Raw genomic sequence first — 72089 nt, forward strand, 5'->3', positions numbered from 1 at the left:
TCATTCTAATTATTATATTAATTTATATAATTCTAATTCTCAATCATTATGCAAGTTTATATACACGTTGATACAAGTTGATACTAATTATTATATTAATTATATAATACTAATTGTTGACCATTAATATTTGTAATTATTATTTTTAATCAAGCATAATTAGTAGCAAATTGATACATACATTAATGGTGACAAATTGATATTGATATTAATTAATAATAATAATAATAATAATAATAGAAAAGGTCTAAACAGCATATGCACACGTTATATTTAAAAAAAGCAAACATATTTTTAAAAAGATTAAGATATTAATAATTAAAAAAACACAATTCTATAATTCTAATTGTCATAAATATGATACTAACGTTGATAGTGGTAAATTGATATTGATATCAGTAATTAATTTTTATAGTTATTTTTGTTCTACTAATTGCCATAAATATGATACTAACGTTAATAGTGGTAAGTTGATATTGATATCAATAATTAATTTCTATAATTACTTTTGTACTACTAACCTAGGTTATATATAGTGTTTCTTTTGTGATTTGTGAGTCTAAATCTAACAGGTAAAGCATTCTTTTTTTTTAATTTGTTATTCTTCTTTGATTGAGCAATTATTTTCAAGGAGTTTTGTAGGTCAAGTTCAAGTCTCATTCCCTCCATGCTTTGTACGTTTGTCCGAAAGTATTCGAAGTGGAGTATCTAATAAGATTGAATTTCCTCAATTTACGTTCAATTTTGGAAAATTCGTTCAAAATTGAAGATGCAATTTCAAAGATTGGTACTATATTTAAATTTTATTTTCTTAAACTTTTGTATTAAAATAATTTTATAACATACTGTGATTTTTTCAGAAATTACCGGCCTTCTGGTGCATCAATTCAATGTCATTGAGAAAAATAAAGGTCAATTTAGTTTGACAATTTTAACAAGAAAACAGTCTGAATTTGTACAGATTCTAAATGTTCGATCTTATGATGTTATTTCGGTTGGTTGTCGTTACTAGAATGACTCTAATCTATATGTATCTAATGACTAGAATAGATTAAATATTATTTAAATAATTTAGTTCTAATATTAGTATTTGATTAAATTAGTTTTAGAGAAATTTAAATTGTTGCCTCAATTTATGTATTATGACTATTCTTTTTGGATATGTTATTTTTAATTTTTTTAATATGAAATTTCTTTCTTTTTTTGATTTTAAGTTTATTTTTTTCTTGAATATATGTATCACTTTTTTTTATTTTTTGTATTTCAAATTAGTAATGTAATTATTAAGAGAAATATAATTCATCAATATACTAAAGTGATTAAAAATTTAATTATATTGTATGGACACAAGATTGATTAATTAAGATTAAAGCGTGGAAAAAGAAAAAGAGTCTCAATACGTGATTTTGCTTTTTTTGCCAATGTATAAAAATATGCAAAAGAAAAAAAATAAAACATCACCATTTAAAATAAAAATAGTTAATCATCATGCGTATAAAACGGAATTGAGAAATATGCATGGATAGAAAAAATAAAAATTATTGCATGATTGTAGAATAAAAAATAATCATATATATATATATATATATATATATATATACACACGAAAATAATCATAACAAAAAAATAATAATATATGTGCCTTAAATATTCACGAAAATAATCATAACAAAAAAATAATAATATATGTGACTTAAATATTTTTATGTACAATTAATATATATATGTATACATAAATAAAAAAATATTTAGAATTATTTAACAAAATTAATATATATGTATACATAAATAAAGAAATTACTATAAAAAAATTATTATAATTTATGAAGATTACACATATGATGATATTAGTAATAAAGAATAAAAAAATTATCGACTGATTGTAGGTTCAAAAAAAAATTATGATTAGAAAATAATTAATATATGTGATTTAAATATATCTACATACAATTAATATATATGTATAAACTAAATAAGAAAATATTTAGAATAAATATATTCTGAGAATAAAAAAATTATTAACTAAACAATTAATATATATATATATAAATAAATACGAAAATTCTTATTTATAAAGATTATTATGTGTATGATGGTATTAATAGAATAACAAAATCATTGAATGATTGTAGGCTTAAAATAAAATATTCATAATCAGAAAATCAAAAAATAATTAGCATAGGTAACTTAATATATATGTATACTTAAATAAGAAAAAATTTAAAATTATTTAAACAAAATAAATAAATATATCCTACCAATAAAAAAAACTATTGACTAAACGATTAATATATACTGGTAGCATAAATAAAAAAATCTTTAAATAAAAAAGAAATATTACGTTTTTTATTTTGGGAATAAAACGTAAATAATTATAATATAATGATTTATTTCATTATTAATATTTATAATTATTATTTTAATCATAAATTTTGAAAAAAAAAAGATTAACAAAAACGATTAATGATTATATTAGAGTTGTAATACTTAACACCGGATTAAGAAAAAATAAACGCATAACGTATTACTTTTTTATTAATCAAATTATTATAATTCAAATTAATTTTAATAAAAGAATTTAAAATTATAATTTCAACCTTATTACGTGCATGGTACAAGTTATTGAACAATTTATTATCATATGCATGGCACGAGTTATTGAATAATTTCTCATACATTTTTTTTCTCTAAAATAAATACACTATTTTTACCTATAATTATTATTCTTTATCAATTTTTTATTTAAATACTATTATTATTTATTAATTCTTTTATTTTTATTTTTCACATTTATTAAAATTTTTTTCAATATTTTAAGTATTAATTATTGTTATTTAATTAACTTATTTTTGGTATTTAATTATTAAAATTTTAGGTATTAATTATACTCCAATTGCGATATTAAGACTTTGAACATGAGGTCAATTTAATTTTGGGCAATACCACAAACAAATATATATATATATATATATATATATATATATATATATATGATATTTTAAGTATTAATTATTGTTATTTATTAACTTATTTTAGGTATCTAATTATTAAAATATTAGATATTAATTATATCCTGTTTATAGTGTTAAGACTTTAGAGATAATCCCAATTTAATTTTGAGTAACGTCGGAAGCAAATATTTAAACTATTAGTATTATTAGTATATTTTTTAAAATATTGACATATTATTAATATATATATATATAATAAGTAATAGTGAATTTTCTCTCACATATTTATCATTTAAAAAATTTATAATTTTGACATAGTCTTTATTCTATTTTTTTTTCTTTTTCATATCTAATGGCTACTGTCTACTATCCTATCAATAATATCACCTACAGTAAATTATACGAAGAAAAAATATGAAAAATAAAGACCAGAATTATAAGGCTATAGAAAGTCCCATCCAAGTTGACAAGAACAAGATGACTTACATAGAAATAGTTTTTTTACTAAATTAGTTGATTCTTTTACTAAATTTTTTCAAATAATGCTAAGTTCAATTTATAAATAGAGTTTAATTTTGATATACTGACAGTGTAAAATGTTTTACACAATCGTGCAATCACATCCGTTCTTTTGTATGACCATTCACGCATTCAATGTGAAAAGTAGTTATTTTTACTGATGTGTCATTATATAATTGGATGCATGTGTAAAACTACTTTACATTGTCAGTGCATCAAAATTAAATTCTTAAAAATATTTGTAATTCGTATTTTAAGTTAATTTTATAAGTATGCCATTCCACAAGTTAAAGACAATTCTTTTTAATAGCTTTGTAGAAGCTGATAACTTTTATATTTAATTTATTTTGTAGCAGTACGATAAAATTTATTATTCAATCAAGAACTATTTGACAAAAATGTTTGAGAATGAATTGGTATAAAGGAATGTCTATGTCTTTTCAAATTATGAGATTGAAGAATTAAGCGGAATTTAATTTCTTATATTATTCACTCATCTGTTCTTAATTTGGTACTTTTAATTTAATTTTTTTTGTTCAATTAGATATTATTGGACTCTTGAGTGGAAAAGAAAAACTTATATCATGGTAAAAAATAAGGAGAAGTGATCAGTACATTATAATTGATATTCATGATTTACAGTACGTATGTAAAATTTTAATATTTTAATGTGAATATTTTTTTTAGTAATAATTATGTGTTGTAGTGCAAAATCTTTTTTTATATATATTACTACTTATTTCTCTTAATTCTCGCTTTCATTAGAAATGAGAAAAAAAATAAGATGCACATTGTGATATCAATTTACAATATAATTAATTGATCATCTATGTGATCACTAAACAACCGAATACATAATTATTCTCTAATTTACAAAATTTAACAAAGACATTGGTAAGCATATTGGTTTAGTATTTATTTATATATTTTATTTATTTATGTTATATTTGTAATCATATTATATCTATTTTTGTCAATATATGTTTTTAAAAAAATATCATTAGTGTTAGCATATGGTGTATTAAATAAATTGAATGATACAAACACGTAACTATTTTTTTTTCAGTCAAGATTCAGAAAAATATATATTGTAATGTAGACTTGCAATATCAATATATTAATAGTGAAGTGGAGAAAAAATATAATATCCTATCAAATTTTTTTAAATCATAATTTAAATATTTTAAATAGGATAATTTTATTTAAAGAATTCATAATTCAAATATAATTCTTATACACTTAATAATTACATTTGAGTTAATATACTTAATATCATATTTAAAAAAGAATAAACAATACACATCATATTACTTATTTATTAATTAAATTATTATAATTTAAATTAATTTTAATAAAATAATTTAAAATTATAATTTCAATTTTATCACGTGCATGGCACGGGTTATTACCCTTGTAAAATATTATTTCTAACACATTAGAGTATCAATTTTTGAGGGGCCTTTTACGGCTATCCTCATCCAAAATCCAACAAGCAGCTAATAAATGGCTATAAATGTCTTGCTCCTTCTGGTTCATTCGGTGGAAGTGATTTTATAATAAAGAAATGAATTTCGTTATGGAACCAATGGAATAAATTTTAAATGTGTGTAATGAGTTGAATTTTTGGTTCAATATAAGAAGTAATTATTTGTTATTGTATAGATTCAAACATTCTATTAAGTCTTTTTTTTTTTAAGGTCCAAATCCAACATTTTGGAATATATTCTTATATCCTAGTGTCACAATCTTAATTCAATTTTTGAGGTCTTTCGAAAGAAAGAGAGTAGCCACCAAAAGAGAGAAAGAAGGGGGGAAATATAATTTTTGCTTTTGCCCAAAGCAGTAAATTTTAAATGGCAGTTTCTCAGTTGTTTAGTGTTGGATCGGCTTGAAATTTAAACTGCGTGTTCCTATTATCTTGTTCTTCATTCTGGTCGGTGGAAATGTTGATTGGAAGTTTGCAGTAGGAGAAATTGGTTTCGCAAGAGAGAAATTAGGTTTTCCGTTTTTACACAGAACAACAATCTTGGAACGACAGTTTCTCATTTTTTCACCGTTGAATCGACGTGAAATTTGAATTGTAGATTCTTCACATCTTGTTATTCATTTTGAACGGTGAAGATTTTAATTAGAGGTCTGCAGAAGGAGAAATTGGCTTTGACAGGGCTCTATTTTTTGGGTATATTTCATCTTCTTGCTTCTTATTTGTGAGCTTTGGTGCTTTGAAACTTTGACTGGTTATATGCACGTTTTTTGTGCTTTATTGAGACTCTCTTGTACCTCATTTGATTATAGTGGAGCTATTTCATTGGTCTGGATGACCCGTGATTTTTACCTCTCACATTGAGGGAGTTTTCCACGTTAAAATCTCGGTGTGTTCTTATTATTACTTTACTTGCTATATTTGCTTGTTATAGTTGCTACTATATTGTGTTGTGAGTGCTTCTATATTGTTCTTGTGTTGGACATTTGTGTCGTTTCCGCTGCTAGACTCTTTCATACTGGCATCAGAGCTTGTTGGTATTTTTTCTGGGCTTGTGATTCTGTGAACAATGGAAGCTAATACTAATACTAGTAGGATGATCACTTTTAATGGTCCTAATTATGATTTGTGGAAGTCAAAGATGGAAGATTTGCTTTATGTCAAAAAATTTCATCAACCAATTTTTGGTACAGAGAAGCTTAATGATAAATTTGATGATGATTGGACTTTGTTGCATAGACAAGTCTGTGGATATATTAGGCAGTGGGTTGACGATAATGTGTTGAACCATATTATTGGAGAGACAGATGCTCGGACTCTTTGGATTAAGCTTGAACAGTTGTATGCTCGGAAAACTGGGAATAATAAGATGTTTTTGATCAAGCAATTGTTGGCTTTGAAGTATACAGATGGGGCATCAATGACAGATCACTTGAATAATTTTCAAGGAATTATGAATCAGTTATCTTCCGTGGGTATCAAGTTTGATGAAGAGGTTCAAGGATTGTTACTTCTTGGCTCCTTACCAGACTCGTGGGAAATTCTCAGAATGTCATTGTCCAATTCTGCTCCTGATGGTGTAATCTCTATGGATCTTACCAAGAGCAGTGTTTTGAATGAAGAGATGAGAAGAAAGTCACAAGGTACATCAACTACACATTCAGATGTTCTTGTTTCTGAGTCTAGGGAGAGAAACAAAAGTCGAGGTCCTAAAGGTAGAGATCAAAGCAGAAGCAAGTCTCGAGGAAAGTATAAGAATATTGAGTGTCATCATTGTGGTCAAAAGGGACATGTGAAGAAATTTTGTTGGCAGCTAAAGAAGGAGAAAGCCAAGGCAAGTAAAGACAAGAGCACAAATAAAGATGATGGTAGCAAGGAAGACAAGGTTAATGTAACTCATGATGATTTTCTTGTTGTTGAGGAGTTTGAATCTGTTAACCTTGTTGATAATAGCACTAGTTAGGTGATTGATAGTGGTGCTTCTATTCATGTTACATCTAGGAGGAATATGTTTACATCTTATACTCCTGTGATTTTGGTGATGTGAAAATGGCTCATCAAAGTGTTGCAAAATGTGCTGGTGTTGAACAGGTTTGCTTATAAACCTCCAACGGTACCAAGTAACCTTTGAAGCGGGTGAAGCATGTTCTAGATATTAGGTTGAACTTACTTTCTGTTGGTAAGTTGTGTGATGAAGACTTGGATAGCTCATTTTCTCGTGATAACTGGAAGCTCACCAAGGGTTCCATGGTTGTTGCTAGAGGTACTCGACACTCTACTCTTTATTTAACTCAAGAAAAGATTGTGAAATATGTTGTTAATGCTATTGAGTTTGTTGATGAAACTGATTTATGGCATAAGAGATTATGTCATATGAGTGAGAAGGGCATGAATATGTTATCCAAGAGGAATCTTTTATCTGGTTGTAAGGTTGCTTTGCAAAAGTGCAACTATTGCTTTGCTGGGAAACAAAACAGGGTTTCTTTCAACAGCAATCCACCTTCAAGGAAGTCAGAGATACTTGACTTGGTGTATTTTGATGTATGTGGGCCGATGAAGACAAGAACACTTGGAGGGTCTATCTATTTTGTAACCTTTATTGATGATCATTCTAGGAAATTATGGGTTTACACTTTGAAGACCAAAGATCAAGTTTTGAATGTGTTCAAACAATTTCAAGCTTCTGTTGAAAGAGAAACTGGGAAGAAGTTGAAATGTATTCGTACTGACAATGGTGGTGAGTACTCAGGTCTATTTGATGCTAATTGTAAAGAGCATGGTATAAGACATCAGAAGACTCCTCCGAAGACTCCTCAGTTGAATGGCTTGGCTGAAAGGATGAACAGAACATTGATTGAAAGAGTTAGGTGCTTATTGTCACAATCTGGATTGGCAAAATCCTTTTGGGGTGAAGCTTTGAGCACTGTTGTTCATGTCTTGAACCAGACACCATGTGTTCCCTTGTAATTTGAAGTACCAGAGAAGGTATGGTCAGGTAAAGATGTTTCTTATGATCATTTAAGAGTCTTTGGATGTAAAGTTTTTGTTCATATTTCTAAAGATGAGAGATCTAAACTTGATATAAAGACTAGGCAGTGTATTTTTATTGGCTATGGCATGGATGAGTTTGGTTATAGGTTTTATGATCCTGTTAGCAAGAAGGTGATTCGAAGTAGAAATGTTGTCTTTGTTGAAGACCAAACATTGAAGGATGTTGATCATGCAGAGAAGCCAATAGTTCAGCCTAGTAATGATTTTTCTGACTTGGATATTACTCCCTCTATGCCTATGGTAGAAGATGGTAGAGTTAAAGCTCAAAATAATGAGCATGATACAAGTGCAGGTGAAGATGGAACAGTTGATCTGATACTTGATGAAGTTGGTGATGATGATTGACGAGCGGATTTCTATCGGTAAAGAAATTCACAAATATAATCGCGTTGTAAGTATAGTTTTTAAACTAACAGAGAATCTTTTCGTACAAAAATTTGGTTGTCACAAGTAACAAAACCCAATAAAATTTATAACCGAAGCATTTAAATCTCGGGCCGTCTTCTCAAGGAATTGCAGGGAAGTATGATTTATTATTGGTTATGAGTTTTCTGGAAAATTTGGAGTTTGGGTAATGGGCACATATATAATTATAAATTAAAGCAATATAAGTTAAAAGAGATTTATATATATCTAAATAAAAAAACCTTGACTAGTAGAATGATTAATTGGAAGTTCTATCCTTGTTGGATTTTCCAAGTGTAATGGTAATTGGTTGTTGTTCTACTTGGTTATCCTTTACTAAATAAAGGAAAATTAAGTTAGGAGCCAACTTCTAGTCACAAGTCCTAATCCTCTCCCTTGGGAAGGATTAGTGTTAGTGGCCAGAGAGCCAATCACCAATTAACTCTTGAGTCTTCCAACTCAAGGGTCTCCAATTTATTAATTCATCAATTAAAGCCAAGAATATAGAAAGTTAAGTAAAAATCATAAATCTGAAATACCTCAATTTGCATTAATAAAAGAAATCAAATCTAACATGGAAAAGTTCATAAATTAAATTGAAAAAATAAATAAAAGGAACATTAAACCTGAAAATTGAGAAGAAGAAATCCTAAATTCTTTAAGGGTGTGTGTGGTTGGAGGGAATACAAGTATATTCCCAGGAATTTTGACATGGGAATATCTTATTCCCATGTTTGGTTCAAGATTTAAAAAATTATTTCTGGGTATGTTTTATTCCTTGGAATCAAAATCCAACCCATTTCATTCCCATCTCCCCCTGGTTATCTTTAATTTCAATGGGAATGGAATGTGTATAATAAAGTGAAAAGACCAAAATACCCTTGTTAATTTCACTCCATCCCTTCTTTTCAGATTTTTACTCCTCATTTGATTAGAAACCCAAACCCTAGCAGAGCCCCTCCCCCATCGAAACTAAAACCTAGCCAAGCTTCTTTCCCAAATTCATGGAGGCTCCACCGGCGTCAGCACCGTCTCGCCGCCGATTTGAGTTTGCACAACCACCCCTCACCTTATTCTAGAAGGAAATTCACTTCAATCGTTTGTTTGCGTTCGTGTTCCATCATCGCAGCTCACATCAGTTCACCACGACTGTATGCTTGCCGTCGTCGCTACCGCGCCTCTAGCCGGATCCTCCGCGTCGCGTACTCGCGTTTGGTCTCTCTCCTCCGTCACTCTCTTACTTGGCGTCGAGTTCGCCATCGACGAGGAAGCTTTTCCACCGTTTCTCTAGTGCTTCGCAACGGTTCTCTCTCTCTCTCCCTCTGTCTCTCTTTCACTTTCTATCTCTCTCTCTCTCTCTCTCTCTCTCTCTCTCTTGCCCTCTTTCACTTTCTTCTGTTGGTTGCAGGGGATATAAATAAGAGCAAATTGGTTGCTATTGATGCTGGAAACAGGGGCTACCCTCCGAATAAGGTATGTAAGTTGATGATTACGATGTTTTTAACACCAAATTTCTGATGATTTCATGATGACACTGATCTGAGGTAGTTAATATCGTTGTTAAGTTTGCATAAGGTCACAAGTTGAAAAGTTGTTTTCCACAGTGAGTGCTTTTGAGTTTTGGTGTTTGAAATTTAAGGGGAGAAAATGAAGGTTAGATGGTGAATTGGTGATTGAGTTTTGGAGCACATCATCTAGTCATGTATTTGCTATTTTTCATTGTTTTTCAAGAACCAAAATTGCTTGCAATTCTTTTACTCTGTCAGATATTTGCAATTATGTCACTGAGAGCTAAAAAAAGATAATTTTGTTTCATTACAATTTTGTTAGCTGAACTTGAATTTAATCAACTCAATTTAACTATTATGCTTTTGCATTCTTTACTTGTGTTCTATTTTACTATGATGCTTTTGATTCTCTTTTGCTGATATCCTACAATCAAACTTCAAGCTGTTTTGGATTAGAATTGAAGTTCTCTAATTTGTATAAAGCATGTCTGCAGCATTCAATTTATTGGATATTACCTTTCATTAAAATTAAATGATGATATAGAATTTCACTTACAATGACAATGTATATTTGCTGGAAGCTTTTATAATTGGCATAACTATTTGTTAATATTTGTTATTTGTCTAAGTTGCAGCATAGCTAAAAGAAGAAATATAAGTATTAGGTAGTAGTAAATAGTAACTTTTGGTGAATAGAGAGTTTGCACTTACTAAGTTAGTGCTTTGTCTCGTGTATCATGTGTTCTTTATTTTAGTAAGTAGTAACTTTTGGTGAGAAAGAGGGTTGCAGATACTGTTTTAGGCCTATTCCCATGTACCCAGTGCCTCTCTTCTTTTTACTAAGAAAACTCTAACCTGGTTTTACTAATCATATGTTTCGTGTGGGGTGTGACAACTGAGAACTGCATACAAATCTGTGAAGATGCTCTGTAATATTTGGAAGAAATCAAAGCAGCTTTAAATTTTGATGTTAAACACGTATTTATTTTTCTTCTTGTTACAGAGACTTGATTGCTAATTACTGAAATTCTGTCGAGGAGCTTGTTAAGTCTGTCGACAGAAGCTCTATTTTTTGGGTATATTTCATCTTCTTGCTTCTTATTTGTGAGCTTTGGTGCTTTGAAATTTTGGCTGGTTATATGCACGTTTTTTGTGCTTTGTTTGAGACTCTCTTGTACCTCATTTGATTATAGTGGAGCTATTTTATTGGTCTGAATGATCCGTAATTTTTACCTCTCACATTGAGGGGGTTTTCCACGTTAAAATCTCGGTGTGTTCTTATTATTACTTTACTTGCTATATTTGCTTGTTATAGTTGCTGCCATATTGTGTTGTGAGTGCTTCCATATTATTCTTGTGTTGGACATTTGTGTCGTTTTCGCTGCTAGGCTCTTTTACATCTATGATAAAATACTACTAATTTATTAAACATAATACACCCATATTATCTAGATAACCATCCGAGTACCAGAAATAATAAATATCTAATATTAATTTAATTTAAATTTAATTAATTAATTATCTATAATTTAATTTTAATTTAAAATTAACCCCATTATATACATTATAATGCACATGTATTAGCTCCTATTCTTCCTCTAAAAAAAATTAAAAGATAATCCAGTACCCATGGTGTAAGCTTAATTAAATTGGGTCAGAGAATATGATATTTTATTAGTTTATAAATGGATTAATTACTCTGGTCCTTATAATTTTGTAAAATTTTTAATTAGATTTTTATATTTTTTTCCTATTCAATTGAGTCATTGTACCAAAATTTTTTTAATTGGATCTCTACACTTTTTTTTATTTGGATCTCTATACCAAATTATTTTTTTAGTTGATTTCCTATAAAATTAAGTCAATTACTACTAAAAATGACCTAATTAAAAAAAATTAATGCAAAAATCTAATTAAAAATAAAAAAATATTAAAATCTAATTAAAAATTTCGTAAAATTAAAAGAACCAACAAAGTAATTACACCTTTATAAATATATATAAAGCCAATTTAATGTGGCATATGTATTAACTTGTCTGTATTATTGAATGCACCGGCCTGATCCTACTCGCAATGTGATTGACATTTTGGTTATTATTGACCACAAATTAAACAAAAATGAAAGCTAAATCAGAGAAAAATAAAAGTTCTCAGTTGAACAATTATGTATGTATTTGAATTGGAGGTATGTTCATGCACACAAGTAGGAGTTGCTGGCTTTATTAATACGTTAGAAAACCTTAAAAAAAAATAAACAGACCTTGTATGCCAAAGATATAATTAAACTATTTAATAGGATTCCCTACCTTTATAGCTCATCTATATATATATTCATATATACAAAAAGAATTATTAAGATAGTTTCATACATTTCATGCATTAAAATAAGAAATAGAATGATATTATCCACTACATTAAAAATATAACCAAAAAAAATAAAAGGAGATGAATGGTGGAAGAAAAAAAATTCACCGTCAAAGGAACAAAAATTTTTCAAGAATGATTAGTCAGATATAAATTACTTCTATTGATAAGCGAAAGTGTGTGCAATGTAAAATTAATAAGTGAATAATGTTATATGACGAACAAATATTATTATTTTTTGTTAATATTTGATCAATAATAATTTCTATTCATATTTACAAGGATTTATATACAAGAAGTTTATATATAATTTGTATTTATCATTATCAGAATTGGCATATATAAGTTATTACAGTTTACATTCTCACATTTTTCAGAATTTATACATATAAATTAGTAAAATAGATTATTAAAGATAATTCAGTATTTATATCGGTCAAATAATAGTTAAAATTACTAAAAATTACTGGATCCTAAGAATTTTTCAAAAAACAATGAGCAATGTTACGTAATCATTAAAATTTATTATTTTTTGTCATCACTTGGTCAATAATAATTTGTCAAATATTTACATGTATTTACACATAAAAAATATATAATTCAAACATATACTTATTAAAATTTGCACACATAAATTAATATAATTTATATTTATATTTTTTAAAATTTGTATACATAATTTTAGTCCAACACTTGATAGCAATACTTTGCATTTATATTTACATATATTTACATATAAAAATATATAATTTATATTTATATTTATTAAAATTATACACATAAATTAATATAATTTACCTTCATATTTTTTAAATTTATACATATAAATAATAATTTAATATTTGTTATAGTCGAATAATAGTTAAAATTATTAAAAATTGATGCCCCTAGAATTTTTCAAAAACAATCAACCGTTTAATGTACTCATGACAAAAAAAAAAAAAAATACAATTTGAGAAATTCGATATATACAATTGTGTGTTTTAAATATTAGTTTCAACTTTTAAGTTAATTATATAAGAAGTCAACTAATTCTTTAGGAGGTGGGATTTGAATTTATTTTATGCATGAAATAATTAATTGATAATAAATTTTTAAATAAAATTTAAATTTATAATAAATTAATTTTTAATTTGTCGAACTAAAAAATTCTGAATAAAAAAATTAATTATTTTATGATAAATTTTATTATTTAAAATTTAGTTAATATATGTTTAAGAGTATATAATAAAATTATTATTAGTAAAAATTTTTAATTTTTTAACAAATATATTAAAATTTTAAATTTTTTATATTTTTAATAAAAAACATTTTAATTTGCAGTTTTACTACTTTTAGTGTTAGATAAAAGCAATATTATTAATTGTGGGGAGCTACTTGACAATATAGTAGGAGGCTTGTATTTCTATATAGGGAGCCACTCAGGTAAATACGCTCAATATTTTTTTTATAAAGATGTCTTTTAATAATTAAAATTTAACATATATAATCGATTAAATCGTATTATTTTTATTAAAATTACGCTAGATAAATTGATTTGACCGAAAAATGGTTAATCAAATCTTGAACTGGTCTAAATTAATATTATTTTTTATTGAAAATTATTATAATACTCTATTATAGAAAATGACTAAAATACTTCTATTATATATATTAATTTTGAGAATTCTAAATTTTAGACTTTTATTTTTCTATCGTAGAGTTAGGATTTAAAATTTTTAAAATATATATATATATATATATATATATATATATATATATATATATATATAATATAAGAGTATTTTAATAATTCTCTGTAATAAGGATATTGTAATCATTTTTTATAAAAAAAAGAATATTAATTTAGACTAGTTTAAGATTTGATTCACTATTTTTTCGATTAAATTAATTTGTCTAATTTAATTTTGACAAAAATAACATGATTTAATCGATTATATAAATTAAATTTTAATTATTAAAAAATATTTAAAAAAAAAAGACGTTTTACGCGTCTCCGAGTGGCTGCTTCTATATAAAGTCTTTGTAAGGCTATTTCCCTTGCATCTCTGGTCTAGTATTAATTTGTTCCTACTTCATATTAGTTGTTTCCTTTTTAGTTAAGAGATGGCACTAATTGGTAAGCTTAGCATTGAAATTCCAGTCCACTCACCTGCTTCAAAGTTCTTTGACCTCGCCACAAAGAAACTCCATCATGTTCAAAACGTCTGTGAAAGAGTGCATGCCACCAAGCTGCATGAAGGTGATGACTGGCACTCTGTCGGTGGTTCGGTCAAACACTGGACTTATGTCATAGGTAATAACACATACTGTTAAAGAAACTTTAGAGAATGAGTTATTTTTATAGCTACGAAGCCTATTTTATTCTTTTGTGTTTTTGTAATTAATTTTTATTGTGTTAATAAATTATTAAACTAATTTAATTAAATTTAGTTATTAAAATAATTAAGTCATATAGTATTAATAAAAGAGAAGTGTTAGAAACCAATACATTTTATAATTTATACTCATTAATTAGTTATTATTAATATTTTTAGTTGTGTATAATTATATCTAATGGTATGAAATTATTTATTTTTTTTGTTAAATACTAGCCAAATTTTAATAAAAATAGTGACTTCCTAAATTTTTTTAATAAAATAATTAATATAATTTTAAGTATAGAAGATGATTATATAATTGTCTTTTTTTATTTGGATTAATTAATACATCTTTTTTTCTTCTGTTGTTATTGATCTTGATTATCATACAACAGAACTATATATATGATGCGTGCACCTTAGAATAGGTTAGTGATGTGCAACTATTTCTAAATTTTATTACTATCGTCAAGTTATCAAAAAACAATTATTTGAAATTTAATCAATATATTTATGAAGCCAAAATATAGTAAAAAACTCATTTTTAGTGAGTTAATATTAGTTAATTTTTTGTTAATTCTATTTTTTTTGAAAATTTAGGATTTAGATATATAATTTAATATTTAAATTTATGTGTTTATAATCTAGGATAAAAAAATTTAAAATATATAAAATAACTTTAAAAAAATTAACTAATATTCACCAAAAAAATTAGTTCTCTAACATTACTATTTTCATAATTATTTTGTTTACTTAAAAACGTTTTTGATCCCAATAAATATATGAGTCAGTTTAGTTTTGCTCTAATTTCTTTGTTGCTATATGGCTTCTTTCCAAATACTAATTAGTTTTTTTTTCTCGGTTCATTAGATTGTGTTGAATGATGATATTGATAGAGACTAGAAAGAGATTTAGTTATAATTATAATTACAAAAAAAAATTAACATACTTTTCAATAATTTTAAGACAAACGCGTATTCTTTTTTGTTGTTATTACTTATATATAATAAGCATAAAAAATTAGAGGAAGGTAGGACCAAAATGGAAGCAAACATTTTTAGGATCTTATACTATTTTTATACTCATATTTCATTTAAAAATTTACATATATTAAAAAAAAAGCTGGTAGTAACTTACAAAAAAAATGTGCAAATCTTTGAAAACAAATGTCATAACTTGAAAAACAAAAAATGAAACTATTTTTTATAATAAAATTGATATGTTATGCCAAAAAAAAGAAGAGAAAACAAAATAGTACAATAATAATAATAATAATAATAATAATAATAATAATAATAATAATAATAATAATAAAATGTGGGGAGAAGATGTTATGAAATGAAGAACATCATGAATTGAAAAGGAAAACAAAAAGTGAAGAGAAATTACCACAAGAGAGAAAATAAATAGGTGTAAAGATATGGCGATAAAATTTGGGTTCACATGCAAAATAGTTTATTTTCCCAATATTTTATGGACAAATTATATTTAATCTTATATATATCTTTCTTTTTTACTTAAATTTGTTAATGCTTCACTATAATAGATGGTAAAGTAACTACATGCAAAGAGACTATTGAAAGCATTGATGAGCAGAACAAGACAGTCGTATACAAATTTTTTGATGGAGATATCGATCAACACTATAAGACCCTTAAGCTTATCTTGCAAGTGATTGAGAACAATAATGGAGGTACTTCGACTAAATGGACAGTTGAATATGAGAAGGTCAATGATGATGTTGAAGCTCCATATGGCTACATGGAACACTTTGACAAATGTGCTAAAGACCTGGATGCCCATCTTCTCGAGGCATAAGCTACATTAATTAAGCAAAGAAGGTGTTTAAGAATTAAGTTAATAAAGTGTGTACTTATCTAATTAAACTGCATGAATTTAGTCATGAAGAATAATATGGATGAATGTTTGCATCTTCGTCTGCTATCCTTTGTTTGAATGGATTAATAATAATCGACTTGGATATGTTTATATATATTATTGTTGATGATATTTCTTTGCTTCTTGATTACACTTATGTACGTGTATGTGGAAAAAAGCTTATGTAATTGTATTACAAATAAAAATAGGATATTCGCATGCTTTCTATTATATAGTACGATCCATTACTAAGAACTAATTGATAAACTTAAATAATATAAATATGGAAAAATATATGTAACTAACTAATAATCAGTCAATAATAGAACAACATAATTAATAATAATTAATTTTATTAATTTATAATTTAATTTATTTTTTAAATTATTATTGACTACGTTCAAAATATGAGGGATAATACGCTAGTGATAGGAGAAAATCACGGAACAGATGCTTTGATCATTCATTAGTTGGTTCCATATAATTAATTATGTTTTATTAATGTCTAACACATGAAACATAGAAATCATATCCAAAATCATCCAATTTACAAGAAAAAGAAACATCTGTGTACTTATCAGTAGCAACATCCAGTTAAAGTTACAGATGCCTCAGATTTACCGGTTGGCTGATTCTTGGCTTATATAGAGTTGGTTCTCTAGCATTGTTGTATAAATATTAAGAAAAATATTAAACTTAATTATGAAAGATTATTACGTTGGCAAATCTGATAATAAAAAAATTAAAATCCATTTATATTTATAAAAATAGGTTCTCTTAATACACTGTTCAAATTTAAAAAAATTATTTAAAATTCTCAAACAACTCCTCCTAATCTAATTAACCTAACCATTTTAAAACTCTAACCCTACTCAACTTTTCAATTTTTATTTCTCAACCACCACCGCTTCAATATCCTTCTCTAGACCACTACCTCCAATCTCTCTCTGTCAACTCTGCATTGTTTTAAATCCCACTGCTTGTTATCGGATTTGTCAAAGGAATCATCAAAGAAGAATTAGTTCTTGAAAAAAACACTTTTTTTGTTCGTTCAAATCTCTTCAATTTACAACATTGTTTCTAAGTTCGTGCTTTGTCTTCTTCTTCGAACAAGGCCGCTAGGAATCTCTTTATTGGTGGATCACCTTATGATCTTAACTCTTTTCTGATTGCATCTTTTTTACTATCTCTATTCTAATTTTTAATGAATACTACATCGATATTAATTCGATTACTATCAATGACAAATATGTTAAATTTTCAAGCAAATAGTTAGAATTTGAGAATGGAATAAGATTAGAGTTTGGAGATAGTTATGTTAGATTAAGATGAATAATTTAAAATTTTTGAATAATTTTTTAAAATTTGGAGAATTTGTAAAGTACAGCCCATCTAAATCGATGTATGTGGGTATAATTTAATTTTAATTCATAATCAGATTTATTAGTAGCATAATCTATATATTTTGATAGTTAGTTTTGATATTTCACTCAAAAATATTTAGATATCACTTAATATATTATTTAAAATCATAAATAATTTTTATATTTAAAATTTTATGCTATCATATGTTTACATCAAGCATTAAAATTTTATTTCACCACTATTTTGTTTAGATGTTTAGAGATGACAACATAACAAAACATATTTTAATTTTTCATCACCTATATCTGTTATGAATAGTAACTATGTATCCTATTATTCATTCCATTACACATTGTGATGTAAAGCAAAGACGAATAAAAACCGATAAAGAAGAGAAGAGGAGGTCAGGAAGACACATGGGGACATAGTTATCAGATCCAGTTTGATTCGGTCAGATCGACTGGAAATTCAGTTATTCGGTTATTTAATTGGACTGAGTCATTCGTTAAATTGACTGTGCAGTGAACTCGGTTAAATTCAATTTGACCCAATAAATTTTCATGAAATTTGGTGGTCCGGCCAGTTAATTTAACCTACTCCGGATTGTGTTTTTTTTTTTCTAATACCTGAAACGGCGTCGTTTCAGACGCCCCATTTCCCTTTCAATGAAATCCTAATGTCCAAATCTGATACTATGAGTGGAACCCTGCCAACCCAGCCAACCTCATCTCTGTGCTCTTTGTATGTATATACGTATATAGATTCTTTTCTGTATGTACTTTGTATTTGTCCCTCTTAGAGGTGACTTGGAAAAATAAGTTGTCGGTTTTCTGTTTTGTGATTTTTGGGATATATATATATATATATATTCCGGCCGGCCTTAGTTTCGCAGATCTGAGTTTGGAATTCGATATTTTGTATCATTTGGTATTCTGCTCTTTATATACAAATGCTTTAGCCTTTCTTTTTATCTGGTCATTCGTTTATCTGGGAAATGCGCTTTTCTTTTTATGGATTTTATTTAAACTCTTCTTAAAGGCTCCTAGTTACGCACTCTTTCGACTATGTCTATGTATATATTTTATTTTAGAGGTCGTAATACCTCACCACCTCTGTTTTACGACTTAAACGTAAAATTTTGAATGGTAAAGTGTTACATGGTGTATAGTGAAAAATTTCTATCACTTTAGTGGGAGCAATGGCAGAGTTTGAAAATAAAATTTAAGGGGCCAAACGTCAAAACATGTCAAATTTGAAAAAAAAAAGATTAAAGTAAATGAAAAGAGTTTGCCATAGCTGGATGTGGTAGTTCGTTTTGTTTTTGGTCTATTGCAATATGTTGAATGTGAGGGAATATATTTTCAACTTGTCAGGGCCTTAATACTTTGCCATTTGCTAGTATTATGTATTAAGTCAAGAGTCAAGACTGATGCCATGATTTTGGCAGGTTAGTTAGTGTAGGCGAAGCATTATTCATAAGTCTTGCAGTACCTTTTATAGATAACAATGCTACTATTAAACAGGTTAGTTTTATCTCTTTCATTCCCATCAGAATTAGGTGAATTTAATGTCTCCACCAATCCAGAGTTGCAACTTTACTTATATTTTTATTTATGGCAGAAAACAGCATGGCTTGTTACCTTCTATATGTACATACCAGCTGGGACAACTTTAGGCTACGTTTATGGTGAATTGTAAGATTAATACTCATAAAATTTAGCTTGTTAGATGGTTCTCTTATTGTTTCTTTAGTTTGCTGGTTTAAATAATCATTTTATTTGCCATGAACTAATGTTGTTTGAGTATTAGTATAATTGTTTATGAGTTCATTTACTGCATATTTATGGGCTTGTGTAATGCTAACTTAAAGAACTGTTCATTGAAAAATTTTCTATACACTTCGCATGCATTATTTTTTTGAATGTGTCGTCTGCAAATGAGTTAGCTTCAAAAATTCAAATAATGTGTAGGTTGGAGGCCAATTTAATTGGCGTATTGCATTTTAGGGCGAGGCAATTTTGATGCTTCCTTTTCCCATTTTGGATTTTATAATGAAACTTTTGTAGTTGATGGGTAACCATTTTTTCTGAATGATTTGTTTCTAGAAGTTAGTCAATTTTCTGCTTCTTCTAATAGTATCACAATATTTGATTTGTCACCATAGATTTCACTTCCATGGAATCTAAACTAATACCGACATCTAACGAATGTGGAGATACTGTCAACTCTTGACAATTATGTTGGTAAAATTATTTTTTGCTGTAATTTTTGTTGTCTTTTAGAATTGCAAAAGGTAAAATGAAATTTATTTTCTGATGCTCAAAGTTAGAGGTTTTTCTTATAGATGGTGAGATGCTTGCTGGTGAGATGCTTGCTGGAGATTAAGACTTTATCAGAGGAGTCAAGTGAGTTAAAACTGAAAATCTAATAAATTTAGAGGAAGAAATTTATTAATAGAGTGGATAATATTAACTTTAAGAAAATTTTCTATAAAATTTTTATGTGTTATAGTTTTATTTTACATTCATTGTGTGTAACTCAAAAAGTTATTGCAAGTTTGAGAGACAACAATGACAATTATGTTACAGATAGACCAGGTAAAATATTATATTTCACCTTTATGATTGATATTTGTGTTTCTAAGGTCACTATCCATATTAAGGGATCACATCACCAGGTTCTCAAAAGATATGCTGGAGCTTTTGCGTGACTATATCATAAATATTTTAGATATTTACTTTTTTACTAATCGGGAGATAATTAATTTTTTTCATAAAAATTTTATTGACAATATTGTCTGAGGAATCAAAACAGAGTTTTAATTGAGGATTTGATAATTGAGTCATCAATTCAGATCAATTTTAAATATTCTGACTTAAAGAGTTTAATCATTGCTAGGTTATATATATATCATACAATTTTGTTATTGGGGCCTACTCGTACTGAGGACCAAAGACAGGATATAGCATTTATCATATGGTATGATAATGAACTTAAATATCATATGCTTTATATCAAATATTAGGAGAATTTATTACAAAAAAGATATCTGGGATGGAATGGCACTTTTATTTTATTTTATTTTTTAATTTTATAAGATAATCTTGGTCCTTATGTCAAGATATATCCTTGTTAGTTAATCTCACTCTTTCTGAAAGTCCTAATGCATTTGGTCGAATTATGATTTTGCGTAGGCTTGGCAAAGTTTCTCAAATACAGAGGATGGTCAATGATCCTCACATGGATGTGAAGGTCTTTTATTCTTCATCCCAAACTGAATTCGTTTTATACTTTTGTTAAGTATTATGTTAATTTTCTTCTATTGCTACAATTCGTTCGAGACATGCACTTAGGCAGATTATTACTTTTGGTGATAGCTAAATCTAATCAAATCCTTGAATACATTCCCTTTGGCATAAGCAAAGATGGGAGATTTCAATAGAAATTATTTCTTTTTGTATTCACATTTTATGCATGTTGCATCCTGCATTCAAAATCAGCTTTCAATATGATACGTTAATATTTTTCAGCAGATAATGTTCAATAGGGCACTCTGTTTACTAATTTTGGGTGTCCTGAAAAATTTTCTTAGAAGATGAGAGTTTTCTATTATGTCATATATCTGATTGCTTCTTTAATATTTTCCTTTTCATGTGTATTAAGTTGCATTAGAAGATCAATGTAAATTTACCGGCTTAGTGTTGTAAGATATGAGTAGTAAATGTGCCATGTACCGTGAATTTGGATTGTGGATTGTAAGCCATCAATATACATTTCGATTTTGGATCATAAATTTAATGTATTTATGAATTTTGTCTCTTTTAATTTCTATATTTCGATATAGATATTGTGAATATTTATAAATTTTGTCTCTTTTAATTTCTATATTTAATAATTAGTAAAAATCTATAATTAGAAAATTAATAACAGTGACCGATTTAGCGACCAATTTTATTTTTTTAGGTCAGACATCAGCAACCGATTTTATTAGCTACTGATTTTTTCAGCAACCAATTTAGCGACAAAAAAAGTAGTCGTCCTTTAGTGACCGATTTTATTAGCGATCGATTTAGCGACCAATATCGTTTGGTATTAGTTTAGTAGCATTGGTTGAAAATTTGTTGCTAACAGTTGGCGACCGAAGTTGGTCGTTATTTTTAAATTAGTGACTACTAGAATCACTCGATAAATCGGTCGCAAAGAGTTTAGTGATTGATTTTTAAAAAATATCGGTTGCTAAATCGATCGCTATTCTAGTAATTTCTTATAGTAAATGAGATTTGAACTTAAAGTACCTGAATTAATTATAGTCTTTCCTATAATTCTACTAATTTCTTTATAAAATGTTTAGAGGAGGAGGGATAGCCCATTATATTGTATATGAGAAACTCTGCGCCTAGTGGAGAAGATTGCAGGTAGATAAAAGAAATTATATCAAATAAAAATAAAATCTCAGTTTGCATTTTTTCTCTTCTGAATTAATACGAAATAACGTATTTTACTGGGACTAAAAATTATTTAAATTTTTTTGGTAATTTAAAAGAAAACAAACAACAAAAAAAGAAATAAAAATAAATAAGAAACTGCTTAAGAAAGACAGTTCTGCTGAATACTACTCTCAAATTTTTTCCAAGGCAATGAAAGCTCGCTCCACTTGAGGAGAAATGGTCTTCATTGCAATCTTTGCCATAATGTCTGCTACTGTTTTTGCATCTCTCAAGATCAACCGGAGATTAGCACGCCATTTCCAAGACATGATATCTTGGATTTTTAACATCAAAGGATCAATAAAACTAGAGCAATCCTATAAATTATTGACAATAGTAAAGGCTTTCATACAGTCTGTCTCACATTTAATATCTCTTTTTCTCGAGTCCCATACTAAAAGAAAGCCTTTCCAAATAGCAAATAACTCTTCTTGTAAAAGGCTACGACTCTCGATTGTTCGCAGACAGCCTTGTTGCCACCTTCCCTTCCAATCTCTGCTAACACAAGCAAAACCAACTCGAGCACCATTGCCAGGATAGCTAGCATCACAATTAATCTTAAAGGTACCCATTGAGGGGAGAATCCAAGAGCCACTAATGATGGAGGGGATAGACAATCGTTGCAACTCAAAAATATTCCGGAGATCCTTTTCCAAGGACAAAGCCACACCAGTCATCTCGTCCGTGGTTCAATGCTCGTGAGGATGAAAGATCTCGTTATTCCTCGAATACCAAATCCACCAGAGACCAAAAAAGAATCTAAAGGGGTGCTGTTTACTATTATGTACGAACCAACTCATCAATTCCACTGATTGACCGGAGATCCTTAAAACTTGCCAAATTAGCTGGACTTTTGGACAATCCAATTGCAATGTAAAACTGATTCCTGACATGAGAAATATCGTGGACAACTATCTGTGTGCGAAATGCCCTTCCTAAAACGAAATACAGCAGTAGGAAGAGCCTCCTGAAGACATAGGCAGGCCAAAAATTTGTGCTTTTCCAAAACATGTTGATGCCAAAGCCAAAGCTAATTACTCCTATCCTCCTAACTAAACATCTTCTTACTGAGCCACAAATAACCACTACGAGTATCATAAACCTTTGAAGCCGCATCAATCCAACACCAACCGACCTCTGAACCAACTTGAACATCCGAGTTGTAAGAGTTAATGTTGCTCTGCAGAGACTAATTCAGAGAAGAATAGATATTCTCAAGGTTCCACTGTCCAGATGACTAAAGGTCTAAGATCCTAAGATCCGAATCAGAAATATGAACATAATCCATCTCATGACACAGTCGCCCTTCTCTTCTTCATTTAGAAAATCAAAAGTTCTGTTCTAAATACCCAATGTACCAAATAAAACCTTCCTTCAGGATATCCCAAACTCGACATATACTCTTTCAAACATAAGATTCTCTTCCTCGAGAACGACTGAAACAATCATCCTTAGAAGAATGGTATTTCTCCGTCAACAGTTGATCTCATACCTTGTCAGGATGGTGAAAAAGTTTTCAAACTAGCTTTTTAAGAAGAGCAATATTAGCACAAAAAGGATACCTAATTCTCAAACTCCCAAACTTTTTAGAGGTGACCAACATCTTACAGTTAACTAGATTCAGGCCTCTACCATCAGCTTGACCCTTCTATAAAAAGTTTCGCATAATGAATTCTATCTTATTAGTTACCCCTTTAGGGAAGCGAGATACTTGCATGCGGTAAGTAGAAATCGCAGTCACTACCGAATTGTGCAAACAGAATCTACCTGCCTTATTAAAATGTTTAAAATGTTTTAAATGGTTTAATGTATGGGGAAATGTAGATAAATATATTTTATAAAGTAATTCATCGGTTCTTCCTTGAAGAAATGGATTCAGTATCTAATATCTTAGTTAAATAAGGAAGGTGCGTGGTTGACAATATTGTACATATAGTAGGTAGCTTGTTTTCTATATAAGGTCCTACATGGCTGAATGTTTCTCCCCATCATTCGAAATCATCATCCTCTAGTAGTGTTTCTTTAGTTTCTCTAAAAGATGGCACTTACTGGTAAGCTTAGCGTTGAAACCGTGATCCGTTCACCTGCTGCAAAGTTCTTCAACCTCATGGCAAGGCAACTCCACCATGTTCAAAATGTTTGTGACAGAATCCATGCGGCCAAACTCCATGTCGGTAATGACTGGCATAGTGTTGGTGGTTCAGTTAAACACTGGACTTATATCATTGGTAAATCTTAAGCTTCTATAATTCATTTTAGTCTTTACTTAACTTTAATTTTCGAAACTACTCAATAATGGAAGTAATTGTTACAATTAAACTTTGCCTCTATTAATCAGCACTCGCATAGTCAAGTTCAACAAATTTATGTACTATTTCTTTTTGAGAAATAATTCATTAATTTTCTTATTTGATATAAATTTAAAATTTTAAAACTAATTAACCAAGTTTCAAACATTTTTTCAGATCTTTTAATAAATTAGTTCTAGGTGTTATTAATTAAAACACATATTAATGTTATTAATTAAAAGAAATATATAAAAAATATAAAATTTAATTTTTTAATGTATTTGTTGTTTATTTATTGAAGTCAAATTTTTATTAATTTTTAATAATGATGATATTAAAAAAGTGAATGTAAAACATTTTATAAATATAAAAAATGTGTTTAAACAACTTAATTTTAAATTATTTTTCGTTCTTGTATATATATATATATATATATATATATATATATATATATATATATATATATATATATATATATATATATATATATATTCTCATTTCCTTTCATCCTCTTTAATTTCTTCTGTTCGTTGATGTTGATAACAGATGGTAAGGTGGTTACATGTAATGAGACGATTGACATCATTGATGAGCAGAAATATTTGGTGATATACAACCTCTTTGATGGAGATATCAGTAAAAACTATAAGGTTTTTAAGCTAGGTTTTCAAGTGAGTGACAATAGTAATAATAGCGGCGCTTCAATTACCTGGAGTGTTGAATATGAGAAGATCAACAATGATGTTGAAGCTCCATATAGCTACATGGAGTATCTTGACAAGTGCACTAAAGAAATGGATGCTTATCTTCTCAAGGCATAAGGGTGATTATCAAGTTAATTGCATGTTATGAACTAAATAATCCGTGTGAAGAATAAGGAAGTTTCCAATAATGTTTGTTCAATTGCCCTTCGTTTGAATGTGTTTTTAAGGTGGAAACTCAAGTGTAGTTAAATTTATGTGAAGTTAATAAATGAAAGCCGTTAAATAAAAATTTAATTAAATTAATTTATCAACTTCATGTGAAATTGACTGCAACTGAATTTTCACTATGTTTTAAACTTGAATATGTGTATGTCATCGATCGTGGATGATTCTCGTTGATTGCGTTATGTGTTATGTGTAATAAAAATAATTGGATATTTATTTGTTGTCGCAAGCTTTTAAATTAAATTATATTATAAATAGTTTTACCTAGCTAATATTTGCTCAATAATCGGTAAACAATTAGGATATAAAATTAAGGGATTAATTAGTTCGTGAAAATATTTTTTACTTTATAGTTTGTTGAAACATGTTTTGTTTTCAAATAGAAAAAATAGTGAAAATATGCTTGTTTTAGTCATTTTTAAAAAAATTTCAATTTTAAAACTAGAAATAACATAATTATATTTTTAATAAAATTATAAAATTTATGAATATATTTTAGTTTCATAATTTAGTTAATCTGCTACAAATAATTGTATTATGTTATTAGTTTGATTGCATGAATTCAAATCAAAGCAAATGATTTAAGAAAAATTGTCATTAAAAATTGTTATTTATATTCAGTGATATTGGGATGTAGACAAATAAAAAAATTTAAAATTTTGCAATAGAAAAAAGATAATTTAAACTAGAACAAAATTACTACTAATCACCAAAAGAATAAACAAACAAATATAATATAGTTAGTTCATTTCTTGTTTAATTTTTTCTGAATTAAAAGATTTTATTTTAAATTATTTAGATTGCAAGAATTTATTCCTTTCATAAATTTTATTTTAAAATAAAGAGGTAACAATAAAAAATAATAACAAATTAAAAAAAAAAAACTCAAAATGAAAGTGGATGGAATTGAACTCTCATCAATTACACGCACCTTGTTTAAAACCCACTAAATAAAGTATCGCATTCTGGGGGAAAAAACGTTAGTTCTTTGTGGTATAATGCAAATACTGTTCTTTCAACCCAAAATGTTTTCAAAAAATTTAAACTTAAATATCTAAAATTAAAACACAAAAACATTGTTTTCAATTTCATGTGACTTTTCGAAAATATTTTTTACATACTTTCAAGTTTCTTTTTTCTTTTTACTGAAAATGAGCAAATTAATCATACTCTAAACTTTTTTCTTTTTCAAAATTGAAATATTTTATTAAGCTGATTTTTAAAATATAATTTTTTAAAATCTGTAGCACTAGTATTTGTTTATATGAAACTAAAAATGATTTTTCATTAGTATAAACAACGACAATTATATTTGTTAAAATAGTTTTTAAATTTAAAAAGACCATAATATATAACTATAAATAAAAATATAAATTTGGATATTTATTAAATTTTTTAATTTAATAAATATACGTTAATTTTGGAAATTAAAGCATGCCCTTAAGTACTTCCTAAATCACTACTCTTAACTTTCAAAAACAATAATTAAACTGCACGTATAACCATTAATTATAAAAAGTATGAAATGATTTCTCAAACAAGAAGTGCAGGCATGACATATATTTTACATTACAGTACTATTAGAAAGACAAAAAAATAAATAAAATTTAAATTTACTTTAATTAGTATTTATTAATTCTAATAACAATTAATAAATGCTAGAATTAATGAATATTCAATAAAATAAATTTTGACTGTTTTTTACTTTTTTTTATACCAAATATTTTGGTTTACTTCAATTCAAAAAATGTGTAATTATTAATAAACAATTACGGTGTTCAAATGAAAAACAGAAAAAACAAATCACACAAAATCGTCAATCACATCCCAAAACCATTTCAAAATTAACCAACCAGTGAATATACAATGATGAAGTTTGAGCAAGAATGAGAAATTGAGAGAAAATGATGAAGGTGAAAACTGAGTTTGTGTATTGAATTGATTATGACAGTAAAACCAAAACAGAATTATAACTAACCTGCTATACAAGCTAACTCACATCTCTACATAACTAACTCTGTTAACTAACTTTCTTTATTTTCTTTTATAGCAGTGTTATCTCTATCATACAATATATAAGGGCAAATCACTCATATAAACCATAGGCATGAAAAAATTATGCAAATCACCCAAATCAAAATATATTGACTCATTTTATTAACTGAGTATGCAATATCTGGTCTAGTAATGTTTGCATATTACTACCCTCCAATGATGGAAGTTGGGTCCTTAAAAGCAGTACTAACTTTTCAGATGTTAATTTGATAGAACTAATCATTGAAGTAATCACTCTTTTAGAAGTTTGCAATCTTGCCTTGACTAACAACTCACCAATACATTTAGATTGATTTAAAGAAATAAGAGAAAAAGAGTGATGAACAACTTTAATTCTAAGAAAGTAGTTTAAGTCACCTAGCCCTTTTAACATAAAAGTAAAATTCATGAACATATCATCATTTTTGATACTCTTAGCAATATCATTATCAACGTTACCGGTCATTAACATGTCATCAATATAGATGAGAATATAAGTAATAAAGTTAGGTGTAGATTTGATAAAATGAGAGGAATCACTTCGAGTACAATTAAAATCAAATTTCTATAAAGTTGCAGTGAGGCTTACCAAGCTCCACGAGATTACTTGAGGCCATATATAGCCTTATTTAATATATAAAATGTTGAATATTGATGGTTGTGTCATGTGAATAGTCTCTTGTAAGGTGCTATTTTAAAAAGCATTATGAAAATTATATTGTTTTATTTTTCACCCTTTTGAAAGAGCAACAGTAAGCATTACCCAAATGATGACATGCGAAAAAAAACTGGTCAAAATCAATGACATGTGCTTGATTGAATACTTTTGCTATGTACTTGTAACCCTTTTGATTAATTGCATAACCAAGAAAGATACAAGGATTGGAATGAAATTCCAACTTATAAGCATTATAAGGTTACAAATGAAAAAAAAAAAAAAAACATAAACATCCAAAAATTTTCCAAAAGGCATAATCTGAAATATGACGTTCTATTAATAAGAAAAATAGTTGTAGAGAAGACTTTGTCCCAAAAGGACAAAGAGAAAGTGGTCATTGTACTACTTAAACACATGAAACATTTGAGATCTGAGTGAGTAAATAAATACTAGTATGCCTAGAAAAAACACCTATAAACGGCACATAGTATGTATATCCATTTTGAGGGGTAACAGATGTAAGACCCCAAACATCAAAAACTACCAAAGCAAGAGGATAATCATAGTCATTAGATGATGCAGAATATGGTAAACGATGGGATTTGGCCATGCAACAAAATTGGCAAACAGAACTTGTATTGTTCTCTTTATTAACTAGAAAATTACACTTTCCAATGATCGATTTTACAATTGGCAAGGAAGGATTACCAAATCATTTATGATACACATCTAAAGAAACACAAGTGGCAACTAAAATTATAGGAGAATAGACAAAGATTCATGCTTTGGAATGTAAATTCATTTAAAACGATATAAGCCTCTGTCAGCCTTGTCTCAGAGAAGAATCGCAATAGTAGTCTGCAAACTAAAATAACAGTAAGAGGCAGGCAACATGGCCTAATTTACCACAAATATGACATTGTGGTTGATTTCCTGAGTAGGATGATTTTTCACCATGCATGTTCCTTCCACCACTTCCTCTTCTACCAAAAGGTGCACCTCTGCTGAAGCCAGCATACAACATTATTTCCTCTTCCAGGATTACCAAGCAATTATAAGTCTTGATTTCGAGGCTAATTAGATGTTGCATTGAAGAAATGAACCTGGATCATGGACTGTCAGGTTTCTTGAAGTGAACAATAATCTCTTCTTGAATCCTTAGAAGAGCTTATAAATCAAGTATAATGTAAGGAATGTCTTTGGCAGTGATATTCTTCACTCAAACTATCTAGAATGATATTTGTATACTAATGCATGAGCATCTTAAAAAATTTTTATTGGTATTTTTTATAGAAAAGTTATTACCTTTGCTTGGTAATTATATGATTTTTAAGGCTATTCTATAAGTGCTTTGATTTTCTTAGTTTTATGATTCTTGTAGGAAAATGTTAGGAAAAGAAAAATAAAAGCACAAGGAAGAACCATGACTTGAAGATGAGTGCAAAGAGAATTCGACAATTCGTGGATGCTGTCAAACCTGACCTCTTCACACTCCAACGAGCATAACTTAAGCTACAGAGATCCAAATGATACGATTTCAATGTAATTACAAAGCCAACTTTTAGAATTTTCCAACAAAATATAATAGTTCCTGCTTTCTCTCTGGACTCACGGTGCTAAACACGAAACAGCGTCACACTCACCATTCCATGTGGAGTCCCAGCGCTAAACGCCAAGAAACCGGTGTTAAATGCCACTCGCGGCAAGGAGCCATGAATTTCCTCAAAACTAGTGCCAAACGCCACCCAAGTGGCACTAAATGCTAGCAATATGGCCTAGATCCCAATTTCACGCTATTATAAAAGAAGCAGCCCCGTTTCTTATAAAAAAACCACTCTCCCTTCCGTTCTCTCATGCGTTAGTTTAGGTTTTACATATTAGATTAGGATTTCAATTTTTCGCACTATGAGGATTTTAATTTTCTGTACTATAGGCAACTAAACCTCCATTGTTAAAGTTAGGAGTTCTGTTTACTTTGATGGATTAATAATTATATGTTCTTCTATTCTTAATTAATGTATTGATTATTGTTTAAGAATTGGTTTCATTTTTTATCCTACGGATTAGTGAGTATTGGAAAATAACTCTAATCTAACTTGAATTCTATTGAATCTTGGAAAAGCTATACCATTAGAATTACAGCTTGAAACCACTTTCTCGCAAATTCTTAATTATATGAATTTAATGTGGTACGTGACATATAACTGCATCATTCTTGGGTTTTTAGGGTTTATGTGGCTTATAAATTAGAATTTAAACTTAACTCTCTAATATAATTGATTGATCAAGAAATTGACAGTTGGTTGGATTAGAGGAGATTGAATTGCCTAGGAATAGAAATTCAATCACCTAGCATTTGCCATGAATTATTTCTTTGCATAATCAAGGCTAGTTGACTTTAAATGTTAATCCAGAAATTTAAATATCTTTAACACCTTAACTATTTTTATCATATTATTTTCTTAACCAATTTTAGTTTGCTTTTATTTATTTCCCTGTTTTCATTTTATTTACTATTGAAACCTTAAATTTTGAATGCCTGACTAGAATAATCAATTGACCACTGCTTGCTTAATCCGTTAATCCTCGTAAGATTAACGCTCACTCACCTGAGTTTATTACTTGGTACGACCCGATGCACTTGCAGGTAAGTTATGGTTTGAAAATCTGCACCAAGATTTTAGCACCATTGCTGGGGATTAATTGTGATTAACAACTACCAGTTGATTGAATACCTATATTAGACACTTTTTTATTTTTATTTTTTCTGTTTTCTCTTCAAAAAAAATATTCCTTTCCATTCTCTCTCTTTTCTTTCCTTTTTACCACATCGTGTGTTTAATCCTGTTTGGTATTTTGTGCTAAGAAATATAATGGAGAGAGGCCACATGAGTTACTATTCCTACTTAAGGAATAAATCATATTATTGTGGATAGAAGAACTATCTGGATTTTAGTTGGAAAAGTCAATCACAAGGACACTTCAGCATTTTGTGTCCCATCCATCAAAAGCCATCATCTCTTTATTCATATCAGGAATCATCCTCCAATTTTTCATATCAAGAGCAATCATCTCCTTATTTTTGCCAAGGACCATAATCTCTATTCATATTAAGAACTACTACCTCTCTATTCATATCAAGGACCATCATCTTTTTATTCATATCAAGAACCATCATCTCCCGATTCATATCAAGAACCATCCGCTCTTGAGCTTGCAATGAAAGAATTAAGGAATACTGCTCAAAGTTATATACATGATATAAAAATGAATGTAAAAAATATAGAGAAACATGTGGAGTTGATTACAAAGTACCTAACAAAGAAATAAGCAAATTCCTTCTCAAGAGATGCATTGTAAGAACCTACGGAAGAAATAGAGGAAATCAACCAAAGGAGTTCATACTCCAGTAAATTAGAGAATTCTCCACCCTCACACATGAAAGAAGAGGAAGATGCAAAAATAAAGGAGGAAGATGCACAAACAAAGGAGGAAGCCGTGCACACTTTATGAGCATCTTAAGCACTTTTCGTTCGTATTTCTTGTAGAAAAGTTATGACTTTTGCTTGGTAATTATATGATTTTCAAGACTATTTTATTAGTACTTTGATTTTCTTGGTTTTATGATTTTTGAAGGGAAATGTTCGGAAAAGAGAAGCAAATTCACAAGGAGGAACCAAGAATTGAAGACAAGTGCAAAGAGAATTCGTGGATGCTGTCAATCCTGACCTCTTCACACTCTAACGAGTATAACTTAAGTTATAGAGGTCCAAATGATATGGTTCTAGTGGCATTAGAAATCTAACTTCTAGATCTTTCCAATGATATGTAATAGTTTACGCTTTCTCTCTGGATTCGCAGCGCTAAACACCTTAAAAGTGGCCCTAAATGCCAAACTGCGTCCCACTCACCATTCCATGCGGGAGTCTCGGCGCCAAACGCCAAGAAACTGGCGCTAAACACCACTCGCAGCAAGCAGTCACAAATTTCATCAAAACTGGCACCAAATGCCACCCAAGTGGTGCTAAACTCTAGCAATATGGCCCAGAGCCCAATTTTACGCTATTATAAAAGAAGCAATGCTGTTTCTGATGAAAAAAACATTCTCCCTTCTGTTCTCTCATTCATTAGTTTTAGATTTTACACATTAGATTAGAATTTCAATTTTTTGCACTATGAGAATTTCAATTTTCTATACTATGGGTAACTAAACCTACATTGTTAAGGTTATGAGCTCTATTTATGTAAGACCCAGAATTTTTAGAAAATCTTATTATGAGTTAATTTCGATTTATTTATGCATTAAGTACCTAAATCTCAGAAATTATTTTATTAAAGATAATTAAAGAAAATTTTGATTAATTGAGTTTAAAATAATTCAAGGTTTTATTTGATTTTATAATTATCGAATTATTTTTTTATATTTAAATTTTAAAGTTTAATATTTGTAAAATAATAAGAATTTTGTATGATTTAGTTTAAATAATTGAGATTTCGAAATTTAATACTTTAATTTTTATGAGCAAAGAAAATTAATTATATTACCTCTAGTTTTAAATTAAAATTACTTGGTTAAAAGTCAATTAACAGATTGCCAATTAAATAGTACTTTTATAGATATTATTATTGAATTAAGATTGATTTTAATTACTCTATTACCTCTAATTTTATTAAAATTGCCTAAACTACCAAAAAATTCCCAAATTGAACCTACAAACCCTAACCTAACTCACCTATCGCCTTACCCCTTCCTTGCATACACGCAACATAGCTTCAGAAAAACATAAAGAAACCAAAGGAAGAAAGAAAAAGGGAAGAGAGATTGAGATCTGCAAAGAAGGAAAAATCGGAAAGAGAGTGATCTGAGGGGAGAGAAACTGTGTCTAGCGCCGCCGCCACCACTCCCAGCTGACGTGCTTCTCGTCGCCCCCGTCGAAGGGAAGATGGAGGGAAAGTGCCGCCATGAATCAAAGTTGAGCTGAGAAGCTAAGAGAGACAGTGCAAGAGGGAGCTCGTCGCCGCCAGCTTCGTCAGATCTCCGGCGCCAAACTTGTCCCTGCCGCTACAAGCCGTAGCTGTCGCAGTGGAGACCAATGCCGTTTCAGCCACGCTAGCTGTCATCCTTGAGCGTCAGAGAAAGAATTAGAGCTTGAGGAGAAGAAGAATGCGATGGAGGTGAAGAACGTTGTTCCGCCATGCACCATCGCCATTCTGGACTGCGCCGCCGTGGCTATGACCGCGGGAAACCGTCCCTAGAGCCTTGCCTTCTTAGTAAGCGTTTTTATTTTTGGAACCTTTAAAAATCAGTATTTCAATATAGGTTGTTAGAGATTCTGCGCTATTGGTACCTTAGGGATTCGGTTTATATTCGCGAATGCTCAATATTAAATAAAATAGTATGGAATTAAAAGAAAAGAAGTAGGTAACACATGAGCTTTTAGTACGATCATGGGGTGCTAAAATTAAGGGTGTTACAGTTTATTTTGATTGATTAATAATTATATATTTGTCTACTCTTGATTAATGCATTGATGATTATTGTTTAAGAATTGGTTTCGTTCTTCATCCTACGAATTAGTGAGTATTGGAATTGAGGAATGAAAATCGAACATCCAAAGTCATTAGGTAATATAATCATCCGTCTAAAATGAAAATCGAACATCCAAAGCCAATCGAACATCCGTGCCGACTAACGTAATGCCTGGTCAGACCATACCCAAATTCAAAAAAGATCTAAACCAACATAGTAACAAAATAGGAAATCAGCAACAAATAGGGGTTTTTATCTTCCATAGCAGTCCAAGAAATCAAACCTAAAGCTTGTTGAAGATTGGAGGTGTAGCGACGGAGACCGGAAGCTCCTCCACGACGGCCGACGTCAGACGGTGGCGTGAGGGAGGGGACGCGGGGTGAGGGTAGCAGCGCGCGAGCACCGTAAGGGAGCAAACCTGAAGCTTGCGGGCTGTTCAACGTTGCCATCGGTGCGTTCAACTGCGACACCGTGTGCAGAAGCTTGGTGGCGTTGCGACGGTGAGCGAGAGCTCTTCCGTGACGAGCGGTGGTCGATGGTGGCATGAGGGATGGACGAGGGCAGCAGCGCCCGAGCACCGTGAGGGGACGCACATGAAGCTTGCGGTTGGAGCGTGTGGATAGTGCGGTTTCCGGAGTGTGGCTGCGACTCAGGGGTCAAAAAGGGGTAGGAATAGGATGGTTAAAATTAGAATTGTAAAAATTAGGATTTAGAGGATAATTTAATTTGGAATAAAGTGTGTTTTTATTTTATTGGACTAATTTTAAAACCCATATTTATATTATTTACAAAAGTTATTATCTACCTAATAAAACTGTTTTTTATTTGTATTTGATAATTACTATTAAAATAAATATATAATATTAAATATAATAAATATATAAGTATATATATTCTTATAAATATTAAATTAAATAAAATAATTTTAAATTATGTCTCCATAACATGCTATCAACAAGGATAAGATCAGAAAAAATCAAATTAATTAAGCATGCATGGGAATTCAACCTCCCTTCATGTCCGCCGTTGTCGGGAGCAGGATGGCCACATATATGCAGGCACTTCAATCATAAATTCTTTTAAAGCTAACAAGTTCTGAAGATATTAAATATGTGGTTTCATGCATGATTGAATATCATTATGACTTAGTTATTAAAAGTATTATTCTCCGCATACAAGTTATTTTTATAAATTTATACATATTATTTATATTCACACATGTATATTTTTTTTTGTTATTATTGCACATTTTTTTATCTTCTTCTTCTTCTTCGTTATTATCGTAATCAATACAACTTTTTTCTCATTTTTTTTTTATTGGAATTTTTTTTCCTTCCTTTTTCTCCTTCTCCTCCATCATCAGTTATCTCGTTGTTGAAGATAATGAATAATTTAAGTTCAGATTGTCAATTGAACCAGAACAAAATTGATTATTGTTTTTAATTATTGTTTTTGTTTGTGAAAATTCTTGTTCATCGTTGATGGTTTGAATTGAATGTAATGTAAAAGTTCTGCATTAAAGGAACATTTTTTTGTATTTACAGCAAATTTGGATGTAACGCGAATATATTTAAGTGTATTATTTAAGAATTTTCGGTATATGTGTGCTAATAAGTTCTGCATAATTCAAAACTCTTCTTCTCCCTCCTCCTCATCTTCTGGTGCTTCTTCTTCTTCTTTTTCATCATCATCATCATCATCATCATCATTATCTTTTTTTTCTTATTCATCTTTTTTTTTCTTGTTTTCTATTCTCAAGTTTCTTCTTATTTTAATCTTTGAACAAGAATAAAAAAAATCAAACAAAGAAGTAGAAGAAACACATAATGATACAAAATTACTTGAAAGATGATGAACTTACATTCATTAAACTAAAAGAAAGAAACAAATAAGGAAAAAAAGAAGAAAAAAATGTAGCATTAGAGAAAATATTTTTCTGTATTTGCAACAAATTTGGGTATTACACAAACGTATTTGAGTGTATTCTTTAAGAATTTTCGATGTATGTGTGCTAATAAGTTTTGCATAATTCATCTTCCTCGTCCTCCTCCTCATCTTATGCTGCTTCTTCCACTACGGCAGAGGCACAGAATACCAGCATTTTTTTATGATTAGCAGCGATTTTAAACCGCCGCAAAATCAAATGCCGACGGCTCTTCCTTCCGCCACGGTTATGGGCGCGGGGATTATATTTGGCGCCGGTTTTCAGTAACCGCTAGTATAACCACCGCCAAATCAATATTTCGTGGCAATTGTCCATAAAACTGTCGCCAAACGTTCATGATAAATATAAATAAATAAGAACTAACGAAAACTGAAGCAAGAGAGAACAACTTCTTGGTTCCAAGCCAATTGGAAACATGTTATGCTTCCATAGGGCTGGGTAACACTGAACCTTCATCATTTTCATTTTGGAAACTATCACCTTGGATAGAAATATAATTTTCCAACCTAACATCATCTTGAATAGAATTTCCTATTTCTGGCGGTTTCTCCTTAAAGTGCCCTAATTCCTAATCCTTATGAACTCCCTCCAGATTTTTTTATACTATAGGGTGTGGGTTTAGATTCCAGATGTCTTTAGAAAAGGACGGAATGTCATTTTGATTGTTGTCGTTGAAGTCTTTACAAGTCTATAGAATTGATCTTAATGATCTTGAAAACCAGCATCTTTCTTTGTGTGCAGCTGCAGTCCTTTTGTCTTACTTCGTGCTTCCTATGTGATTTTAATTGGTAATATTCTTTTTTGTCATCTTGTTCTTCCTCCCCGTAATAGTCTTGCCGTCATTGTTATTGTTGGTCCCCATTCTCTGATTTAAAACTTTCTTTCCATTTGTGGCATGCTAATAGTTATTTTTTAAAATTCATCCCTTCCTTTGTTGATTACCTATTTGATTACGATTATCATAATTTTCCTAATTTTCCTCACTTGGATCCATATCTCCCAAGACTTCAAATCTAGAAGAGTGATTAACTCCTTTATGATAATTATGAGCATCTCCTAATTTTTGTCTATTCCTTCTTTATAGTTTTTTTACCACTATCCATGGTCCAAAGCAGCTTTCCTTATTTGTGACCTCAGATTCTTTTTCAATTATTACATTTTTCAAATTATCTGAATCAGCTCCAGAAGCTTGATTTCTGGTATCTTTCTCCTGATTTTTTGTCTCAATCTTTTCTTTTTCTTTTGGGCCCTCCTTGTCGTCTTGCTGTTGTCCACCTTGTACGGCGGCGCTATCATTATTTTGCTCCTGGTTACTATCAATTAGTGGCACAAAGGCATTACTTCTATCTTTTTCTACCATCTTTTCTGGGCAAACATCCATCTTGTGACCATATCTCCCACAAGAAAAGCAAATTTGGTGAAGTCCCTCGTACTCCAATCTAAAGTCTTTCCTGAGCGCAATCAATGATAGAACCAGCTTCTTTCGCAGGTCAATTTCCATGTAGATACGGACAAATTTTTTCCTTGAGTGGATTGAAGTTAATTCATCAACCCTTAGCATAGTCCCTAAGGTAGCGTTTGTTTGCAGAGACTGGAACTGAGACTGGGGGACAAGAACTCAGTATTATGTTTGTTGAGGTAGAGACTGGTACTTAACTTTGTGTCTCTGTCTCAGAAATTTCAGTATTTCAGTACTTTCAAAAAGTAGGGACACTAGAGACTGAGATTTTTAAAGACAGAGACAGAAACTTGAATAATTATTTTATACCTAAAATACCCCTATTATAATTAACTAACTCCAACATCTACCCTTTCTTAAAATCAAATTAGGGCTTCAGTTTGAAGCAGCCCCTCATTCCATCTTCTTATTCATGCTTGAAGTCCTTCCATGTCTGCGTCGCTAGTCAGCCCAGCTCCGTTGTAGCCGCCGTGGTAACCACTGCAAGGTAACTGAGCCGCACTTTTCAAGTTCCTCTTCATAGGCCATGATTTCTCAAGTCTTCGTTTTCTCCTTCACAGGATTAAGTCCGACGAACCCAGTTGAGAGAGCGTTGTTGAGTTCATCAGAAAACGTTCATCAGAAAGCGTTGTTGTCATCATAGTTTGTGTAACCTAGGTTAGTTCTGGGCAAATTTTATTACTGGTTTGGGTCGTTTTTAATATTTAGCGAGTTATGCTCTGTGGATTTCGTTCGTTCGTTGGTTATGCTTTGTGTAACCTAGGTTAGTTATGCTCTGTGGATTTCATTAGTTTGTGTAATCTGGGTTCTTCTCTGTTCATTTCGGTTTGGTTGTTTTCGTGTGTGATGTGCTTCCTATGAATTGGTTTTGGTCATGCTTGTTTATTTTGTTTTTCTTTCTTATGCATCTTCTGAATCTGAAATCTGGGCTGCTTTGTTTGCCTAATTTATGTCTATTTGATGCGAGAATGTGAAATTTTTTTGGTGGAATTTGTTAGGTTAGTTGTATTTTAAAGAGTAGTGGCACTCCAGCTTTTGATAGGCTTTGATTTGCAAAATAATAACTTAAAATTGAGAAGTAAACTTCAGTAGAAACAGGTTACTACAGTAAACTTCTATTTGCCTCCAGGCTAGGAGTACTTTCAAGTGTAAACTATATGAAAATTGTAAAATTTGCATTGATTTGAGCAGCCTATGTGAGTATTCTTTGAACATGTGCTTAAGCTTCTAAACCCTAATTAAAATATAATTTTAACTTTGGCTGTTTCAACAAAAATGCCAGATGCAGGATCCAATTTGTGCATAAAAATATTCTAACATAAAGTACTTTTTGTATGATAACTCTAGGTTTTTTATACACATTGCCTTGATAAGATTTCAGAACACATGCTTAAAGTCCAATTGGTCCCTGACATTTATTTATTTATTTATATACTAAGTGGATTTGTTTTATATTTGAAAAGAATCACAATTGAATATGATGAATACCCATAACCCACCAGATAGATTTAAAAGCTTTTGAATTTATTCTCAAATCACATCAGTATTGTATTTTATTTTTTTATTAGCACATTCCTCTATTGACCCTGTACAAGGAAGTGTTTATGATTGAAAAGATAAACCTGTCGTATGATTATTTATGAGAGCATTATTGTATAGGAGAACCGTTGTGATTGCAATCATGTGAATCCATGTTGGTATGCGTACAATATACCAATGGCTATGTAATTATAAGCAGCGATTTTATATACAACTGTGACTTCCAAAAAATTCTGTTCACATTTTTGTCAAGGGCCATGAATGTTTATAGCTTAGCATGATGGATTTTGTGAGAGTGATCTATTCTGTTCACATTTTAAATGTAGTATTTGTGTGTATGCGTATTGTAATGTGTTATATGGGTGAAGGTAAAAATTGGAGTGGTTGCAGTGAAAATGGAAGTACTTCTTGTGTTTGTCACACTAAAATTGATTTGGGGTTTCTTTTTCTTCTGCTGCAGCACTTTACAAATGTAATTTGCACTGTATGTTGACATAATTCATTCTATTAATTTAATGTGCACTTCTTCTGGATTTGTATAAGTCATTCTATATCTAACTTAAAGTTTTGGCCCTTTTTCCTCTTTTTTTTCATTTTTACGTTATTCTAAGTTTGATGACAGGGTTTGTATTTCAAAATATAAGACAGTTCTTATGTTAACTAATTACTTTGGCATAAAATGAAAGTAATGATGGAAGCTTAAATTAGGCATTGACACAAAATTCTTGTTAACCTTAGTTTTCATAAAATTTCCAAAGTCCAAAGTCCATATTCCCTGTAAAGATATATTTGTTTCTTATTTTTTAATTTAATAAAAATATATGGTACGTAAAAGCATTTCTTTCGATGTTATAACATTATTAAAAAATATTTTTTAATGAAAATTTTTTAGTAGTGTTACATTTCTTTGAATGTTTATTTTTTTTATGTAATGATTTTGCTAGGAAGAAATGGAGCGGTTGGATATTATTAAGCGATGCGTGTCTTTTTATGAAGAGATGAGATCCAACCATGAAGAGTTGATGTTGTTCTTTGTGCTTACGCTGTTTGTTTACTTTAGGGATAGGACTAGTGGCCAACTATCGTTAGGCGGAAGAATGAATAGTAGAATTAGACGTGAGGCTTTAGAGCGTGTTGTTGGTGAGGGTGATAGGAATTGTATCTGGGAGTTGAGAATGAACACAAATGCCTTTGCTAATTTGTGTGAGTTGCTCCAAGTTCAAGGAGGACTTACAGAGGATGGTCATGTAAGCTTGCCGGAACAGGTTGCGACCTTCTTAATTATCTTAGCGCATCACAAGAAAAAACGTAGTCTACAGGTTAGATTTTGTAGGTCCGGCGAGACAGTTAGTAAGTATTTTAATAAAGTTCTGAAGGCTGTAATGCGGATTCAAAGCATGTTGTTTGCCAAGGCTACACCAGTTGATGAGGATTGTGTGACCCCACATGGAGAAGGTTTAAGGTAGAGCTTATTCGATGTTGTGTATGATTCATGTTTATCTGAAGGATTCTATATCTGAATATCATAGCTTTCTATGGATGATAGGGTTGCTTGGAAGCATTAGATGGCACTTATATAGAGGTGATAGTCCCCGAGTATGAGAAGGCAAGATACCGAACAAGAAAGGGTAAAATCTGCACCAATGTCTTAGGAGTGTGTAACCGGGAGATGGGTTTTGTCTGTGTACTCAGTGGATGGGAGGGTTCAGCATCTGATTCACGAGTACTTCGAGATGCAATAACTCGTCGTAATAGTCTAAAGATACCCCACGGTAATTATGCCATCTTTGGAGTTAAGCCTATACAATTAGCTTGAGTTCACGATAGCCGACGTCTTACCTTGTTTGCATTACTTGTCTATAGGTAATTACTATTTAGTTGATGCTGGTTACACAAATGGTCCCGGTTTTCTTGCACCGTATAGAGGGACTCGATATCATGTAAGAGAGTGGGCCCAGGGAGCACGTGCACCGCGCAACTGATAGCTGATGCCATTGTTGGCGTGAACGAGAGGATGGCCGATCAGATTCAGCAATCATCGGCTGACCAAAGAAAGAATGCGCAACTGATAGCTGATGCCATTGTCGGTGTGAACGAGAGGTGGAAGGTTGGCGAGAAGCTCACACAGCTTGGATTCGGTGATGACGAGGTGGTGAGGGCGATTTTGAAGTTTGCTGAGAGTCCTAATGTGTATGCACACTTCTGGGGCTTGTCAGATTCACAGATGATTGGCCTTGTGCGTTCCATTATATAAAGTTAGCTACTGGTTAAATTTATTAAGTTTGGCTTAGGGTATTAAGTTTGGTTTAGGGTGTTAACTTTTTCACCGTAGGGTTTTAGGATTTTAGGACATGGTTATGTTTAAGATGGTATAACTTTGGTAATGCCTTTCTTTTGTTCTGTTTTGGATAGATACTTCGGTATTGAATTATTTAACAATTCTGTGTTTCCATTATAAACCTTTTCCTCAAAATGGACATATGTTGTGCACATGATCTTATTTGAATGACTTATGCAAAGATTCAACATATCCAGATTATCCATAATTAAACAAAAGTTACCAACTATTTTTGGGTTATGTATGTCACAGTGCTACTTACTTTAAACTTCTTCCAGTTAGCTTTGATTTCATTTTCTTCTCTTTTTTCTCATTGCACTATTGGACCCATTTTGTCTTCATTCTTCTTGTGTTCTAACTTAGCTTCATATCTATTTCTTTTAATGTAACATAATGTGTATAATATGATTCTTCTTATACGGTATTGAATAACAAAAAGGAAATATAATGTGAGAGCAGTAGTCAAGTAAAAAGGACACATTCACAAATAGAAGAATAGATGTTGAACCTGTCCTCATTTTATAATTATCAATAAAAATTACAGAAACATGTTCTCAAGCTAGTTATTACAATTTCTCATTTGCCTATTTGAGTTCAAAGGTCATACTACAACTTACACAACAATACAATGATCAAGACAACACAAACTACAGAAACAAGAAGTTGAAGGAATGCTAAAAATTTCAGATACACAACATCAGTATGAAGTTTTTCCACTCGTTCGCTCGTCTTAAAATTAGAGTTCAGCTGAGAAGATCGATCATCCCCAACGTCAGAATGTTGGATACTTGGACCTGCCCATCTAAACCATCCACATCGCCTTATAGGACACGCGTAATACTTTCTACCCGGGTTGGCCACGCTATTCGAAACTTGTAACGGTGCTCTTAAACCACACTCACAAAAACGGTATCCCGTTATGTTGCCGCTGCCGTACGTACCACTTGTAGATCTTCTACTTGTGGAAGCCATTGTTAACCAGGCTATACCTTTAACAGTAATTCAAAATTATTAATTTAGTACATACTACACATAAAAGAGATACTAACAGGAATTTATACCCTCTACCAGAATGAGAGAGAGAATCTTCCTCCCAATAAAACCCCATTATCGATAAAACAGGCCAATTATCTTAGTATCTCCCCTCTTGTCAAATTGTCATTCTTCAAAAGTTCCAAGTGATCCTTCTCCTTCCTTTGTGTTACTTTTATCAAAAAAGTTAAGGGTGTTACAGACTTACACTAACAAAATGCTTTTGATTCTAATCAAATTTCACATTTTTTTTGTTTTCAGTTACAAAGTTCTAATCATCCAAGGTGCCAAAAATATCTGAGGATTCATATATGAAACAACCAAAGATGATTCAACAGAAACCAATTCAGAAATGGCAACAACAGAACTAACAACATATAAAATACGAAATCAAAAAATGGATGCTACCTAAAAACTGAAAAATGGATGGAAAATATAACAAAAGAAAATAAACAAATACAAAATCAACCTCAGGTAAAGAAGAAGAGGAGGAGGAAGAAGAAGAAGAAGCCATGAATGCGAATATGCAATTCCTTGCTCTTCAAAAAGTGGATTGTATTGTACAACAACAAAAATCAACAAATATTTACATAGCAAAATTACAAACTACTCTGTTTTGGTAGGAATCAAAACAATGTACCTGTTCTTCTCTCTTTTTTTTAAACAAAAAAAAAGTTTTAAGAAACAAACAATGTTGGATTTCAATCAGTTTGATGCAGGACTCATGCGGACAACACCAAACATATATGGTCATTTTGTTAGTTGTGTTTGTTTCTTGTGATTGCAACATACAATGAATCTTTTTAGTGAACTAAAGACTAAAACAAATGTACAAAAAGTTAGGCGCTTTACATCTTCTTACCAGATTTTGGATATCAGTAATTTCTTCCCGTAACTCATCAACTTCTACCTGCATTTCACAGAACAATTAATAATATTTGCAAAATGAACTTATGCAAAAACCAAAAGGATTCTCATTTGAATAGGAAATGAAAAAATTCTACTACAAAATCATCTACATGAATGAACCATCCTAGTTGTGCCCACATTTAATTATAGCATTCTCAAGTATCAACCTAGTAACAACTTAGTTGTTTAGCAGGAATAAAAAACAGTAGTTCCATATAATTCAGCTCCAATGTTTCCTTTAGAGCTAATCTACAGTCTAATTCCAACAAATTAACAACTATGCAACTAATTAAAGCCTCAATTGAGCAGATCCCTACAGAATCTTCGTCTAATTACTAAGCTGAAAACGAATTCACAATTATAAATAATTCCCAGGGTTAGGGTTTACAGCGTACAAGAAAGAGGGAAGGAGCACCTTTGAAAGTTTGAAAGTTTAAGAAACATAACAACTCCGTTGATAGAGAAACAGCGGATATCAGATGCACAGCTCCGATACGGTGGCGACGCACACACATCGACGTGGATACAGCAGCAGCGTCACAAACCGAGGGTGACAAATGGGGCCACGAAGATGAACCAAGAACTAGAGAGGCGCCTTCGTGGTTCCGACCCTTCGACGTACTATCGGCGGTGGGTCGGGCTCCAGGGTTCGTTGACGGAAGAGGAGAGGAGAAAGGGTAGAGGAGAGGAGAAAGGGGGTTAGGGTTTGAAGCTGATGAAAATGAAATTGTTTTTGGGTGAAATTAAGGGCATTTTAGTAATTTTTAATATGTAGTCTTTATTTTTTATTTCAAACCAAACACAATACTGAGACATAACTCAGTCTTGTACACTTTCACACCAAACACAATACTAATACTTAATTCTGTCTCTGTCTCTTGGTCTCTGTCTCTCAGTCTCTGTCTCGCAAACAAACGCTACCTAAGGTACCTCCTACCTTCCATAGGAAATTCTTATTGTACAATTTAGCGGGTAAATTTGGAATTCTCACCCAAACTGCGACATTTTGGACTTTTATTTCTTGAGGGATGAAGAGAGGCCTCTATCTCTATATTAGTAGATAATGATCAGCAATCACCCACGGACTCTCAAACAGAGCATGATTGTACTCATTCTGATTTGCAAAACGTACCAGGAAGAAACCTTCTTCCAAGTCCATAACTCATACACTCTCTTTTTTAGCCCATCTTCTAATAATCCAGTGTTCCATCACCTGTAGACTAATTCTCTTGTCCAATGGTTTTAACATGAGCGGTGCAGTTTGGTTCAGTTTTTTAAAGAAAAGTCATCTGATCCAATCGTTTAATTAAATTGTGGTTTGATTTGGTTCGATTTTTTGTTGAGACCATCCAAATCAAACCAAACCAAAATCGGTTTGGTTTGGTACAGTTTGTTCAGTTTTTTCAATTAATTCAAACAAAAATCTAATATACTATTTCACAAAGTCATAACAATGAAATCATAGAACACAAATACACAATAACTAACAAAAGTCTTGATCTAATAAAATTTAACAACAAAAGAAATTACAATATGAACAATTAAAGTAATCAAAAGTTCAATAGTCTAATACAACAAAAAATAAAAATAAATTTTCAGCAAAGATAACCATGTTTTAGTATTCTCTCCAGTAAAACAGCGAAATTCTTTTAAGCAAACCAACCTAAAATTAAAAGATAATTATATAATAATAACAATAATACGTTGAAAAATAAAGTCATTGAAAAACACAATTGTAAATGCGTTGGAAATACAGAATTGTAATATACAATTATTAGAAAAAGAATCATTAGAAAAACACAGAATTGTAAATACGAAATAATCATAAAAATGTAAAATGATAGTCATCCTTGTCTAACAAAATTAAGCCATAATACGAGAGCCATAGAAATCATAATATGCAAAATTTAAGCTGATAAACAAATTGACTAAATCATAGCAATAAGAATAAAGGTGTTAGAAAGCAACATAATTTGTTCTAATCACTACTTCTATACGCTGTGTATGAATCAGGTAATTTAAAATTCTGTCTTCCAAAAAATATTATAAAAAATATAAATAATGCAGCAACATAGTTGACCATATGCTGATTATGTTTTACAGCTAAATTATTATTTTTGTTAGTTCTTATGTGAACCGATTCGGTTCAATTAGAATTTTTATTATCAGAATTGAAAACTGAATCGAACAAAAAAAATAATAACATGATTTTTTTGGTTTTTTTTTTAGTTTTCAATTTGTACGGTATTCAATTTTTTTATTTAATTGATCGATTTTATTTGGTATGGATCGATTTTAAATACCCTAGTCCATATATACCATCAGCCACTAAATAGTCTCTATATGAGACTTTTAGGGGTTGATTATGAATCTCACCAATATGATTTATAGTCTTTCTCATATTCTCATTCTCTTCTTTATCCATGTCTACATCTTCAGGACCATGATTTTCTTCTTCCAGATCTTCGTTTATCCTTTCATTGCTATTCATCTTGATCTTTTTAGTGCTTTTAGCCACCAGATTCTCTTAGCTTCTTTCGGTGACTGTTTCTCGTATCGATGAGAGAGAGATAAGATCTCATGACGTTTTTCCTTACATTTTCCATTAATTATTATTGTATTCATCATTGCAATCTAGATGGGACCTATTGTAGTCCCGATACGATAATTGGGGTTAAATTATATTTTAATCACCATAGTACGTTTACTTTTATTGGAGCTGTGTCATGCCATGACTCATGTGATGCTGTCTACCATTTGAATTTAGAAAAAATTGCATGAACAGTCAATTTTATTAAATTTTAGTTAGCATATAGTTAATAAAATAAAAATAAATAATTTTATATTGTTAAATAAAATTTTATATTATTAAAAATATTATTAATAATTATTTAATAATTATAAATCATAAAAATTATTAGTTTCCTATCACTCCTCTTAAATTTATATTCTGCAGGCGTTGTTTATATTATTTTCGGTTTAATTTTGCTGAATCATCTATCACGGTTCGGAGGTGAAGCTACGTGGAAGATATGTAACCACAAAAGTTTAGAAAATTAAAGTTCGTTAATACCAAGCTGCTATTAACAGGAATATATATATATATATATATATATATATATATATATATATATATATATATATATATATATATATATATATATATTTTATTTACAGAAAACTTTAATAAAAATTATTTAACATAATTATGTATTTATTTTTATTTTATAATATTTAACTCATTTAATTAAAAATATAAAACTATATATATAATTATATTAATAAATAATATGTATAAAAAATTATTAGAATATATATAATATATATATATATATAGAAAATAAAAAAATAATAAAAAATTTAAGACTACATTTATATAGAATAGTTATAGTTATATAAAAAATTAAAAACAATGAAGGAATTAAGACTACACTTATATAGAGTAGTTATGGTAAACAATGTGATTACACTTTACAAGTGATGCAATAGTGCTGAAAAGCGTAATCTATTCTGATAAAAATAAAAGCTGAAAAGCGTAGTTTTTGGTCCTAGACAGCATCACTTGAAAAGCGCACTTTATTTCCAAACGTTAAAAGCGTAGTTCTTGGTGTAGAAAAGTGTAGTCTTTGAGAATAGGCAACGGTCGAATAGAAATCACCCGAAAAAACGTAGTCGTAGCCCAAAAAATATAGTCGTAGTCTAGGATATCATTTTTTATTTTTAACTACACTCAGTGGCGGAGCTTAGTTCAGACAAAGGGGAGCCATGGCCCCCCCAAACTTTTATTAAAAAAATTAGTAATAATTTTTTAAAAAATAAAAAATAGTTCAGTTGGTTCAAATATTTTATTGACTTAAAATACCAAAGTTCAATTTTCATCTCTTGCTTTTATTGCACAATAATTTTTAGTTTTAAACATTCATCAAAACATATTGGATTTGGACTGAATTGAGTGTATTAGCATTTCGCAGCTCTCTATTCAATAAGCAACACTCCTTCTATTTTTGAGTTCAAATATAAAAAATTAAGTATTTTTTATTTATGTAATTTAATATTCTTTTATATTTTACTGTTTATTTAATTTAATTTTTTATATGATAAAAAATATTAGAATATTCAATAAGTATTGATATTATTGTATTTGTATAAATTGATAAAAAAAATCAATAAATATTATAAATTTTAACATTTGTCCTTCTAATTTTTTTTATATATTTTACCGGATATATATTCAAATTTTTATATAAAGTAGTCATAAAAAATCAAAGAGTTAGTTGATGATGCATTTTTTAGAGGAAGGCTAATATTCAAGAAGGAAATATATAACTTTTACAATATCAACACATGTAGATAGTTCTTCTACTTTAATGAATCACGAAGAAAGTAAGATACAACCTTCAAAAGTTTAAAGAGCTACATCTGATGAGTTTGACCATAATTCTTTGAAACGATACCCTGAAAAACGGCTTTAAATTTGGCAATATCACCCAAATCAGAGAGATGAGGTTAGACGAGTTTATCTTAAATGGAGTCCATATCAAAAGCATCTTGACAATTATCTTCTATTTGACCCCCAAAATTTCGTTTCAAACTCCGCCACTGACTACACTTTTCAAGTGTATTTGAATGGGTGTTTTTCTTATAGTGATGATAGTAGAATAGAACAAAAATTGAATCACGTTTCCAATATAGTTCTGTATTTGGAAACAAGAAATGTCAATCTCATTGATATTTGGAATCAGATATTCATTATATAATATAAAAAATCAGATATTTGGAGAGTTGTTTTAGAACTAATCCGAAAAGAAAAAAAATTTCTTGAGCACCAGTAGTATTTTCTTCTTCTCCTCTATCTTCTCCAACTCTCTTCTTTTTAACATATTTTTCCCTCACCCTTTAACATTTTTTCGTTGGTGTTCACTCTACTTATTTACTCTATCCTACAATTTAGACGGACAAGTGTTACCATACCAAACGAAAAGTGAGCTTTTCGCCTTTAATTGCGAAAATATTTTTCGTCCCAACGATTTATTCCGTCCACCACACCAATGAGATTCAAACAGAATGAGTCAATAATAACAACATACTTTTCAATATGTATAAATTTAATTTGTACAGCCAATATCTATGTTTAAAAATTTTGGACAGTCGTGTAATCACAAGGTAAATATTAGAAAAGGACTAAATCCTAATTTAAACAATGCGCAGTGGATACAAAACAAAATTATAATCCACTTTATATTTGATGCATGCCACTTATGCATGATATATGTGTATCGTTGAAGCATATATATAATATTACCAATAATGCATGTCACAGAATCATGTACACGTAACAGTATATAGCAAATATAATATAATACATGCATGATCAACGAGGATAGATATTAATTGAAATTGATAGAGTACGTAGTTAATTCACTTATTGCTTAAATAAATATTAAAAATTTAATTTTTATTTTATATATAATAACTCACTGATCAATAATAAATTTTTGAATGAAATTTAAATTCCTCATATATTAGTCCAGCGATAGAACTACGTTGGAAGAAAGAGGAGCAATAACTCTTTTTACATTAATAATTTATAAAAAAGTATGAGAAGCCAATATATATAATGTATAATGTGTATAATAAAAAAGATTATGTGGTGGTGGTTATTTTTAAAATTAGGATAAATGTGAATAAATTTTATTTTTATCTTATATTAAGCTAATTAAATAATTTATTATACATATTATAGAAATATTTTATTAATTTTTTAACGAGACTCATAATTTATATGTATAAATTTTTAATTTTTTAATTCAATCTTATTTTAGTTTTGATTTTTTTTAATTATATTTTTTATATTAACTCCTCCTAAAAAAATTTTGAGCTCTGCCCTTGCATTAATCTCTTCATCGTTGGACTGAAGAGAAATTATGTGAAAAATCAAAATCACCAATAAAGAGAGAGAGAGAACAATCTAGAATTAGTAAGCAATCAATGCAATAGATCGGAAAAAAAAACACAATAATTGATTCACGCTCATCTCCTTTATAACCACTCTTATCCTTCTTCACATGGTCATCTTAAGTGTTGTCTGAACACAAATTATTAAGATAAATAGGAAAACATTTTTTTATTTAATCTTTCTAGACAATTCTTTGCGTAACTTAAGCGGAAAGCGCAAACTAAATTATCATTTACTGCACAAAATATACATAATAAACCTAGGTAGGTAGTGTTGTGAATGATTAGATATTTAAGAATTCAATTTATTGAAAAAAGTAACGACGAGAGGTTGTTTGATTGATGAATATTTAAAGTTATTTGTAGAGGATGTTTGCTCCTCTCTATGCAAAACTAATTGTATTTAGTGGTCCACTTACTTAATTAAATGTAATTAAATATATATTATTATTCTCATGGTTTGATGGTTGGTATTGAATATCTCAATTCTCAAGTGGTGATCGGTAGTGGTAGACAGAAACTGGAGTAGTAAGTAACTTTTGATATCGAATACTTATTTTTAAATGGAAAACTTTTGTATATTGGGCATATATATAATAAAAAAGTGTCACTTATTAAAACCATTCTGTTTATAATTAATCTAACACATATATAAATGATGAAATAATTATAATTATTTTGTCATTGTCTTAAACGATTGACTATATTATCGATCGCAAGATACGGAGGAAAATATTTCAAATTAAAGTAAAGCTTTTAAGAAGCCACTAAATGTAGAAGCCAATTATCATAGAATTAATAATCAACTTGAGTTGATCGAGTGTTTAACTCACTTATCCATTTAAACAAGTGTTGTGGTTCGAATTCTGCCTTATATATGCAACAATTTATTGGCTAGCAACAATCTTTTAAAAAAACTCAGATTCGTGACGAATTAGTCAAAAAAAACTATCAAAATTAATTAATTAATTAAATGAAGAAGCCAATTAATATGTAACAACTGAATTAAACGAAGATAGAGCAGGTATCCATGTTTCAAAAACCAACTGGCTGGTCAAACCGGTTCAACCGAGAATAGATGTCCAATATGGTTCGACTTTAAAAAAAGTGTTCCCTTTCAAAAATTGCGATCAAATAAAAAAATTACTTAGGCTATATTTGTTTTTGAAAATATAATAAGATAAGATATTAAAAATAAAATATAAATAATAAAAATATAAATTTTTATATTTTTTATTTTGTTGGATGATAATTTAAAATAAATTATGAAAATTTAATTTATTTTTATTTTTTCATCTAACAAATTTTGAAAAAAATATAATAATAAAAAATATTATTATAAAAAATTAACAAAAATAATAAAAAAATAAAAAATAAATTGTGTTTTTTATTAGTGTCTCTTTGTCACCTTCTTATCAGGATAGACACAAAATAATGTTTATATTCATGTCTCATGTGTCGAACGCAATTTTGTTCATTTGTGTCTTTGTTTTAGTATCCCGTCCCTACATGTAAACAAACACAGTCCTAAAAATTTCTGATGTACGAACACTGACACGGATATAGGACATGATACGATATGAGATATACAAATATGCGAATTTAAAATTCTTATAAGACACTAGGACACGACATATACATAAAATATAAAATATTTTTTTAGATAAATTGTAATGATATTTTGATATTTTATTGATATTAAAATATAATATAATTTGTTAATTATTTTTAATATCTTTTTTAAATATATAAAATATTTAAAATATTTTTTATTTTAATAATTAATAATATATATTATTTCTAAACTCATTTCAATTATACATATTAAGAATAAAGTTAGACACGCTGACATGTGATGATATTTAGATGTGTTTAAATATGTTCTGAATTTTTTAATCTTTTATTAAGATATAGTTAAATAAAGAAAATACGCATGTATCAGACGAGTGTCAATAAATATTATATTTGACACATAAATACGATAAATCAAAAAAGTATCTGTATTTCATAATAAAAACTATCGAATAAAATTGAACCGATGATTCTTGAAATTTGAAAATAAAAATAGAAAAAACTAAAGAAATAAAAAAAAAGTAAAAAATGCACAAACATAGAGTGAAAGAAAAGGAGAAGAGAGGCCAATGAGTAATAGCTAAAATGACATAGTCTTCCTATACTCAATTAAAAGGTTGCGAATTTGACTCTTATATCTTTGGTGTATAAAAAAAAAAGAAGAAGAAGAAGAAAAGAAGAGAGGATCTAGTTGTAGAGAGATAAAGAAAAGAGAGAGAAAGTGTTACTACTTAATAGGTTAGAGAGAAGGACACATATTTGTTGGTTTTGTGATAGATTGATTTTTTTTCGGATCCAACACCAATATACTTAGAATCTATTTAAGAAGTTTTAAAAGTTAATTTTTTGGTTTTTAATTTATAAAAAGTTATTTTAATGTTATTTGGTATGGTTTTTTAAAATATTTTTTTATTTTTTAAAAATTTATTTAAGATTTTTTTTAAAAAATAAAAAGATTTAATTTTTTTTAAAAGTTATTTTGTCACTTATATTTATTAAAATAATTTTAAAGCAAATATTTATATAATAAAAATTCAAATACAAAATAATTTATTTATACAAGCTGTTTTAATATAAATTTTTTGTTTTAAACATTTTTTTTAAATTAATTTAATTAAATTATTTATCCAAATTAATTTTTAATGTAATTTTATATAAATATTATTGTAATAAGTGTATTAATAGCAACGAACATTGGTAGTAATAACAAATTTGAAATTAGGTATGATGGTAAGTATGTTATAGTAAAATAAAATAAAACAATCATGATTATATTCAACTCTTGTTGAAGTTAAAGAAAATGTTTTTTTTATATATATATAGATTATCTAATATAAAACAAGAGTCGTATTTTAGAAAAGAAATTGTGCATTAAATTTTTCCAATATCACTTTTACATAATAGATTTTTCAATAATCGCCTTTGTTGGCACGAGGGGTAGTTATATTTTTATTTAACAATGTTAATATTTTAGCACAACATAAATAGATATATTTTTACATTATTTTTTAAATTCTAGATAATTTATTTTTTTAATAATACTATTTTAGTTTAAATATGGACTAATTATATCTTTTTAAAAATTATTAGAAATTAGTTTATCTTTTATTTTATTAGATTCTATTTTATTTAGTATTTTAACATACATATGAAGTTATATTCATAATTTATCAATTTTTAATTAGAAATTAATTTATCAAATACAAATAATCTTACGGATTTATGGACTATGATGATATATTTGTGTTTTTGTGTGGTTATCCATAATTTTAATTTTATTTATATTTTTATTATAATTTCAATTGTATCTTATGATTAAACGTAACCAATTCAACTACTAAATATTTGAACCTAAAATAGTTCAATTTAAATCTCAAAATTTTGATACAAGGTTTTGAAAATCAAATTAATCATCAAACTACTTTAATAATTGATTCATTTGGTTTAGTGATTCAACCAGTATAACCAAAATAATTAAATTATAAAATATATAAAATTATATATGAGCACACAAAAATATAAATATATACTAATAATATAAATTTTAAAAATATACAAATTAAAATTATATTATCAATAAAGTCTCATAAACTCACATAAGTACAACATAAGAGTCAAATATAAAAAAGGGTCAAATATTAAATATCAAAATCAAACTTTATATATGTATAAAATTCATAATATTATATATTACATATTATAAAATATAAAAATTAAGCACACAAAAATATCATATTTATCAACATAATTGTATTTTAATTTCTAAGTTTTTATTTAAAAAATTATATATCATATCTAATCTTTAATTTTTAATATATATTTAATTTAAATTAGAAGTATTATATAAGCATCTTAAAAATAGTTATAATTATGATAAAAATAAATATTAACAAAAGAAAATAAAAGGACTATTTTTTAGTTATGTTACGTGTATTCTAAAATACACATTAAAAATAAATTAAATCACACATATATTTATACATAAATATATTAATGATTGATTTTAATGACTAATTTTAATATATAAATAATATTTTTAATTTTTTTATTTTTTATTTTTTGTCAGAAGACAAAAGATCTTATAAATCAGGATTAAAAAAAAGAAATGAGCATAATTTGTTGGGCTTGGACTTTAAATTTAGTCAAAGTTTCAAATATAACACTAAATGTTTAAAGACTCGTTTAGATAGATTTATAATTTTTTTTAATTTATAAAAAGATATAATATTAATAGTTGGTATAACTTTTAAAATTAAATTATAATTTTTTAAAAAATTATTTTTGTATTTATATTATGAAAAATTTTAAAAAATAATTTTTTTATAATAATTTTTTTAAATAATTAAATATAAAATAATTTATTTTAATATAAATATTCATTATTTAAATTTACCTCAATCTTAGGGTACATTATCATCTATGGGATTTATGGGAATTTATATTTGCCAGTAAATAAGATATTTTCATCGGCGGCAGCTTTTTTCTCTCTCTCTCTCATAGCAGCACCACTTCAACTCTCTCCTTGTTTCAGTTTTCTGACTTTTCTTCTCTTGACACAGTGTTCATATGAATCTCATATCTGAGTTTTATTATTATAAATTTAAAAAAAATAAATATGTCTTTAATCTTTTGATGCGTAAATATTTTAAATATTCAAAAATTTAAAAATATATTTAAATTTATAATTTTTTTAAGATTTGAATTTATTAATTTTTTATGTTTATTTAAATTCTTTATCTTTTTAAAATTTAGATTTGTCAGACTTAACAAAAAAATCTAATCTGATTGATACAGATGCATACGTAAGAGAGTTTTTAAAATTGGATAAATTAAACTTAGGAATCGATATGTCCAGATTTTGAAGAGATCAGTGACTTAAATATATTTTTAAATTTTTAGAAATTTAAATATTCGCAGATCAAAAAATCAGAGATCGATTTATCTTTTTTACTAAACTTTTTTTTTGCTTAGGAAACCCAAAACAACACGTTTTTTATATTTTAAAAATAGTCCAGTTTTTTATTTGGTTCGATCTAAAGATGTTAAAATTTAAATCGATCCAAATTAAAATATTCATCCAATCCAATTTAAATTAAAAATCCATTAAAATCGTATTAATTCGAATTTGATTAGATTTTATTTTTCGCAAACTGTTGGATCGAATCGAATTTCAAATATATTTTTTATAACCGATTCAATATAATCTAAACTGCACAATGTGTTATAATATTATTATTTAATTATTATTATATTTATAATTATACTTATAACATGTTCAATTTGTTATATATTTTTATATTATTATTATTTAATAAATATTTTATGTTCAAAATATTTTTATTTATTTATTTTAGCTAACTTATAATTTTATTTCTATTGTTATGTTATTGTTGGCTTTTTAAGATATTATTGAGACTTATTATATTATTGTTGATTATTTAAAATTTGATGTTAAGACCTGTTATATGTATTTAATTTTTGTAATTTACAAAATTGCAAATCCAATCTAATCCAAATCGCTTTAAATTAGATTGGATCGGGACGGAATTTTTTTTAATTTGTCCAATTTAAACCGTATACCACAAATAAACAGATAAATTTTTAACTTAAAACCAATCTAAACCACAACGCAAATACCCTGATCCAATCTACCAATTTCCGGTGAATTTTTCTATTCTTGTCCGGTTTTTAAAAATCGGTTTTTTTAATTTTTAATAAATCAATCTGTAATGTCTATTGGTTTACAATTTGACTGGTTCGACCACGAATTCGAACCGAATTTCAGAACCTTAGTTCCATATAGGTATAACTAGGTTTCTAGCTTTCTATATAAGACACTACTAGGCATAAGGTTTTTCTCCATCAAATCATCAATACCTATCTATCTCTCTTTCTCTTTCCATATATAACTTGCCACCTGCTTTAATTATTTCTTAGCTTGCTTGGTGACATGGCACTAACTGGTAAGCTTAGTATTGAAATTGGAATTCATGCACCTGCTGCAAAGTTCTTCCATCTCATGACAAAGCAACTCCACCATGTTCAAAATGTTTGTGAAAGGGTGCATGGTGCCAAGCTTCATGAAGGTGATGAATGGCACAGCGTTGGTGGTTCTGTTAAACACTGGACTTATGTCATAGGTAATTAAGCTTATAAATAAATCGATTAGTCCCTTGTTTTTCAATTATTATAGTACTATACCCTCAAAATTTTTTATTTGATGTTTATATATTCTTTCTCAATCTAAAGGTTTGGTTGATAAGTTACTTTTTTATTTTAAATTTTAATATCTACTACTTTTTAAATTTTGTGACAAAATAAAAAATAGTTAAAACAATAAAATCAATTCTATTTTATTTTTATTTCTAATTTTTACCTTTTTATTCATCAAATATGATAAAAAAAATAAAATAAAATAAAAATACAAATAAAGCATGTCTAGAAGAAAGGCCAAGATCAAAACAACTAAGATTAGCCGAAATCAAAACATACTGTACTTTAAAGAACCAAAAATAACATATTTAAACCCATTTTTTCATTGTAAATTATAATATGCATGTGTTTATGGTGATTACAGTGATTATATACAAGTATTATTAAAATTAAAATTATACTTTTTTATATTTTAATAATATTTTTTAGCAATATTTAAAAAAATAAATAACAAAAAAATATTACTTTAATTTTACAACAATTTTTAAAATAATAAAACCACTATAATTAATATGCTTTTTTTCTTTTCTTTTGTTTCCCTTTACATCAGACGGTAAGGTTACTACATGTAAGGAGACTATTGAGTCCATGGATGAACAGAACCTTTCAGCCACATACAAACTGTATGATGGAGATGTCAGTCAACATTATAAGGACTTTAAGCTGAGCTTTCAAGTGAGTGATAAAGAGAATGGAGGTGCCACTGTTAAATGGACTATTGAATATGAGAAGATCAATAATGATGTTGAAGCTCCATATGGCTACATCGAATACCTTGACAAGTGCACTATAGAAATGGATTCTCATCTTGTTAAGGCATGAGCCAGCAGAACCATTAAAATGATAATTAAGGTGTATGTTTGTGTCTTGAAGTTAAAATGCTTATCTAAATTAATAATGAGTGTGACCTAATAATATAATAAGGGTTTGTTTGCGTCATATGCTACGTTCACCCATTGTTTCAAGGGATTGAACATGGGTAGGTATGTCATCATTAATGATTTCCTGTTGGCATTAATTATGTATGTCTGTCTTGGAAAGTGTATGTGTAATGCAAATAATTGAATGTGTATTTATATATAGGCGACTTATATGGTTCTTTTGTTACGGTGCCTTTATATATATTACACGAATTTTCGGACTTATATTAATGGTCAAGAAAAACGGTATATTCTCTTTTAGTGAATGTCAAAATTTATATGTATTTGTTTTTATATAAAATTGATAGTTAATAAATATTAAATAATAATTTAATTAATTTTATTAAATTATCTAATAATTTTGACGATTAACTTTATAAAAATATAATTATATGTAAAATTTTGACTTTTATCAAATATCAATTATTTGTTTTTTATTTTTTTTAAATAATATTTACTTTTTATTTTTTATAAATTTTAATTTTTTTTATTGTCAATTTTTTGTGATCAATATTTTTTTTTCCAAATTTCTTCTGATGCTTCATCATCAATCATCATCAACATTAACATCAACCACAACTCTCCACCCCTAATGCACCACCGGAAGAAGCTTCTCGGATCATATTTGATACACTAAGAAGCTTGTACTTCTCCACTTCCTCACAATGTGATGATGATGATGCATGAAAGAATAAAGCACTACTACGCCTTATTTTTCTGCCTCTTTAACTAATTAGTTAAATATTATTTGGGATCACTCACCAAATTCCTCTTCTTTCACGCAATTATTGTGCCATACATTTGTTCCTTTAACCAGGTAGGACTGTGGGAGTGGTGAGATTTGGTGGTTGGAATAGTGTGGTAAGTGTGTTGTGGGGAGTTGACGGGTGGGTGGGCAGGTGGCAGTAGTAAGAGTTGTGTGATGGGTGCATGTTAGGGGAGGAAAGTGGAGAGAAGAGAATGATGAGGCATCAGAGGATGATCGGGATGATGTGGGTTAGATAAAAGGGATAAATTTGGGAAAAAAAAAAGAAAAAAGATTGACTACAAGTTTATTGTTAAAAAATTAAGAGAAAAGAAAAATCATTTTTAAAAAACGTTGAGTATTGTTAAATTTATCAGCAGATTAGACTTTTCGACAATAAATTTGTCTGTAATAATTGAAGGAGAAAAGAAAAATTGGCGCGATAATTACTGTTAGATTTAGAGTCAAATTTTTCAGATGGCAAATTTAATTAGTGCAACACTCTGCTTTGTTCATTCGCTGATTTATTACTGGCGGATTTATCTGCCGATAAATATGACGGTAATCTTACCCTAAATTTGAATTAGGAACCATCTTTTCCCTCATTTCGAATTACAGCCTCTCTCTCCTCACTCTCTCGTCTCCCACTCTCGACTACAAAAAAAAATGTTGAGTACCATCGAAAAAACGAATAAATCCAACGGTACAATGGTTAATGTCAGATTTTTCGTCGAAAATTATCCAACGGAATAAATCTCGCCGATAACATAATACCGGCAGATTTTTGCGTCCGACAGAAGTAGCAATGGAATATTGGTAGTAAGAAAACGGATTCTGTTGAACATTATGGACAGTAATGTTAGCGCCATATCATACGTCTCCGCGCCATCTTACTGACATATTAATCTAACGGTAATGCCAACAGAATTTTTTTTAATTGTTACTGTTAGTATATTTCGACACCGACGGTAATTACGATAGTAGGCTTTTTATTTTTTTGATCATATTTTCTGTCCATCTATAATGTATCCTAATAATTAATAATTGAAATAGTGCTTTAAATTTGATGTGAAATTTAAAACATATAAATTAAAAACATAGAATGATGGTAATTGAAATATCTAAAACAATGATAATTATATTACATTTTTCTCAAAGTTTGATAAAGAAATACATATCTTTATTTCTGAGCCCTTTTCAATACTCTATCTCCCATTAATTCTCAACAAATCCCTGTCATGAATAAGACTTCTCCATGCCCATGATGTCCTACTCCTGATATTTGCTTCCCAAAAGCTGTTGTCCTACAAATATACAGCTTTTAGAATTCTACCCATATTGTATTTGAATTTTCAATCACTCTCCATGCTTCTTTGGCCAGATAAGCTAAATTTTGACACTATAACTATCTAAAACTTAATCTGCCATCCTTTTTGCTTTTACAAATTTTGCTATAATTTTTTTAGTATATGCCATTCTCTTTGTCGGAGTTTGCCCACCAAAATATTGCAATTTTTTTATCTTATTCTCTAACAAAAATATTTGGACAGTAAGACAATACTCATAGCATAATTGGGTATGATTTGAATAACTACTTTAATTAAGGTCTCTTTCCCTACCTGATTAAGTAGTTATTCTCTCCACCTTTTAATTTTGTTGTCTATCCTTTCTTCTAGCCATGTCAATACTTTATTTTTTTTATCTTCACCAATGCACCGTTAATCCGAGGTATTTCTCCGGATTTTTTCAAGATTGTATGCCCATTATCTCTTCTATATTAACCCTCATCTAAATAGATACCTGCTATCAAAACACCATATTTGATTTTTCTAAATTTATCTTTTGTCCCGAGGCATCCTTGTATCTATTTAGAATTAAGATGCTTTGATATAATTCCTTTTCTTTGACTTTCGCAAAAAGAATGCAATCATTTGCAAATAGTAGATGAGTGATTGTTGGTGCATTTGGGACAAGTTTGATGCCTGAAATTTATCCTTCTCTTTGTGCTTCTTCCATAAGTGCTATGAAAACTTCTGCTGCTATTATGAAAAGGTATGGTGATAGCGGATCATCTTGCCTCAGACCTCTTTAAAACTTTATTCTTTTAGAGAGTTTACCATTTATTTTGAATTTGTAACTAGTATTTTTGACACACTTCATCACTAATTGTATCTAGTTTTGCTCAAAACTAAAAAATGCAAAATATTTTTCAAAAAAATCTCACTCTAACCTATTATAAGCTTTGTTCATGTCCAATTTCTCTACTAAGTTTTGAGAGCCAAACCTATTTTTTTATTTAAATTGTGGAAGACTTCCTGAATGATAATAATGTTGTCTTGTATAAGTCCTTCCCTTACGAAAGCGCTTTGGATAGGTGAGATCAATATATCCAGAAACCTTTTTAATCTGAGGATAATGATTTTAGTCACAATTTTGTAAATGTAATTACAATAGCTAATTGATCTTAATTGGTTGAGACATTCCGGCTGTTTCATTTTGGGAATTAAGACCATTGTAGTCTCTCCCATATCGTTAGTCATTCTCCTACTTACAAAAATTTTCTTTATAACCTCACAAACCTCTCTACTTATGATATTTCAGTACTTTTAAAAGAATAAATTGTTAAGACTATCCGGGCCAGGAAATTTAAGGCTTTCCATGTTGAATGCTGCATCTCTTATTTTTTTGTCTAACACTTCTTTGAGAAGCTCATTGTTCATCTCCATTATGACATTTTTCAGGATAATTTGGATGCATTCCTCTATACTACTCCTTGTGGTTGTAGCAAAAAAATTACTAAAATATTCCTCCACTAGTTCCATGATATCCTTGCTCCCTGTAATCCAGTTCTCATTTGTGTCCTTAATTCTCTCAATCTTATTCAACTCACTCGTTGTTGTTCCATGAAAGAAGAGGTATTTTTGTTTCTAAATTTCAGCCATTTTAATCTTATTCTTAGGCCTAGTACTTTTTCTCTCTCTTCTATAGTTGTGCTATTTTTGCCTTTAAAATTTTTTTATCTTTTTTTGCCGTTGTTAAAAAAATTCCTGATTCTGTAGGTTTAAAATTTCTTTTTTAAGTCAGTTAATTTTCTTATCTATTCTAAAAAAGATTCTCTTGCTCTATTGTTCTAATTGCTTCTTGCAACTCTTGAATTTTTCTTGTGATTTTTTCTATTCATTTCTTTTATTCCCATGCTTCTTCCATTCATTTTTAATGATTTTTTCACAATTATCATGATCTTTCCAATATGTTTTAAACTTGAAATGTCGTTCAAACTTCTCTTTCGGTTCCAGCATTAATACCAAAGAGTAATGATTAAATTCTATTGCCGAGAGGACTGTGAGGGTTGCATTTTGATATAATCTCCTCCACTCTCAGTTGACAAGAGCCCTATCTAGCCTCTCTCTTGTTACGAAATCATTCATTAAATTACTAAACCACGTGAATTTTTCTCCTTTAAGATCAATCTCCATCAATTTATTGCCATTCATGAAGTTCCTTAATTCTTTCACCTGTTCTCTTGGCTTCGAATGTAGGCCTACTTTTTCTTCTTGAATCAAAATAACATTAAAATCTCCAATAAACAGTTGTGATTCATTTTGATTTAGATTCTGAGCTGCTAAATCCCTCAATTTCTTTCTTTTTTGTCTAAACTTAAGATCCCCATACACAAAATAGTAATTCCAATTATTTTCTTTTCTATATATAATATAAGTCTTAATAAATTTATCACACCAAGAATAAATTTTAAGATTTATATTTTTATTCCATAAAAGACTTAGACCTTCGGACAAGCTTCGGAGTTCTACACAAAGAATTTATCAAAACAGAACTTTCTTTTTAGCTTAGCTTATTGATTTACGCTCCTTAGCTCTTATTTCCATGAGGAAAACTATGGCCAGCTTGATCTTTTTGCAAAGATATTTTAATTTGGAACTTGTCGTGGTTGTTGCCACACCATGACAATTCCAACTTATGATACTCATGGTTAGGATCGGGGCTTGTATTGGTCCATCTCCTTAGTCATTGCTCTACTGAAAGAAACTTGTATTTCTTGTCCTTTTTCTTTTGATATTCAACTTGCATATGACTTTTATTGTTGGCCTCTTTTTTCATTCAACATAAATTTTTGTGTCTCTATTCTCACAATTTTATCTTCATCCTCCACTTCAGTTAGCTCCACAAAGTATATACATCCTCCCACTGCATTTTATATAATTAAATTCTTCTCTTTCGTCATATCATCCTTCTCTTTCACCACTCTCTTATGTGCCCAAATTTTCTTGCTATCTTTCTCATTAAATGCTATTACCTTGTCTTTGTCTTGTTGTTCTAGTTTTTCTGTTGTATTTGTTGTATTTTTAGCTCCAAAACAAACCTTAAGAATCTTTCCTATTGTTTTTAGACCGTTTCACCTTCTGTTCTATTATATTGTCCTCTACAGTTCTTTTTTTCGTATCCTTTCTTGTATCTTGTTGATCCACTTCCGTGAGATTTGTATGGTTCATATCGTTTGGACTTTTTAATTATTGGTTAATACTTTTCTCTTTTTTCTATTATTTTTCTGTCCAATTCACAGTTACTATTCCCCTTCTATTAGGCCTGGCCAATTATTTTTCCTTTTTCTTCTGGCCCTGATCTCATTCAAATCTGTCATAATTTTTTCTAATATCTTCTTAGCCCTCTTATTATAATTCACTTGATTTTCTTCCATCGCCACCTGATTATGAGAAATTTTCTCTGCCTGCTACTGCTGCTCTGAGTTCTTTTTGTCCTAACTGATTTTATGCTGCTACTTTCTTTCCTTTTTTCTTTCTTCCCCCTTTTAGTTCTCAACCTACTTTAATGGCTACAAATTCCTATAGTTATTCCACTCTCTCATAGTTCTAAATGTCCCATGCCTCTATCTCTTCATCCCCCTCTTGTGATTTGTTCTTGCTTCCATCTTCGTCCCTCTCCTGTGTTAAGAGATTTTGTTTTGGGCTACTCCTAGCCCATAAATATATCTGGGTACCTCCGAATTCCACAAAGCCATGGCCATCTCTTCGTCGCATTCCTTCTTGCTATGTCCTATAACCCCATAGTTCATATAGTAACTATCTTGAAGATGCTCATATTTAAAATGAACCCAGGTATTAGGAAGGTTATCCCTACCCATATAGAAACCTGTGGGTAAAGATTTAAAAATATTCACAGCTATCTTCACTCTTAGAAATGTTCTCATAAGCACATGGTTTCTCATTGGATCTTTCACATTTATAACAATTCCGTCATGTTGCCAATGATTCTACAAATTTTGTTGTTCATGTTCTCCAAGAATAGCCCATGTATTTGAACCCAAAATTTCATATATTCATGGCTGACCTCCAATATTGATTCATGCTGGGACCATAGAGATTTAAAAGGTGCCTTTTTATGCTTCATGACCCCTCTTTCATAATTTGCAAACCTCTCTATATGTTATTAAAACTTATCAGAACCATGTTATGCTTCACTTTCAAGATGAAGACTCCTTATGGATTTTTCCAGATTTTCAAAATGGTATTTTTGCTATTTCTAAATGAAATTTCTTTGGTTGATATAATTTTTTTTACTAAATTAATGTTGTCTATTTTATATTTCTTTTGACTATTTGACTTGATAGTGATTATTTTTCCTTCAATGAGCTCTCTTTTAAAGTTGGACATATTTTGTGACATTTTTGTGTAACTCCGTTTGGTACAGTCACACTAGTGGATGTGTGGTTGTTATTTTATAACTAGCGTGGTGAACTATTTTATAGAGAAGTAATAAAAATGAGATAAAAAATGTTGTGTTAAAAGGTGGAAATGAAATATGGTTAAGTTTTATTTGATTTTGAATTTAAGTGTGTTTATGAAGTTAAAAATGTATGGATTGCTCCCTGCTGAAGTTTCTTTCAATTGGAGTAACCCTGTAATGGTACTCTCCTGTAGAGAGAGAACTACTCTCCTCTAGAGAGAAAGTTACTTTGTTTTGGAAATTGAACTTTGATGTGGCTACATGTGAGGCAAAAGGGTTTGCCACTCTTACACTCTCTCAACCTCAAACACACTATTTCATTTGCTTGTAAACTCTTTTGGAATGACATAGTTGTAGGCCCGATAAAATAAGTAGGCTATGATAACTTCTTGGGCCATTAAAAATAAAGTCTTACGCAATTATTCATTGGCCGAGACACTCCCACTCATCACTTGAGCTCTAATCCACCAAACAATCATCCATGCATTTATAATAATTACTTCCATAATGATGTTGTTGTTCTTTTCTTTTTTTGGTATAATGTCACTTTATAATTTTTTTATATTGTATATTTGTATACTTTTATAAAAAAATATTATTATTAAAGTAAAAATAACAATATCCTTTCACTAATTACTTATGCTTATTGTTAGCATTATATGATCTTATCTGATATCAATTCATGCTATCTTAGCTTGCCTTATATTTTTATAAGTTTGTGAGTTTAATTTGATATATTGATAATATAAAATATTTTATATAACTGTTTAATTATATTTATTTTTTTGAATAATTATTTATACCATCAATGATATTAATATTAATCCATATTAATATTGGAAAGCTTTTTAATGAATATGCTTCTAACTTTAAATAGATCGAAACTTATAATCTATATTGATGCTAATTCATTCTTTTAATGAATATGTTTCTAACTTTAAATAGATCGACATTAATATTGGAAAGCTTTTTTATGACAATATATAAAATCAGCCAAAGGAACCAATGATTCTAAATATAGTATTACTTCAGATGTTGTATAAATAATTAAATATGTGTAATTCTATCCTCCGTTATTTAATTTCTCTACATTCAATTATGGTATTCATGTCAAACACTGTGACCAATTTTATTTTTGTTGGCTATATAAACTTCTTTAAGGGTGAACAGTAGGTCCAACATTTTAAACTATATATTTTTATGTCCAAAATAAAAAAGGGTTATGTTAGATAATTAATAATTTTTTTTGAATGACATGAACAACGGGTTTTAAAATTGGCTCAATTCAAATAAAATACACTACACTCTAAATTACTTACCTAAATTTTAATATTAGAATAACCATCCGCACACTTAGTGAATTGAACATCCGATATATCTATTATTCATATTGTTTAATATTTTTATTGTCTACCTATAATTTTTCAATAAAAAATCAAGTTATGATATATACTTGGTTAGAAGAGAGAATGAACCTTTTTGGTTAACCTACCTCTAATGTAAGTGGGAATGGATCCTCTTAATTGTTAAAAAAAATTGAGAGTGTAAAGTGTGATTTTTAACTTTTTATTATTTTTTTATATTTATTTTTGGTTCCACTTCTAAAATTAATGATAAAAGATCACACTTTACTCCTTCAATTAGTAAAAAAAAAAAAGAATCTATTTTCGATCTAAGTCCATAAGGCAGTGCTTGGTTTGAGAGACAGACACTGAGACATAGACACAGTAGTACACGTTCATTATTATTTATTTACTGAGACATGAATTTTTAGCAGACACAGAAGGATATGCAAGTACAAAAATACACAAAATTTGTGTACAGAACCAAAGGGTGAAACACAAATTTTTAGATACAAAACACAATTTTTTTCATTTTTTTTTCAGTTTTTTTCTTTACAGATCTTCTTTCTTCTTCTTCCATTTTTCACGTTATTCCTCTCTCTGCATCAGTTCTTTTTTCTTTTCTTCCTCATATCTAAACCACCATCTTCACCTTTCTTCTCCCTTTCTCCAACTAAACAACCATTGCCTCTCTTCCTTTCCTCCTTCTCTCTTTTTTCTTTGTTCTTCGCTTCTATTCCATCACCGTCGGCGTCGCTTTTTGTCATGGTCTCCTTCAGATCTGTTTTTTCACGTTATCTCCAGATTTGTTGTTGTTCTTCTTCTTCTTTGAGTCCGCCACTTTCGTTTCTTCCGTGCCGCCTGTCTATTGCCGCATCTCTCCTACTCTTTTTCTTTGTTCACTTTTTTTTATTTGTTTTAAATTTTTTTTAAAAATAATTGTTAAATTAATTATTAAATAGAGTTCTTGTAGCCATTAATAATTAAATTTATTGTTAAAATTATTAAATTTTTTTATTTATTTTTTTAAATTGATGAAGAGTCTGAAAAATAATAATGGTGATGATAAAAGTAGATGATGAAGATATTATAATCTTTTTAATAATTTATATGTCTTATATATTTATGTTCCAAATATAAAATATGTATACATATATTTTACATTTATATCTTTTTTATTTATGTCTTAGTGTATATGTCTTTTAGTATACACTAACCAAATGCAGCCTAAATTCACATGGTATAAATACACATTCAAATATTCAATCATTTGCATTACACACACTTTCCAAATTCCAAGACACACATACATAACTTAATGCCATCAACAAGAAATCATCAACGATGACATATCTACCCAAGTTCGATGGGTGAACGTAGCACACATAACATAATAAACACCCTTATTATAATAGTTCACACTCATTATTAATTAGGATAAGCATTTTAACTTCAAGCCACAAATTAAACATACACCTTAATTATCATTTTAATGCATGAATGGTTGTAGCAGCTCATGCCTTAACAAGATGAGAACCAATGTCTTTAGTACACTTGTCAAAGTATTCCATGTAGCCATATGGAGCTTCAACATCATCATTGATCTTCTCATATTCAATAGTCCATTTAACAGTGGCACCTTCATTGATCTTCTCTTTATCACTCACTTGAAAGCTCAGCTTAAACACCTTATAATGTTTACTGACATCTCCGTCAAACAGTTTGTATGATGCTGAAAGGTTTTGCTCATCAATGGACTCAACGGTCTCCTTACATGTAGTAACCTTACCGTCTGATGTTTCAAAATAATAAAAAAAATATTAATTAATTCAAATAAGATAAGAAAAATATCAAAATTGAATTGGGTTTAAATATGTTATTTTTAATTCCTTAATTACATTATGTTTTGATTCGATTAGTCTTATTTGTTTTGATCTTGGCTTTTATTTCGTTACAAAATATTTTGTTTTAAGCCACGATTTTTTATGGTATTTATAATCATGGTTTTTAATTATAACTTTATATAAAATAACTTTTTGTTCCAGAATTTTTAACAATTGTTTTCAACCGTAACATGCTTTTATTTTTATTTTTATTTTTAATATTCTTTTGTTTTAATCAAGATTTCATAAAAAAAAAAAAAAAATTAGAAGTGAAAATAAAAAATAGGATCGACTTTATTGTTTTAACTATTTTTTATTTTTTTATAAAATTAAAAAAGTATAGTAGATATTAAACTTTAAAAACAGAAAGAATATCAAACATACCTTTGGGTTATGAAAAAAAAAGGAGAAAGAAGGGAATAATAAACACGAAACCAAACGAAAATGTTTAATAATAAAAAAAATTAACAAAAAATAGCAATAATTTATCTTAAAAGTATTTATTAATTATCGCAACAATATTAATTAATTGTTGTAACAATTAATGAATGACAAGTTTTTTTTTTTTTTGTTTTGTTTCTCTAGCACTATTAAAAACATAAAATGTGTAGTTACTACAATGATCAAAACGATAAGGGACTAATCAATTTAAACTTGATTACCTATAACATATGTCCAGTGTTTAACTGAACCACCAACAGAGTGCCAATCGTCATCTTCATGCAGCTTGGTTTCATGCACTCTTTCACAAACGTTTTGAACATGGTCTAGTTGCTTTGTCAAGAGATGGAAGAACTTTGCAGCAGGTGCACGGATTCCAATTTCACTACTAAGCTTACCGGTCAGTGCCATTGTCACCAAGCAAGAAACAATTAAAGTAGGTGGCAAACTATATATAGAAAGAGTGAGAGAGATAGATAGATAGAGAATTAGGATGGAGAAAAACCTTATGCCTAATAGTGCCTTATATAGAAACCTAGCTATACCTATATCCAAGTTTTGAGTTTTTAACCGAACCATTTTAATTATTGGTTCAAATATTTTTGCGGTTCAAACGGTCTAATCGAAATTCAATTAGAATAAATGAATAATTAAATTATAATAAAATAAAATATAAAATATAAAATGACATTCACACGAAAACCCAAATATGTCATAGTCCATAAATCCGTAACAATATCTGTATTTCAAAAATAGTTTTTAATTAATAATTAATAAATTGATTTTCCACTTTTCAATATTAGACGAATTAGCCTACGGTAAAACAAAAAATAGAGCTAATTAATTTCTAATATCTTTAAAAATTATAAAATTAATCCTATAATTTAAAAATAATATTATTAAAAAACAAATTATGAAAGATTAACTAATCCATGTATGTAGTTAAAACATTGACATTGTTAAAGAAAAATAGAACTATCTCTCGTATCGCAAAGGTGATCGAAAAAATATAATCTATTATATATAAAGGAGATATTGAATGAGTTTGGTGTATAAATTTCTTTTCTTAAAATATCTTTTTTATATATAATCTATAAAAATTATTTTTGTTAAGTCCAAGAGTTGAACCATGACTTTTAATTTTAGTATAATATCTTTATTATTTTGATTAATTTTAATTTTATTATTATACTATCAATGTTTAACTTATGAAAAATTGGATTAATAAGCATGTTATCAATACTAGTTATAATAAAATAAAAGTGACACAAAAGTACGCTAAGTACATTACTTGATTGAAAAAAGAAATCAATCTATCACAAAACTAACAAACATGTGCCCTACTATCTAACCTAGTAAGTAGTAATGTGTAGTGACTCCTCCCCCTCTTCTCTCGTTTTTACTCTATGTGCATGTTGTCCTCTTTCTTTCTCTATCTTGTTTTCTTGCATTTTCTCTTCGATTTTACTTGCTTTCTCTATGTCCACATGGGATTAGAACTGTACCTCCAAGCTCTCTTTTCTTATTGACGACAACAAAGTTGAAAGAGTTGAAATCGACGGTGCTCCGATTCAGATCTCATGAGATGTGAAGGCGGAGATAGAGATGGTTCTCTTAACGGAAACAACGACGACGGAACAAAGAGAGGCCTTCATAAGCTAGAAATAAGTTTCGCTTGGACATTAATAAACTCATATTTTAGGATAAATTTTAGTTTGAAAATAATGAATTTTATCAACTATAGAAAATGCATCATTTTGTAAATGTTTTTCTAATTTTATTTAATAGTAAAAAACATATTTTTTATGCTTGAAAATTGTAAAAATTAATTCACCTCTATTCTATTAGATGCTTTGATGTATTTATTTGAGTAATTTAAAGTTTAGAAGATAAAAATGACTTGAAGAAAAAAAGAAAAAAGTATGAAACAATGAAAAAATCATAAAAAAATGAAGTTTTAAAAATCTATCCAGTTGTGCGTACACATGAATTATACGTACATATCTTTTAAACCATATGCATTAATCTTTTTGTATATATTATGTTATTGAAAAAAAATAAAAAAAAGAAAAAGAAAAAAATGATAAAACAATAAAAAGGGGATAAATATTACCCTAAAAAAGTTTGAGAAATAAAAATGCATATGTGATATAAATTGAAAGAGTGCATGAGTGTGTAAAAAAGTGAATAAGGAGTACTTAGGTTTTGTATTAGAGTTGAATAGACTCTTATAAATTAGGTGAAAAATTTAAGTTAATCCAAGATTCAATTTCAAGTCCACTTACCCAAATACAATTTTATCTTGACCCTAACCCTATTACAATCCTTTCAAAGTCCACATGATACTTGCACATATTGAATAATTATTGATTGTTGGATGAAAAACAAGTCTTGAAAAGCAAGATTAGAAGATGATTGAGTGAATCAACCCTAAACACTTGAGCGACTAGAGAGTATACACATCCAGTGAGGGATTTGATTGCTCGATTCTATGTTGTCACCTTTTATTATCTATTATCTTGCAAGTCATTATATCTTTTGGAACTCAAATTACAGCGACTAGAGAGTATACACATGGGAATTGTATTAATTGCCATATTGTTTCCGTCCTTTATAAATATATATTTTTTTGAAAATTGATTTGTTTTGAACAAGTAGACACAAGTAGATAGAATTAGGTAGATTAGTTGCACCCATGTAGATAGATTGCATATAATAAGTGTGATATCCCTTGATCTCGTCTTTTCTTGATGATTAGCATGAGGACATGCTATTAAGTATGGGGAGGTTAATAAACTCATATTTTAAAGTGAACTTTGGCTTTGAAAATAATGAATTTTATCAACTTATCTTATACTTATTCATAGAAAATGCACCGTTTTGTGAATTTTTTCTAATTGTGCTTAATGGTAAAAAATATGCTTTTTATGCTTGAAAATTGTCAAAATTATTTCGCCTCTATTTCATTCGATGTCTTGATGTATTTGTTTGAGTGATTTAAGGTTTAGAAGGAAAGGATGACTTGAAGAAAGGAAGAAAAAGCATGCAAAAATAGAGAAAACATAATTAAATGAAGTTCTGAAAATCTACACAGTTGCACGTATGCATGGGTCATGCGTACGCATCTTTTGAAAATCTGCCGGATTGTGCATACGTGTAGCAAATGCGTATGTATGATTTACAACACGTGATTTATTTAAATATACACGTGACTCGCAATTTCTGACCCAATTTTAGCCCAATCCAACTCATCTCTGAAGCATTTGAAGTATGGACTAAGGGGGATTAACGTACCATATTCACATTTTTACATTTTCTTTTTAGATTTAGTGGAATTTTAGAGAGAGAAACTCTAACTTCTCTCTAGAATCTCTTAGATTTTTCTTAGTTTTCTTGTTAGTTTTAGGTTTTAATCTTGTTTAATTATAGTTTTTATCTTATTTTCTTGTTCTTGCATTATAATTCTCTTAGAATTTGCTTTTGCTTATCTCTAGTTTGTTATTTGATGAATGATTATTGAATTCTTTGATTTTCATGAATGAAGTTAATGTTTTAAGTTTTATATATAGTTGTTTAGTTTTTTAGCATTGATTTCTTTTCTTTTCTTGGTTAGTTATAATTTTCATTAGTTCTTTGTATTTTATCATATTTTATTTCTATGCTCACCAAATATTTGATAAAATATTTTCTTTGATTATAGAATAAATTTTTATTTTTGATTTGAAATTGAGTAATTAGGATCCCTTGAGTTATCAATATCTAATATTGATTAGTAATTTATTGTTAGTTGATATGATTTCTATATCGCTAGTCTTTCACTAAGTCTAATCAGTGAGTTGGCTAGGATTTGCATATTGAAGAGGCAAATATGTTTGGAGATGACGAAGTGGGATTAACTCTTAATAATTGCCATGTTTGTGGTTGATAACAAGGATAGAAAATCTAGATGCTCAAACCTTGCTAAGATTCTTTTTAGCATTTAAATTTCGGAAAAAAATTTGGTAACCAAAAAATTTCAGCCATAATTAACCAAAACTTTCTATAATATACTTCATTTATATCATTTAATAATAGTTTTATTTTTAAGCCCACTCTCTTATCATTCTACTTATCATTCCACTTATCATATTCTTATCAACTCCACTTATTAATAATATTAATTATAATATCATATTCCTTACTATTAGACATTTTTGTAATCAATACTTAATATTCCCTTTTATAATTTGATTTTAATATTTAAGAGTAAAATAAAAATGATTATATGACATTAATTGTACTAAGACACACGTAATAGCATATATAGTTCCTCTGGTATGTTCATATAAAGATTAATAATAATAATTAATAACGGTTATGATTTATCATTGTGATTGATTCTTGCTTTATTCTTTTGCCTAATAGAAATACGATAATATCACATAAATTCAATAATTATAATTGATTATTATCATATACGCTTTTTTATTTTATTATCATTATTATCATTATCATTTTTATTGTAATTAATTTTCTATTTTTGTTAAGTCATTTATTCTCATTCAATGGAGAGATACAAAATATGCTACTCTAATATGATTTTGTTTCTGTTAATTCAATTATTTTCATTCAAAATTCACAACCCTAATACCATTTGCAAGTACAATTAGAATAGGTCAAGGAATTTTATAAAAAAATCATCTTTATCATTACAAATAGTATGACATTTGAATTCGACCTTAATACGGTACCTATAGTAGAAAGTGTTGAATAATTTGAACAACAGATGGACTCACCCAACGAGATTATTGCCAGTCAATCAATTTTTGAGAATATAAAAAATTACACTAGCTTTGATGAGGTATGATAAAAACTGCTTTAATTTTGTGTGTGTATTTTTATGTGCATTTATAATTATATTGTACTAACTAAGTTCATACACATAACATTCATACGTTTATATACATAACATCCATAATTACATACAACTAACATCTATAAATTAAATTCATATTTATTAGATATTACATCCATACACATATCATTTTCTAGTTATTGCATAAGTAACTATAAAATTAACACAGATGTTTTTAAATTTTATCATAATTGAATTAAAAAAAATATCAAATTCTTAAATTAATTTATTCAATTGATAAATTTACTCATAATATCCATAGATTCGTACACATAACCTCCATTATTTCATGTTAATAACATTAATAATTTGTACTCATAATATTCATAATTTCATACCTATATGATGTCTATAATTAATAAATTTTTATAATTAATATTATCAAATTTTAAACTATACGTCTTATTGTATTTTTCAAATTATCTCATATGTACACTAATAGGTCATGATTTTAATTATTTTAATATTTTTATTTAATATTCATATGTATGCTTATTTATTGATTTTAATATAACGAATTAATAATTATTTTTAAAAATTTATTTTTTAATTTTTGTTTATATTTTATATTTTTTTAATAGTCTATATGTAAAATATAAGTTGTATAGTAGAAGTTGTTAAAATTTTTTAATTTAATTTTTATAATTTTTACAGAGAATTATTACATTTTAATGGATAATAATGTGATTAAGAGATGTTAGAAATTTGATTTGGGAAAAACTGAAATTGATTTTGAAAAGAACATTAATGACTCTAAACATGCAGTAAAAAGTAGGTGATAAAGAGAATAAGTGATAAGAAAGTGTATGTCACTTACTTATCAAGAGA

At 28.8% G+C, this 72089-nt stretch overlaps 5 protein-coding genes across 5 annotated transcripts; 4 read left to right on the top strand and 1 right to left on the bottom strand.

Moving 5' to 3' along the window:
• Nucleotides 1–14333: 14333 nt before the first annotated feature.
• LOC112707527 (MLP-like protein 43) lies at nucleotides 14334–16613 on the top strand. Its single transcript, XM_025759288.2, has 2 exons — nucleotides 14334–14577; nucleotides 16188–16613. The coding sequence occupies exons 1-2, from the start codon at nucleotides 14388–14390 to the stop codon at nucleotides 16457–16459; spliced, it is 462 nt and encodes a 153-aa protein (XP_025615073.1). The 5' UTR covers nucleotides 14334–14387; the 3' UTR covers nucleotides 16460–16613.
• A 7730-nt stretch (nucleotides 16614–24343) lies between these two features.
• LOC112707529 (MLP-like protein 43) lies at nucleotides 24344–25804 on the top strand. The gene is made up of 2 exons (XM_025759289.3): nucleotides 24344–24599; nucleotides 25206–25804. The coding sequence occupies exons 1-2, from the start codon at nucleotides 24410–24412 to the stop codon at nucleotides 25478–25480; spliced, it is 465 nt and encodes a 154-aa protein (XP_025615074.1). The 5' UTR covers nucleotides 24344–24409; the 3' UTR covers nucleotides 25481–25804.
• A 13899-nt stretch (nucleotides 25805–39703) lies between these two features.
• Nucleotides 39704–40735, top strand: LOC112705378 (uncharacterized). The gene is made up of 3 exons (XM_025756212.1): nucleotides 39704–40189; nucleotides 40300–40525; nucleotides 40617–40735. The coding sequence occupies exons 1-3, from the start codon at nucleotides 39704–39706 to the stop codon at nucleotides 40733–40735; spliced, it is 831 nt and encodes a 276-aa protein (XP_025611997.1).
• Nucleotides 40736–54891: 14156 nt separating this feature from the next.
• On the top strand, nucleotides 54892–56352 carry LOC112707530 (MLP-like protein 43). Its single transcript, XM_025759290.3, has 2 exons — nucleotides 54892–55199; nucleotides 55823–56352. Exons 1-2 carry the CDS (start codon nucleotides 55010–55012, stop codon nucleotides 56092–56094), a joined length of 462 nt encoding a protein of 153 aa, XP_025615075.1. The 5' UTR covers nucleotides 54892–55009; the 3' UTR covers nucleotides 56095–56352.
• An 8929-nt stretch (nucleotides 56353–65281) lies between these two features.
• Nucleotides 65282–66860, bottom strand: LOC112708446 (MLP-like protein 43). Its single transcript, XM_025760598.2, has 2 exons — nucleotides 66589–66860; nucleotides 65282–65835 (listed from the first exon to the last, which is right to left on the bottom strand). Exons 1-2 carry the CDS (start codon nucleotides 66776–66778, stop codon nucleotides 65558–65560), a joined length of 468 nt encoding a protein of 155 aa, XP_025616383.1. The 5' UTR covers nucleotides 66779–66860; the 3' UTR covers nucleotides 65282–65557.
• Nucleotides 66861–72089: the final 5229 nt, after the last annotated feature.

Source organism: Arachis hypogaea, chromosome 8, assembly GCF_003086295.3.
Source record: "Arachis hypogaea cultivar Tifrunner chromosome 8, arahy.Tifrunner.gnm2.J5K5, whole genome shotgun sequence".
Taxonomy (NCBI): domain Eukaryota; kingdom Viridiplantae; phylum Streptophyta; class Magnoliopsida; order Fabales; family Fabaceae; genus Arachis; species Arachis hypogaea.

Excerpts from the sequence above, each read along its gene's own strand:
- LOC112708446 (XM_025760598.2), bottom strand. The coding sequence starts at position 66,778 with ATGGCACTGACCGGTAAGCTTAGTAGTGAAATTGGAATCCGTGCACCT. Across the intron at positions 65,836-66,588 it reads ACACTGGACATATGTTATAG|ACGGTAAGGTTACTACATGT; the intron begins GTAATCAAGTTT and ends TTGAAACATCAG.
- LOC112707529 (XM_025759289.3), top strand. The coding sequence starts at position 24,410 with ATGGCACTTACTGGTAAGCTTAGCGTTGAAACCGTGATCCGTTCACCT. Across the intron at positions 24,600-25,205 it reads ACACTGGACTTATATCATTG|ATGGTAAGGTGGTTACATGT; the intron begins GTAAATCTTAAG and ends TGTTGATAACAG.
- LOC112707530 (XM_025759290.3), top strand. The coding sequence starts at position 55,010 with ATGGCACTAACTGGTAAGCTTAGTATTGAAATTGGAATTCATGCACCT. Across the intron at positions 55,200-55,822 it reads ACACTGGACTTATGTCATAG|ACGGTAAGGTTACTACATGT; the intron begins GTAATTAAGCTT and ends CCTTTACATCAG.
- LOC112707527 (XM_025759288.2), top strand. The coding sequence starts at position 14,388 with ATGGCACTAATTGGTAAGCTTAGCATTGAAATTCCAGTCCACTCACCT. Across the intron at positions 14,578-16,187 it reads ACACTGGACTTATGTCATAG|ATGGTAAAGTAACTACATGC; the intron begins GTAATAACACAT and ends TCACTATAATAG.
- LOC112705378 (XM_025756212.1), top strand. The coding sequence starts at position 39,704 with ATGGAGCGGTTGGATATTATTAAGCGATGCGTGTCTTTTTATGAAGAG. Across the intron at positions 40,190-40,299 it reads CACCAGTTGATGAGGATTGT|GGTTGCTTGGAAGCATTAGA; the intron begins GTGACCCCACAT and ends TATGGATGATAG. Across the intron at positions 40,526-40,616 it reads TAGTCTAAAGATACCCCACG|GTAATTACTATTTAGTTGAT; the intron begins GTAATTATGCCA and ends ACTTGTCTATAG.